The 60,948-nt window shown below is 38.9% G+C and overlaps 1 non-coding gene across 1 annotated transcript; it reads right to left on the bottom strand.

Moving 5' to 3' along the window:
• Positions 1-6,270: 6,270 nt before the first annotated feature.
• LOC118484586 lies at positions 6,271-6,377 on the bottom strand. The gene has a single exon (XR_004873694.1). It is a non-coding gene; the product is annotated as a small nucleolar RNA R71 (small nucleolar RNA).
• Positions 6,378-60,948: the final 54,571 nt, after the last annotated feature.

The raw sequence follows: 60,948 nt of genomic DNA, 5'->3' as shown, positions 1-60,948 counted from the left end.
TTATTCAAGAAAGCGGTTTGGTATAGTATTTATTAACTAGTTTTATTTGTTTTGTTTATGAAATACTTACCACACCATAGTTTTAGGATGGGTCTATCATCCCTGATTCTTACAACGGGAGAGTAAATGATGATCACGCGAAAGAGGTCGTGTCCGACTTTCATTCTTATCATAAGGTACCGTTGTTGCCAGACCTTAACGAGGTAAGCATTTATTTACTTATTTGAATTGGGCGTAGGATTTACAGTCATCTTTTACCGGTTGTTTTTTCCAATTTGTTGTGCTTAGCAGTGAATAGGATTATGGGTGTCCGGGTTACGAAGACGGGTATGAGGCCTCGTACAGACAAGAAAACTATGGCAACAACTTTTTCGTTAATGAGGCCTCATACGGACAACAAGACATTGGTGAGCCTTCTTACGCCCAGGAGATGAAAACGACGATGCATTATAAAATAGTACCGTTGAAAGCGTGACAACGGCACAGGCTATCAACGGGTTGAAAGCGTGACAACGGCACAGGCTATCAACGGTACCGATTAAGAGTTAATAATTGTATCGATTGACGTTAGTGCGAACGCCAGGATACGAAATGGGTGTAGCAGATAAAGTCGATAACGAGAGAAAACCATACGTGAAGCCGAATGATGGAAGAGATGAAGTAGCAGCATTGATTTACACTTCCACCAGTCAGGCCATATTTACGATTCGGTCAAAGGTGAGGGGTCCTAAGATAAATTAAAGAAACTATAACTTTGTTAACTGGACTCACGTTTATTTCATTTTGTTAACTATATTCACACTTTACCAAGTGTAAAACAATCGTATTTTAGCAACTTGGCTTATTTAGAAAAATATTTTTGTTACGTTTAAGGAAAATATTTTTTTGATCAAAAGTAGAAAGTTTTACTAAAAGTATTTATTATTTTTATAAAATCAAATTTTGTGGTCAATTTTTTTTCGTCACCATGTGCCCTCGACTTGAATTTGCCGAATACAGGGCATATGTTACGAAAGTAGGGTTGTGACGTTCAAGTCGTAGTGGATCACTTGTTAAAATTTAAAACATATGTGTTCGAAAATTTGTAACAATATTTATTAGACTCAAGCTAGTTCATACAAAATTAAACTCAAAACATTGTTTTCATAATAACTCATCGCATAAAAATTTTGTCACGCTGCTGATCGCGTCATGGTTATCTTGGATCTAAATCGTCCGCGTGCCTTCTAGTTATCCTGATTCCCTGGGTTGGCTTAAACGGATCAAATGTAAGGAACTAATTGGGTGTCATATGGTATGGTCGGTCGATCGATCCATTGATGGAGTGTCTGGTTGGACATACGGTTGGATCATAAGGTGGGTGTTTGGTTTCTCAAATGAGGAAGTTTCGGATTTGTGAAATCATGGAACTTAGGGGAAATCCCATGATTCAAGAATACAAATCACATGAAAATATTATGGAGTATCAAAGGGTAGCAAAAGTCGAACCCTTCGACAAGGTACAAAAGATAGGGTGTTTTGTTTTAAAATCATTAGAATCTCATGGAATATTATGGATTTATTCTGGTGGTTTATACACGAAGCGATATAATAACCACATGGAATATGATAATATAATAAAACTTATGATAACATAATATTTTATCATAAACTTTTGAAAATCATAGGTTTGACACATCATAGGGTTTAGTATGACTTCCGTGCGTCACTTTCGTAATTATGTGTGCACCCGCAATTACCGAGCTTTCGAATGGTCCTCATATGTCTACTCATTGACATACAACTTAACCCAAAAGAAATCATGTATTAATAAATGGCTCGAATTTTGGGGTGTTGTAAAACGATGTTTGGGATCATATCCATGAATTAACACAGACACGTTTGACGTATCAAAGTGTTGTTAGTTCACGTGACGTTTAGTGTGACATGTTTTGGCCTAATAGGTGTCGGTACTCTCATCGTTAGTCCCCAGGTAGGCAAACGGGTACATTAATTGGATTTATATGAATACCAGCCTAGACAGGACGTCCCGACTAACGGTACGTAACCCTTCCAGTTACTACATGTTAGTAAAAAAACTCACTTTGATGAGAATGAAATATTAATTGAAATTTGAAACCAAAAATAAATCAAACTCGAGAATAATTGAAATGCATTGAAAGAAGGAAAATCGATTCAAGACTTTTAAATAGAAATAATTAGAATATCGAATATCGTGTATAGCATAAGGCGTGTGTACATATGTGACATAGAAAAAGAAATAATAGACTATGGTTTAATAATAAAGCACATATTTTTCATGTAAAGCATATAACACTTAGCATATAACAATTAAAGTGCTCACATGCATTTGTGTGTGACATTAATATTTATAAGCTAAGACAATTTAAACAATTAAGCACATAAGGCACCTAAAAAACTATAGACTAAGTCTAAGGGTCTAATAACCTATCTTAATTCCCTATAGTCATTGACTCTGATACGAATCTGCACACCCCGACCCGACCCGCATCGGAAAAGGTACGGGGCATGATGATTGCCCGTAGCTTATGACACTATTAAAAGTTTAGATATATAAAGTCACCAAATTAAATTTTGTCACTGATATGCGCGAAATGCAACATATAAATTATATCAAACAAGGCATAAAATCAACCATTTTATGTACTAATGTCGGAAAAAATGTGTTTCTTTGTATACTTTTGATTTTCAGGACTAAATAATGAGCTTAAAAGTACAAAAGGAACAAATTAACGGCAAACACCAACACAAAATACAAGAAAGGGGAATTGACACACCATGCCTACCCTCAAAAATACACCCCAAGATCAAAACAACAAACTAGAAGATAAGCACGGGTCGTGCCCCACTACAGAATGTGTTCAGAGTCCATGCAGATCAAGACAAACAAAGCAGATAAGAGAGATGGGGTCGTGGTCAACTCCCAGATATGCATAATCTCCCAATGGACCCTACAAAACTGACCACGGGTCGTGCCTACTATCACACGAGACCATGTGTGTATACAATCTGCCACTGATCATTAAATGAAGACAGAGAAAGAAGGGCACGGGGCCATGCCTCTTGGGCACGGAGCCGTGTGAGGAGTCTAATTTCAGCTATAAATAGAGGCACTTGGCTCAGTTCCAACTCATCCCTTTGCAAACCACTTATCTTCCACTTGCCACCATTCCACCACCACTAAACGCCATCATCCACCACATTCCTCCATTATCCACCTTTAGAGTGTGTGTAGTAGTCTCGGGATCCAAGATTGATTATAAGAGTTCTTGTCAAACAAAGTCCATGCTTGGCTAATCTCTTACGTCACTTGGTGAAGACAAATCTTTTATGTATTACTTCTGATTTCCAAGTTTTGGCTACTTTCTATTTGGGTTTGTATTAATGACTTTAATCACTAGTTTTTTTACATGGAAAGTGAACTTTATTCTATCATTTCTTCATGTTTTGTTGATTCACTCATTCGTGTCTTTACGGTCTATATAAAGCACGTCAACTGCCTAGAAGGGGTTTAGAAGGGTGGTTTGGGTAAAGTTCTTGCCTCGTTCAGTGTATAGATCCGGCGAGGACTTGATTCAAGCTTATTAGGACTTCTCTTGAGGCAGATTACTCAAATCGGGGGAAGTAAGAGCGACTTGAATCCCTTATAAATAAGCTATTAAAACTATAAACCGGTCTTGCGGGACTGTATCCCTGCTGACTCAGACCAATATGGCCGAGGGTAGGGTTGCCTCCAAAAGAGGGACATGCCACATTTTGCATTAATAACTTACTTAATTATCTTTCAATAATCCGTCCTTGCGGAACTGTATCCCTGCTGAATCGGACTAATATGGTTGAGGGTGGCTTTGCCTCCGAAAGAGGGACATGCCTCAATAACTAAGATAATCTCTTAAAAAGCCCAAAGTGCGGAAATCATCAAAAGATACATAAAAGAGCAGCCAAAACCAAGTGATTCTATTTTGTTTATTGTTTTTTTTACTACCATTTTATTTTTGTTTCATTTTCCCCTTTTTAAACTAACATATTTTCTCAAAATTTTGGTTAGATTACACGTTGACGATATTCCGGTATTAAAAGCCTGATGAAACAGTGGTTAACCAAGAGAGGTTAATTCACTGGTCTTGTCAAGTAAGGTTAATCCCTTCTTTCCGAGGATCAGTGGCTGGATCGTCCGCTGGTCAGTCTCCTGCACAAGGAAAACAAACCGTGACTCGTAACAAGGAGGATGGGGTGGGGGGTGCTCCTTGTTACCACTCTCCGGCGTGAGAATCAGTAATTTGCTTGTGAAGCAAAGTGTGTGATAGTAATAGTAGTGAGAGAGTTGAGAAAAGATACCTCAAACCTGGTCCGGGATGGGTATTTATAGCCAAGGAGTAAAGGAGGGTAATCAAGTGGCTAGACTGACAACGCACAGCCTCTTGCAGATGTGTCAGGCTTGTCGGTTACGGTGGTGATGCCACGTCCTACTGTGGTGTCAGTCTGTGAGCCAGTGTCGTTTACGTATGGGCTGACAGATGACTTTCGGCAGTGCCACTTGCTGTTTTGGCTACCTTAGTCAAGGTGTCAGTCCCACTTGCATCGTCAGTAGGATCCGGTGCCAAGCCGCATCGCTACCTGCGGTAACCGTGGTTGTTCCCGCATTCCTTGGTCTGACATAGACGTTTTATGGGATGCGGTGCGTAGCCGTATCACCATACTTGGTGACTGTTCTCTCTACATCCCTTGTCGTGACGAAAATGTCTATAGGATGTGGTGCTAGGCCGCATCGCTATGTGCAACACCCATTTTCATACACAAGGTGAGTCTTCTCATCACTTGACATATTAGATTCGACCGCTGTGTTCGCGCATGCCCGCACGGACACATATAAGTTCTTGCCGGTGGGGGGTTTTTGATAAGGGTAATGGTCACTCGCGACCATGTTGGTGCGAGATCTGGGACCATACCCCTTCAAAGCCCTTGTGTACTTGGACGACCTCTGTATCTTAACATCATTATACTACGCCAACGATGGGTGCACTTACCCTAACGTGTTGTAGAGAGTGATTGTATTGTATCGTGTATTATAAATTTAAAGCTTGATAAACGAGTAAAAAGTGCTAAAAATATACTAAAAGCTATACCATGCTCGACACACATCAAGTTTTTGGCGCTATTGCCCGGGATACAAGAATTTTAAGAAAGTTTAAAATTGACGGCCTAATCATTTTTATCTTCTTTATTTTTCTTTTTAGGTTTTTCTTCTTTTTTTATATTATTTTCACTTTCTGTAGGTTCAGCACGAGCCGTGCTTAATCACACACAAGGCTGTGCCCAACTTCCACAGTGCTGAAAGTATTTGTTTTCTAGGTTACTAGCATGGTTGCAAAAGTCGCTAGGCGCTCCCTAGTCGGATTCAGGAGTACTCGGGAAGTACTCGGCTTAGGCGGAGATTACTCGGGGAGTAATTGGCCTGGGAGACCAGTACTCGTGCCTCGGCAGCCTACCTTGTAGCGAGTACTCGGGGAGTACTCGGAGCCTAGGCGGGACTTTTACAACCATGGTTACTAGAGTGAAGCACGGGGTCGTGATTAATTCAGCACGTGGCCGTGTCACACTCCAAGTATCTATCTGGGAACCTGAAAACAGAAACTTTATCTCGACAACACGCAGCCATGCCTATAAAGACACGAGGTCGTGCCTGTTAACTGATCATCACTTTTTTTTTGTTTTTGTTTGCAAAAAAATACATCTTTCCGTATAACCTGTAGAAAATACGACTTGGTGCATGACCTCCACCTCTGACAAAGACATTAAAGTGCCACTAGAAGAACCTGAGCGCTTCCTAAGAAAAAGACTTCAAGCAAAAAACTGACAAAAAGCCTCGACCGAAAACCTCACCATGGCAGATCAATGTACTCTCATGGATTACCTACGATCTATGGTCGGTAATCTTGGAGTCGCTATTGACCCACCTAATGTAGATGCTAACAACTTTGAGCTTCGACCACACCTAATCCAAATGCTCCAAAATTCCGCCACCTTTCACTACCTACCTGATGAAGATCGCCATTTAAATATTACCACTTTTTTGGAAATATGTGACAACGGAGCCTCCAATGATGCTATCCGGCTCCGTATGTTCCCATTTTCACTCAAAGATCGAGTTAAGGCTTGCCTCAACACCCTCCCAAATGGGCCGTACACACTTGGGATGGACTTTCCCAAAAATCTCTCTACAAATATTTCCCTCCTGCTAAAACCGCCAAACTCATGACCGAAGTTAATTCATACTCTCAAGAGGACGGGCAGTCTTTGTATGAGACATGGGAAAAGTTCAAGGAGTTATTAAAGAAATGCTCGCATCACGGTCTAGAGCTTTGGCTACAAGTGTCCATTTTCTACAATGAACTCTTACCACACACAAGGCAAATCCTTGATTCAAACTTCGGGGGACTCCTTGGAAATCGACGACCTATCGAAATCTACAACTAAATTGAAGAGATTGCTCAAAATAGTTTATAGTGGAACACCCCTAGGGGCCCAAAATGCATAGCCCCGGGAGTCCACAAAGTGGATGAAACCACCTCTTTACAAGCCCAAATCGAAGATTTAACTACGAAAATAAAAAAACTTGAATTGACAAAAACGACTTCGGTTATGGTTGTGATGGGTGTGGCGGACCACATGAAAACTGGAGTTGCATGGAAGATGGGGAGAACCAAACGGAAATGGTGAACTACCTCAATAACCGTCCGCGACCACCCGGAGCTCCAAGCAACACCTACAACCACGAATGGCGTAATCACCCCAACTTTAGTTCGAGAGAGTCGGGAGGTAACAACCAACAAAATCAAAGCCAATGGCCCAACTTTCAACAACAACCCCGAAATGAGCAGCAAGGCTACCCACAGCAACAACAAGGAGGAAGAGAAAGACTTAAGGATCCCATCACTCGTCTTTTCTCCGAATCCGACGGACGTTACTCGGAAATGTTCCTACAATCTGAAGCTGAAATTAGGAACCACCGGGCTAGTATAAAAAACATTGAAAAACAAGTATGCCAACTCGCCCAAAATTTCTCTAAAGGACCACAAGGTGCCTTGCCTAGCAACACTTAACCAAACCCAAAAGTACAAGTAAATGTTAGCACTTTAAGAAACCGGAAGGTAGGGCCCGATAATGAAACCACTTCACCTCAAAACACTCCACAAACATACAACCCACAAACACCCCCTTAACCAACAACCAAGAAAACACTCAATCCCAAAACACCGAATGTCACGGCCCTCGACCCGGTTTGACCCGTTTCAGGAGCCGCGGGACAGGAACCCCGTGGTATTTAATTTAGGCGACAGCGGAAGTCTTTTTAAAACAGGATCTTTCAATAATTTAAACTGCCCGTTTCATAACTTTAGGGATAAATTCCCGAATTTACAGTAATGTGATTTCTCAGGGAAATCTTTATTTTCAAAACATGTTCATTTATTTATTTACATTGAGCCACTTTTCTAAGCTGGGAGTGCTCCATGGCACTTTTCTTTGCTCATACCAGATCACCTGAAACATGTTTGAAAAAGGTTTTGTCAGCGGGGAAATACTGAGTGAATCATTCAGTTTACTGAAAACGACACATTTGTTATAATCTACGGTATTAAGGGGAATTACAATGTTTCTGATATTAAACCAACTACCCACAGTATTTGTCACTCGACCATCCATTGGCTAGCCCATTTGTCCAATGGTGTCTGTGACTGTGGTCAGATCACCCCTTGGCCACCCGTTTATCCAAGTGTGACGGGAAATAAGTAATGTATACAGAACCCCACATACCGGCTGTAACTTGGTGATTACATAGACTTAATCACTGTAACTATAACTTTGAAAATAATTTGGAGTTTTGTAAAACAGTTGGTAAAAAGAGAATGACTCACATTGCAGATTTACGAGCAGAGTATAAGCTTTACTGATTAGCCTTTTAACCTAATTTAAATAACAATGCACACACAAACGGGATTAGTAACTAATTCAGCAGTTACGTCAATTCACGAGATTAAACCCTCACAACTATTATCAAGTGCGATACTTAACAATTCAATGGATTCACAACGAATGACAGAGCATAGTCCGAATTCGAACAGCACTCAAACATTCAAGTTGAAATCACAATGAATAACAAAGTACAAGCTCAATTTGAGCAGCACTCGGACCATCGTTGGATAGTTATAATCGATCGGACGTTGAATCGTAATAGCGATCGAGTTATTACCCTGATTGCGGCAGCACCTCGTGATCGTGTGTGTTTATTGTGATATAACAGTGATATCTCGACGTACACAGAAGCTATTTACGTCGTTCTAAGTCCCCTGTTCAAGTCCCAAGGTCGGCTATTTATAGCCAAAATTTGGCCTTGCTTACGGACCGTAAGCCTGATCCCTTACGGTCCGTAAGGGATACCTATAGGTCCTAGACTTGCCATGCACGGGAGTAGCTTGCATGAATCAATGGAATTGGCCAATCAGCTGCTAGCAACGTTTTAATTTAGATAATTACCAACTAGGGTTTACCCCCCTCGAGTTTTAGGGGCCCTGATCCTGATTCTGATTGTTCTGAAAATTTTAGGGCTAGTGCAGAATTACTTGGGCGTCTCAATTAGGGTTCTCTTATTGACTAATTATTGTCCTAACTATTGATTTTAGTGGCAGTTGTTACATCCTCCCCACCTTAAGAAAAATCTCGTCCTCGAGATTTACTGAAATAGATGAGGGTACTTTCGCTTCATTTCTGATTCCAGTTCCCAAGTGTATTCTGGTCCTCTCTTGGATTCCCATTTGACTTTTACTCGCACTAGTCGTTTGTGTTTGAGAAACTTAATCTTCCGATCTTCTATTTGTAGGGGTTTCTCTACGAATTTCATCTTTTCATTTACCTCTATATCTTGAAGAGGTACTACCAGGGATTCGTCTGATAAACATTTCTTGAGATTGGATACATGAAACACATCATGTACTCCAGCTAACTCTTCTGGTAGTTGTAAACGATAAGTTACTGGTCCTATTCGTTGGATTACTGGGAATGGTCCAACATATCTTGGACTCAGTTTTCCTTTCTTACCAAATCGTACTACTCCTTTCCAAGGAGATACTTTTAATAGTACTTTGTCTCCGACTTGGAATTCTAACGGCTTGCGGCGATTGTCTGCATAGCTCTTCTGACGATCTCTAGCAGTTTTCAGTCTTTCCTTGATTTGAGATATCTTGTCAGTAGTTTCTTGCACAATCTCTGGACCTGATAACTGACTTTCTCCTATCTCTGTCCAACAAATGGGAGTTCTGCACTTGCGTCCATACAGTGCTTCGAATGGAGCAGCTTCGATGCTCGAATGATAACTATTGTTATAGGAGAATTCAATTAATGGTAAATGGCTATCCCAATTACCACCAAAGTCAATTACACATGCTCGGAGCATGTCTTCCAGGGTTTGTATCGTCCTTTCACTTTATCCGTCCGTTTGAGGATGATATGCGGTACTTAAATTGAGTCGAGTTCCCATTGCTTCTTGGAAACTTGTCCAGAAACGGGAAGTAAAACGACTATCTCTATCCGATACAATGGAGAGTGGGACTCCATGTAAAGATACTACTTCATCTACATACAACTTGGCTAACCTTTCCATGCTAAAGGTTTCCTTCATTGGTAGAAAATGAGCTGATTTGGTTAATCGATCCACAATTACCCAAATAGCATTATTACCTTTTCTGGTTTTGGGTAACTTAGTAACAAAATCCATTGTTATGAGTTCCCATTTCCATACAGGCATTTCTAACTGTTGTAGTAGTCCTGAAGGTTTCTGATGTTCGGCTTTAACTTGTGAACAGGTTAGACACTTAGATACGTATTCGGCTATATCCTTTTTCATTCCTATCCACCAAAAATTATTTCTTACATCCTGGTACATCTTATTATTTCCTGGATGTACAGTATACCTAGATTTATGAGATTCTTCTAAAATCTTATTTCTTAATTCTCCTTGCTTAGGTACCCAAATTCGTTTCTTGTGGAATCTCCAAATTCCATCTTTTCCTTGTTCTAATTCCTTTAGGTAACCTTTCATTCCTTCGGCATCATCCTTGATTGCCGTTCCCTGAACTTCCTTTATTTGTTCCATTAAATCTAATTGTGGATTTAACCTAAGAGCACGGACTCGCTTTTGCTTTTCATGGTACTTACGACTTAAGGCGTCTGCGACTACGTTTGCCTTTCCTTCGTGATACTGAATATCACAGTCGTAATCACTTAAGATTTCCATCCACCTTCTTTGCCTCATTCATGTTTAACCCTTTTTGTCCAAATATATACCTTAAACTTTTATGGTCCGTATAGATAGTAAACTTAATTCCATACAGATAATGTCTCCAAATCTTAAGAGCAAAAATTATAGCTCCTAACTCTAGGTCATGAGTTGTATAATTTTCTTCGTGCTTTTTCAATTGCCTAGAGGCATACGCAATTACCTTTTTGCGTTGCATCAACACACATCCATATCCTAATTTTGAAGCATCACAATATACTTCAAAATCCTCAGTTCCTTCGGGTAAAGCTAAAATTGGAGCATTTGTCAATTTGTGCTTTAGAATCCTAAAAGCTTCTTCTTGTCTAGATCCCCATTCAAACTTAACGGCTTTACAGGTTAGCTTAGTTAAAGGTACAGCTATCCTAGAGAAATCTTTAATAAATCGTCTATAATATCCAGCTAATCCTAGAAAACTTCTAACTTCCATAGCCGTTCTTGGAGCTTTCCAATTCGTGATTGCTTCTATTTTAGCAGGATCTACGTGAATTCCTTCGTGATTCACCATATGACCTAAAAATTGCACTTCTTGTAGCCAGAATTCACACTTCGAGAATTTGGCATAAAGCTTTTCCTTTCTTAACAATGTTAAGAGTGCATGCAAGTGCTAACAATGTTCCTCCTGACTTTTGGAATAAATGAATATATCGTCAATGAACACGATTACAAATTTATCCAAGTATGGTTTACAGATTCTATTCATCATGTCCATAAATGCAGCTGGAGCATTTGTTAATCCAAAGGGCATGACTGTAAACTCATAATGACCATACCTAGTTCTGAAAGCAGTTTTAGGTATGTCCTCTTCTTGCACTTTCAGCTGGTGATATCCAGATCTTAAATCTATCTTAGAGAAATACCTAGCTCCTTGCAACTGATCAAAAAGATCATCAATCCTAGGTAATGGGTATCGGTTCTTAATTGTAACCTTATTCAATTCCCTATAATCGATACACATTCTCATCGATCCATCTTTCTTTTTCACAAACAACACTGGTGCACCCCAAGGGGATGAACTAGGTTGTATAAATCCTTTGCTTAGTAATTCATCTAATTGCTTTTTCAATTCTAGCATTTCAGTAGGTGCTAATCGATAAGGTGTCTTAGCTATTGGTGTAGTACCTGGAATTAAATGAATTCTAAACTCTACTTCCCTATCAGGTGGTAAACCAGGTAATTCTTCTGGAAAAACATCTGGGTATTCTGAAACTATAGGGATGTCCTGGAGTTCCTTACTTTTAGTGTTAATGATTACAGAAATCATATACACCATTTCTTGTTTCCTTGAATAACTAGCCAATTTCATTACTGAAATGAATTTCAGTGGCTTTCGAGGTCTATCTCCTGTAATTAGAATTACTTCTCCTGTGGGGGTACGGATTTCTACAGAATTCTTATCACACAGGATTCGAGCATGGTTGGCTATTAACCAATCCATTCCTAATACCACATCGAATCCGGCTAAATTCATAGGTAACAGGTTTGCAGAAAACTTATGACCTAATAATTCTATCTTTACTTCTTGCAAAACCTTGTCTATGTTGACAGAATTTCCATCCGCCGTTTCAACAGTAAAGATCTGCCTAAGGGTATTTAAAGGTAAGTTAAGAGCTTGACAGAATGCAGTATTAATGAAACTTTGGTTTGCACCAGAATCAAATAATACTTTTGCATAGACGTTATGCACTAAGAACGTACCCGCTATCACGTCTGGAATGAGTTCGGCTTCTTGAGTGGTCAGCTGGAATGCTCGTGCGTTTTTCTTAGTAGTTCCTTCAGTCGTTTTAGCTCTACTGTCTGCTGGTTTAGCTAACTTAGGACATTCAGATTGGAAGTGTCCCGTTTCTCTACAGTTATAACAGATTCTTGTTTTCCTTCTGCAGTCTTCTTCCCGATGTCCTTTCGCCTTGCAGAAGTTGCAAAATATATTACACTGTCCATAGTGTTTCTTTTTGCAATTTCTGCAGAAAGGAGGTGACGAGGATTGCCCTGTTCCCCTCTTTTTGAACTTATTGTTACTATTACCCACACGAAATCCTTGGGTAATCTTCTGAGCCAATTCCTTCTTGCGATCTTCTTCTCTGGTGCGGACTAGTTTATCGGTTAAGGTATTAGCTAATTCCACAGCATCGTCAATCGTGCGTGGTCTCGCAGCTTTAACGATGTTACGGATTTCTCCAATTAATCCCCAAATATAACGGGAAATAAGTACCGGTTCTGGCGAAGCCAGGGAAGGTACCACTCTCGCATATTCGAAGAATGTCGAAGTATATCCTCGACAGTCTACACCTAACATACGATGACTCAGGAACTTATTTGCCATTTGTTCCTTCTCGTATTCGGGACAAAATTTTCTTTCAACAAGACTCTTAAATTCTTCCCAATTCATTGCTTAGGCCACCCTTCTTCCTTTAGCTTGTAGCACCGTGTTCCACCATTCTAACGCCCCTTCTTTGAACAAGTTTGATGCATACATCACTTGATCTTCTTCAGCACATTTACTTATTGCAATTACTGCCTCGGTTTTCTCTAACCAACGCAGTGTTGCAGTTGCCCCTTCATTACCTGCAAATTCTGCGGGTTTACAGGCAAGAAATTCTTTGTAAGTGCAACCAGGTGTTGCAGCTTTCATTCTCTTAGGGAGTGGGGCCTGTTGCGGATCATGATCGTTATGATTGTCGCCTCCATTTATGTTGTTACTGCCGTTATCTTCCGGAATACGTTTACTAGGAATTAATTGTGGTTCGGCAGGTTTCTGAACAGCAGCCACGATTTCTGGAATAGCATTGGCTATCCCTTGAGCAATAAAGTGTTCAATATCTTGTCTAGTTATATATTGATCTTCCTGATTTTGCTCGGACTGATTTACTTCATTAACTGGTTCACTATTAGCGTTTTCCATCTGCTAATTAGTATTAATAGAAATTATTAGTGCCTAATTATTGATAACAAAATCACAGATAAACACATAGATCAGTATAACATGCAAGCATAGCCAAAATTGTCGATGTCTCGACTTCTGTTTTTTATATATTATACCTGCTTCAATACACACTTTTTATCTTACAGTGTTTTATTGCCCATTTTACAGAATCAATTTTACTATTTTAGTTATAATACAAACAAACTTCTCCAAACCCCTCCTATCTTTTGGTTCACTGGCAGTTTTAGTAACGACGCTTCCTCTCGTCGTACTTCCAAGAAATCTGTTCCCCCATTTCCCGGATCCTATTCCCGGTGCCTATCAGTTCTTCACCAAACTGACGTAGTTCAGCCAAATTTTCATAGCTCATTGGCGGATTAGGGATAGGTTCTGGATCAAACTGTGGGAGAAAACTATAGGGACTATTAACTATATTTTGGAATTGCCAGTCATTGGTCCACCATTCCTCCATTTGGCCTAATGGTCGGGTGTGAACTAGTGGGTCTGGAATAGCTGGTCCTAGGTTTATTGGGAATTAGGCTGTAGCAGGATAAGAGAAGAGATTATCGTTGATAGGCTCTAGAACATCACAATTATCCAGTAGGCGGTCTATTTCGTCCTGGAATGTGATTTCCTCAGACTGTTTAGAGCTTTCTCCGATCTCTATCCCTTTTTGCTTTAGGTCTATCCCTATTTCTGCTGGCTTGGAACTTTCTCCGGTTTCTATTTCTTTTCCCTTGCTCACACTCACAGGATTTTCTATTTTAGGGATTCTCCTAGGTTTCCTTCTGCGCACTTTTCGCCACCCTACATATCTTCTTTTCTTTTTAGGTTTTGCTTTTCCCAGCGGTGGAGCTTGGAATTCTAGCGGTTCCTCTATGTCAGCAATGTAACCAGTGAAGTTGTGGGAGACTTCAATTGGCACAGGATAGAGGTTGAGGTTCTGAAATGCTTCCGACATCTCATTCATGCTGTACGGCATATATGCAAAATACACAAAAATGTTAAGTTAAAACTTTGGAACAAAGCTTAACAAATAAACATTTTTATTGCACATCAATTTGTACAACATAACAGCAAACAGAACACACTCAGATCTATTTATTTATTTACTAGGAAGTAAATATTTCTAGATTTAAAGCTTAAAGATTTGCATTTTCTGCTACAATAGCGAGCAGATACAGATTTGGCCATTTTTCATCTAAATTATTTTCCCCTGGTGGATTACTGTTAATTTCCCGAATTTCCGGGTTAAACCTCACTCTCTTGGTTTGGGGTTTCTTTTTCTCTTGACCTTTTCTAAGGATTGAATTCCTTTTCTCCGGTGTAAGTGGGTTTTCATAATTTGCCTTACGGACAAAGATTCCCTCTTCTAAATTGGTGGGAGATTTGGAGGAAGAGGTTCCCTGTTCTTTAGATATACTATCTAATTTGCAGTAGATAGCAGAAATCTTTTGTTTACCCATACTGTAATTTTAACAATTAATCAGTTAATAAGCATATTTTCACAGAATGACAAATAAAATTTTCCTAATTAAAATAGTGAGCTTAATCAGTAAGCTTAAAACAGTGGCTCTGATACCACCTTTTCCTGTCACGGCCCTCGACCCGGTTTGACCCGTTTCAGGAGCCGCGGGACAGGAACCCCGTGGTATTTAATTTAGGCGACAGCGGAAGTCTTTTTAAAACAGGATCTTTCAATAATTTAAACTGCCCGTTTCATAACTTTAGGGATAAATTCCCGAATTTACAATAATGTGATTTCTCAGGGAAATCTTTATTTTCAAAACATGTTCATTTATTTATTTACATTGAGCCACTTTTCTAAGCTGGGAGTGCTCCATGGCACTTTTCTTTGCTCATACCAGATCACCTGAAACATGTTTGAAAAAGGTTTTGTCAGCGGGGAAATACTGAGTGAATCATTCAGTTTACTGAAAACGACACATTTGTTATAATCTACAGTATTAAGGGGAATTACAATGTTTCTGATATCAAACCAACTACCCACAGTATTTGTCACTCGACCATCCATTGGCTAGCCCATTTGTCCAATGGTGTCTGTGACTGTGGTCAGATCACCCCTTGGCCACCCGTTTGTCCAAGTGTGACGGGAAATAAGTAATGTATACAAAACCCCACATACCGGCTGTAACTTGGTGATTACATAGACTTAATCACTGTAACTATAACTTTGAAAATAATTTGGAGTTTTGTAAAACAGTTGGTAAAAAGAGAATGACTCACATTGCAGATTTACGAGCAGAGTATAAGCTTTACTGATTAGCCTTTTAACCTAATTTAAATAACAATGCACACACAAACGGGATTAGTAACTAATTCAGCAGTTACGTCAATTCACGAGATTAAACCCTCACAACTATTATCAAGTGCGATACTTAACAATTCAATGGATTCACAACGAATGACAGAGCATAGTCCGAATTCGAACAGCACTCAAACATTCAAGTTGAAATCACAATGAATAACAAAGTACAAGCTCAATTTGAGCAGCACTCGGGCCATCGTTGGATAGTTATAATCGATCGGACGTTGGATCGTAATAGCGATCGAGTTATTACCCTGATTGCGGCAGCACCTCGTGATCGTGTGTGTTTATTGTGATATAACAGTGATATCTCGACGTACACAGAAGCTATTTACGTCGTTCTAAGTCCCCTGTTCAAGTCCCAAGGTCGGCTATTTATAGCCAAAATTTGGCCTTGCTTACGGACCGTAAGCCTGATCCCTTACGGTCCGTAAGGGATACCTATAGGTCCTAGACTTGCCATGCACGGGAGTAGCTTGTATGAATCAATGGAATTGGCCAATCAGCTGCTAGCAACGTTTTAATTTAGATAATTACCAACTAGGGTTTACCCCCCTCGAGTTTTAGGGGCACTGATCCTGATTCTATTGTTCTGAAAATTTTTGGGCTAGTGCAGAATTACTTGGGTGTCTCAATTAGGGTTCTCTTATTGACTAATTATTGTCCTAACTATTGATTTTAGTGGCAGTTGTTACACCGAACCTACCAAACCACCACGGGTGTTTACTTCGCCAAAAGACCGACGAGCAATTCACAAAGTTCGTAAACCTCCTAAAATAACTTCACATCAATCTTCCTTTTGTTGAAGTCCTCTCACAAATGCCAAAATACTCCAAATTCTTGAGAGATTCCTTACCCACAAAAGGAAGATTGAATCAATTCAACAAGTTAACCTAAGTGAAGAATTCTTGGTGGTACTCCTCAACAAACTCCCCCAAAAGAAAATTGATATTTTATGCTTCACGATTCCTTGCTCCATTGGAGTATCACCAATAAGCAATGTGCTTGCCAGGGGCGGATCTATGTGTTGGTGAGGTGTAGCCCGGGATACCCCTCAACTTTCTTGGCATAGTGTAATCTTTTTTTTTTAGTCTCTGTTTTATTTATCAGAGATACCCTAAGTAAATGTTAGAATACCCCTAAATATAGGTGAGGATAAATTGAAAGGAAGTTTTCTGGTTGATGGAAATGAAAATTTATGATAATGGAAACTTGCTTGCAGAGTAGAATGAAGAAGATGATGGATTATTAATATTATTTAATATAATAAAAATGTGTTCGGACTTGGAATAATAATGAAACGACAACTGGAAAAGTAAAAAGTCAGACTTAGTAAAAACTTGAGTAAAGTTCAACTATTTAGTTTTTTTTTTGCAATGTCGTATGGTTCTTTTTTTTAACAACAAAAAGATAAAAATGAAAATAATATAGGAAAAACATATTAAAATAGTTCCTTTTAAATATATAATTTAATAGATTTTTTTTGTTTAAATGTAAAAAATATTATATAGTATGAAGAAAATATGAATATTTTATCTAAACGTAAAAAATATTATATAACATGAAGAAAATATGAATATTTTATCTATACAATTCTATAGATATACAAATAAGAAAGATTTTAAACTCCAATTTTAGAAAATTAAAGATAAAGATATTTGATATGATTAATTATAAAACCTAAAAATTTTAATATTGAAAAGTCATATAAGTCATTCAAGCGGTATTGGACTTGTTTTATCAAACTCTACGATATAAAATTTAAGTTTTCACTTTTGAATTTATAGCTTGTAGATTTTAAAATTTTTGTTTATATTGTTGTGTATTTTTATTTAGAATTATGCATTTTCTATAAGTCTCATAGGTAAATGAAGAATTTAAGGGCCCATTTTTACTACCCGCTAAGGGGCTAAAGCTGTTTAGGATACCCTTGAATTTTTCTTTTAGATCCGCCACTGGTGCTTGCCGACCTAGGAGCTAGCATTAACATAATGCCTGCCTCCATGTTCAAACGACTCGGACTAGGGACGCCGCATCCTACAAGGATGAGCATCCAACTTGCGGATAGGTCGGTAAAATACACTCAAGGTGTCATAGAGAATCTTTTGGTTAAGTTCGGAGAATTTGTTTTTCCGTCCGACTTTGTGATCCTTGAGATGGAAGAAGACATCGAGATCCCACTCATACTAGGAAGACCATTCCTTGCCACCGTATGAGCCGTGGTGGATGTGAGCGATGAAAAGCTAACATTGAGGGTTGGCAACAAGGAAGTGAAATTCGAAGTGGGACAACGCATGGAGGATGATCCGGTGAACTACATCAAGGCAATAGACTCGAGCTTGGACTATGCTTCAGCTGGTGCAACTTGGGATGCGAGTCATCCCGCTCGGGTAACATTTGACCAACTTTGGGTCTAGCCAAGAACCCTTATAAATGTGGCGCACCATGGAGGCATTCCATGGACTATGAATAAATAAAAGTAGTTTACTTAAACATATATGTTCCGTTTTCAAAAGTATGGCTTCCTTTTAAAAGAACAATCATGTTTAAGATTTAGTTTTATTCTTAGTTAATGCTTTTGTTTTTAAGTTTTCTCTTTGTAGGAATAAAAGCGCACTTCAAAGGGGATTGGAACTAGCCAAAGGATCTTGAACCAAGAACCCACTAAATGAACCAGAAGGTCCTTCACCTTGAAATCTTCATAACAACAAGTACAACATGGGGCCGTGTATGGTAAGCACACCCCGTGCCTCCTAACTGTTGAAATAATTTTGTCTTTGGACCTTTAACATGGGTTCGTGCCTATTAAGCACGGGCCCGTGCCTGCCTTCTGTAAGTTTTCAAAAATTCAACGATACTAGCAGTCAGACACGAAGTTGTGCCTCCCTAACACGCTCCTGTGCCCACTGCCTAGTTTGTGAAAAATGTTGTTTTTAACCCACTTTTACACATTTAATCATTTTCAATCTATTTTTGGACATATTGAGGACAATGTGTAATTTAAGTGTGGGGGGGGGGGGAACCTTAAATCTTTTATCCTAAACAAGCCTTACACAAAACTAAACTTGGAACCGCTAAACACCCCAAATCTTTTTTCAAAATTTTTCTTTATTTTATCTTGTCTTGGTTTAAGTTGGAAAACCAACTTTCTAAAAATATTGTTTTTACGACTTTAGAACCGATAGCGCCATGATAAAAAGAATTACATAAGAAAAGTTTATTAAAGGGATGACAACCCTTTTAAAATTTGATTGTATATACATTTACACACTTTTTAACCCCTTTCCCACATATAGTGAGTTTTGTGCCTTTACCGAGCATACAATACCATATCTTTATTAACTGTTCATTTTTTCATTTCTTGTGTGATAGCCTGAATGGTTCTTACGAATCTAGAACTTGCCAAAATAATGAATTCCCGATCATCACTAACTAATCCAAGTAAGTAAATGATTGAGGCATTAGGACTATAACCCTTTTCATCTAAACCTTATTTTCCTTTTTATCTCCCCACCAAAACCAAAAAAATCCCTTAGTTAACCCTTTGAGCCTAAACCTTTCGTTAAAAAACCCGTAAAAATACATTTTGCAACAATCAATGATCACCCATAAACCTTTTTACTTTTACACCCCTTATTTTAGTAAAAATTCGGTTATTTTGAAAAATGTAAAGGTGACTTAGTTTTCTTGTGTATAGTTACTCTTCAAAAAAAAAAAAAATAGTGAGTTAAATGCCATTTTAGTCGCCGTGGTTTGGACCATTTTGGCAGTTTAGTCCAAATGTTTCATTTTTTGTCTGTGGATTCAAAAAGGTTTCACCGTTGCCATTTTAGTCCACTGGGTTAATTTCTTCCATTATATTTGTTAACGAGAAAGGCAATTCGGTCATTTTATATGGCCGAATTACCATTCTAGTTCATAGAATTACATATAAAATGATCGAATTGCCCTTCTCGTTAATAAAAAAATGGATGAAGTTAACCCAGTGGACTAAAATGGCAACGGTGAAACCTTTTTGGACCCACAGATGAAAAATGAAACCTTTAGACTAAACTGGCAAAATGGCCTAAACCACTGGGACTAAAATGACATTTAACTCAAAAATAATAAATAAATAAAATTCTTAGTTGCTTGAAATAATTAAGCAAGTCCTAACAGTCTTGCTTAAAGTTTATAGGTTGTAGTGTTTGTATCAAAGTCACAAATAAATAAATTTTTCAAAAGAAAACTGACACTTTTACACCTTTCGCCACTTTCCAACAAAAATCCCTACCCCTAGCCAAAACCTACCCTTTAAAAGTCCTCTTGATATTTACAAAGATTATGACAAAAAGGAGGAGGTTTGATTGCTTGTCAAGCCTATGGTAAAGAGTAAGTTCCACACCGGATCGAGCGTTTCACTTATACATCTTCGACCGAGTGTTGAGTGACCACTTCTGGGGTGTGTGAAATTGTATATAACTTAATTAAATTCTAAGAGGCATGTTATGCCTAAACTATTTTTCTTAAAAATGTTCTAAATAAATCATGACGAATAGGATTGTAAATAAACTAAGAACAAAATAAAAAGAACTTGGATACTGACACTCTAAGCAAGACCCAAAACTTCTTCTCTACGTCTTCTATTTGGGTGTGTAAGCAATATTAAAGAGTTTTGCTTGAGGACAAGCAAAGATTCAAGTGTGGGGGTATTTGATATACGTGAAATGCAACATATAAATTATATCAAACAAGGCATAAGATTAACCCTTTTTATGTACTAATGTTGGAAAAAGTGCGTTTCTTTGTATACTTTTGATTTTCAGAACTAAATGCGTTTAAACGTACAGAAGAAACAAATTAACGGCAAAAACCAACACAAAATACAAAAAGAGGAATTGACACACCATGCCTACCATCCAAACTGCACCCCAAGACCAAAACAACAAACCAGAAGACAAGCACGGGGCCGTGCCCCACTATAGAATGTGCTCAGAGTCCATGCTGATCAAGACAAACAAAGCAGATAAGAGACACGGGGTCGTCGTCACCTCCCAGATATGCATAATCTCCCAATGGATCCCACAAAGCTGACCACGGGGTCGTGCCTATTGTCACACGGGACCATGTGTGTGTATACGAACTGACACTGATTATTAAATGAAGACAGAGAAAGAAGGGCACGGGGTCGTACCCCTGGCCACGGAGCCATGTGAGTAGTCTGATTTCAGCTATAAATTGAGGAGCTTGGCTCACTTCCAACTCATCCCTTGGCAAACCACTTCTCTCCCACTTGCCACCATTCCACCACCACTACAACACCAACATTCACCACATTCCTCCATTATCCACCTTTAGAATGTGTGTAGTAGTCTCGGGATCCAAGATTGATTGTAATAGTTCTTGTCAAACAAAGGCCATGCTTGGCTAATCTCTTACATTACTTGGTGAAGACAAATCTTTTATGTATTACTTTTGATTTCTAAACTTTGGCTACTTTTTATTTGGGTTTTTGTTAATGACTTTAATAACTAGTTTTTTATACTGAAAGTGAACTTTACTCTATCATTTCTTCATGTTTTGTTGATTCACTCATTCGTGTCATTATGGTCTATCTAAAGCACGTTAACTGCCTAGAAGGGGGTTAAAAGGATGGTTTGGGTAAAGTTCTTGTCTCGTTCAATGTATAGATCCAGCGAGGACTTGATTCAAGCTTATTAGGACTTCTATTGAGGCAGATTAAATCAAATCGGGGGAAGTAAGAGCGGCTTGAATCCCTTATAAATAAGCTATTAAAACTTTAAACTTGCCTTGCGGGACAGTATCCCTACTGACTCAGACCAATATGGCCGAGGGTAGCGTTGCCTCCAAAAGTGGGACATGCCACATTTTGCATTAATAACTTACTTAATTATCTTTCAATAATCCGGCCTTGCGGAACTGTATCTCTGCTGAATCAGACTAATATGGCTGAGTGTGGCATTGCCTCCGAATGAGGGACATACGACAATAACTAAGATAATCTCTTAAAAAGCCCAAAATGCAGAAATCATCAAAAGATACATAAAACAGGAGTCAAAACCAATTGATTCTATCATGTTTATTGTTTTTTTTACTACCATTTTATTTTTGTTTCATTTCCCCCTTTTTAAACTAACATCTTTTCTCAAAATTTTGGTTAGATTAGACGTTGACGATATTTCGGTATTAAAAGCCCTTGTGTCCTTGGACGACCTCGGTATCTTACCATCACTATACTGCGCCAATGATGGGTGCAATTTGCCCTAACGTATTGTAGAGAGTGATTGTATTTTATCGTGTTTTATAAATTTAGATAAACGAGTAAAAGGTGCTAAAAATATACTAAAAATTATACCACGCTCGACACACGTCAGTCACACATAATCATAGAAAAAATTTAACATAAACCATACATTATTCAAAAGTTAAATAATTATGAAACAAAGTCTAATTTATTACTAAGACATGTCCTACGTGTCTTTGCCTTCAAATCTATCTCCTACTAGTGTACCTGCATCATGCGTAAAAAGGTTTTGGATCAACAAAACGTTGGTGAATAGATCTAATTTTTAAATAAAATGTGTTGCTTTAATAACTAATTTATAGTCTTGCTTTATTAATTAATTAATTAATTTATTTTACTTAGAAATCTCTTTAAAAAATATATTTAACAAGCAATTTCCATGTGTTGTAGAAACATCCAATTTCACCATAACCACAACAACAATCAACAAAACACCACAATCACAATTTAGATACAATAGAAACCATAAGACTCAAGCCCCGAAGAGCGAATTTAATACTAGTGGTGACATTAGGCTACAACCCATGGTCGTGAGGAACCTAGTCAGCCAGGTGGATCCACGCGAAACCTGTGACACAAAGTGAGAAAATACATATACACCAATGCAACAATAGATACTAGAAATAATAGAAACAATGAACGCGATACATATAGTGACACATTGACTTTGCATATTATTTAATCAAATAGAAAACATTAGAAAACACGACACATGATACACCCCAAAAATATTTAATGACTAAAAAGGGGAAAGAAATATATCTACTCACGGGTTGCGAATACATGATCCACGAGAAAACCCGCACGAGAGGATTTGAATAAAATCTAAAACAATGATAATAATAATAATAATAATTACCCTAAAATAACAAATAAACGAAACCCCCAAATGAATGGCTATATATTAATTTTTGGAAATTGGATTCTCCTATTTAGGGACTTAAATGATTATTCAATATAATTTATAAATTGGTATTTGTATAAATATTCATGATTAATAACATTTCAAAATGTTATCATACTACTTAAATGCTACAAATTCATATATATTGTAATATACTTCATCCAGAAAATCAATACATTAGATTCCATGATTATCACATGTTTTAATTTAAAATAACAAATTTTATAAATGCAATTTTACTTATTTAATGATTCCACAAATCCTTTCATAAAATATTTTCTAGAATTATGGAAAAATTATATAAAAGTCCCAATACAATAATATAATCTATAAAAATCAGTAAAAATACTTATAGAATTTATTTGTGAAAATCTTGTATTTTTAAATAATTAAAACATGTATAAATCCAACTTAATTTCATAAATTCCCAAAAATTAAGTAAAAATTCTATAAAAATTCCATAGTGTTTATATAATCTGAAATAATCGATAAAAATACCTGTTGAATTTATTTATTATTATCTTTTATTTTTAATTTGTTTATCAAGAGATTAAAACATAAATTTTTCCCCAAAATTCCAATTAATATCTAAAAATTCCCAAAATTTACACAAAATATACCAACATGATATATAACACTATTCTACCCTCAATTTCATCAAAACACAAGTCTAAACTTAAAAGCTCCAAATTCTAGATACGAAGAAAAATTAAATTCGAGTCTTGCTGCCCTTCTATCACAAAAATTGATAGTGGTGTAAATCTTGTCAGTCAATTTTGCGAAAAGATTAAAACCCAGATTATGTTCTCAATATCGATGGTGATTTAATCCTGAATTAAATTCCATTGATTAGGTGTAAGTAAAACACGAGTGGGTGTATAAAACTTATTTTTCCATAAAACCGAGTTTATTAGCACCAATCTAATGTCCAAATGTTACATATAGTCCTTAATCACGTCGGGTCGAGTTTGTAAGGTTTTAAACAATGAAGAAGATGGATAGGTCTGATGTTGGGTTTTCATTATATGACACACTGATCTTTCACAACACTGAACATGCATCTCTGCTTCCCTTCGACTTCATCTGTGCATTCTTTTCATCTTCTTCAGTAACAATTTATACCCAAACCAAAATCATATGTTCTGTATATCTTCTCTGTATCAAACACAATATTGTTAAAATGTCATCATTTTGGGACGAGAATTATTTCTACAATCGCTATTCTAACGACGCATCGGGAGTAAATGATGCGAATGAGGAGGAGGTTGTGTCTGGAGTCCCTGTTGATCAAAAAACACAATTACTAGACTTGAACGAGGGTCCGACTCCACCTGTTGATGAACCAAAGTACACGGCGCATCAAGTGTATCCGGATTACGGATACGGGTATGAATCTCCGTACGTTCAACAAAGTGGATACGGTGCTGAGAATGCACTTGTTGATGAACCATATTACCCGACGCAGCAATCGTATCCGGGTTATGGATACGGGGGGTGAAGGTTGATACCGAAGGTGGATACGGTGGATACGGGGGTGAAGGTGGATACAGTGGATACGATAGATATGGGGGTGAAGGTGGATACGGTGGATACGGAGGCTACGGTGGATACGAAGAATACGGTGGATACGGTTATGAGCCCCGTAACACACCACTGTATGATGATTATGAATCATCTACCCCGTGCAATCCGTTTCAAATAAAGGAGGTATCACATTAATATTTGTATTATTTTTATAATAATTATTATTATTGTTAGAATTATATTGTTATTGTTATTGTTAATATTATTGTTCAAATTATTATAATTATTATCATTGTTAAAATTATTATTATAATTATTATTATTGTTAAAAATTATATAACTATTGACAACATTATAATTATTATAATAATATTATTATTATTATTGTTAAAATTATTATTATTATTATTATTATTATTATTATTGTTGTTGTTGTTGTTGTTATTATTATTATTATTATTATTATTATTATTGTTGTTAAAAATATTATAATTATTATTATTATTGTTATTATTATTGTTGTTGTTGTTGTTATTATTATTATTATTGTTAATATTGTTATTATTATTATTATTATTATTATTATTATTATTATTATTATTATTGTTGTTGTTGTTGTTGTTGTTATTGTTGTTGTTGTTATTATTATTATTGTTGGAGTAAATTACAAGTTTTGTCCTTTATCTTTGTACCAAATTTCAGGCGGTGTCCTTTGTCTTTAAAATTGATGAGTTTTGTACTTAATGTTTCCAAATCATGCACATTATGTCCTTTAGGCCTAACCTCATCAAAAAAGTCGGTTAAATGTCCTCACATGTGTTGCATGTGAGGGCATTTAAGTCAATTCCCCTAGCTTCTGAAAATTCTTATTATTAAATTATAAAAGCTCTATCTGGGAAGAACCAATACCCGCAAGTAACCCATCCCACCGCCATGTTATCCGGCGTCGTTCCGGCAGCCTTACAACATCACCCTTGCTATCACTTTCAACTAGTCGCTTCTTTTTCTTCTTTTCCGTGGATTAATTCAAAATCCACCACCACCACCACCATTCATTTTAACTCCACAACAACCATCAGTCCACAACCGCTGCCTTTCTTCTCCACAGATCTGTGGTGGCAGTGGTTTCAGGAGGTCGGGAACCATTTACAGGGGGCGGTGGTCTTAGGAGTTCGGGAACCATTTACAGAGAGACGCTTAGATCCACAGGAGACGAATGGCCGGAAAGTCCTTTCAGAAAGCCTGGAACCATTCCCAGGGGCAGTGACTGCCGAAAAGTGAGTTTTGACAGGTCTAGAACCACCGATTTCAAGAAATGTAAACCCTGATTAATCCAAAATGCTCCGCAACTTTATCCAGATCTGATTTAAGGTACACGATTGAACTGTTTTCATTGATGATTTTATGTTAGATAATTAGAACACATGTTTGCTTTTTTGTTTCTGTGTTTGATTTTGACTTTTTAGAGTCAAATTCGACGGATGTTGATGGAGTTTCGGATCGGTTGCAGTCGTCTTCAATCGCAGGTAGTTGGAGATCTAGGGTTTTGGTAGATATAAAATGGGGAAAAGTGGAAGGGTTGGTGAAATGACTTATTTGCCCTCATGTGCAACTCACATGACCTGATTTAACCAAAAAATCTAACTGAGTTAGGCCTAAAGGACATAACGTGCATGATTTGGAAACATTAAGTACAAAACTCATCAATTTTAAAGGCAAAGGACACCGCCTGAAATTTGGTACAAAGATAAAGGACAAAACCTGTAATTTACTCTTATTGTTGTTATTATTATTAACGTAAGTTTTTTTAGCGTTTCATGTCTCTAACTGATTTGAAGAATTGGGTACAAAAAAGGGAAAGGAGAATGGTTACGTAATTGCTACCCGCCGATCGAAAAATATTGGCGGTACTATTGGGATGGTATGGCTTGTGTGCGACCATAGTGGTGAGCACCGTAGTAAAGCAATAGTTAGAAAAGCTGGTAGCAAAAAAATCGGTTGCCCATTTTCATTACTCGCCATCCGGGACGTGACGAATGACACGTTGGAGTTAAAAGTGGACAACGCGAACCATAACCACGAACCTACGACGAGTCTGTTGGGCCACACTTTTGTGCAAAGATTTACTGAAGTCGAGTACAAGCTAGTGGAGCAGCTAACTGCTCAAAACATGGAGCCTCGTATCATATTTCAAACCCTAAGAAAGCAGTTCTCCGACAGCCTGCATGTTCAGAAAGACGTGCAAAATGCGGTACAAAAAATTAGAGCGACACTGATGGATGGAAAGACTCCTATGCAGGCACTGGAAAGCGTGCTGCATGACAACCGATTCATTTACGACACCCGACAGGAACCCAAAACAGATGTCGTAACAGAGATTTTCTTTGTTCATCCTTATTCAATCACTATGTGGCGTGCATTCCCGCACGTGATGTTGATCGACGCGACCTACAAAACAACCTTATTCAACAGATGTCGTAACAGAGATTTTCTTTGTTTCATCCTCGTCGGCCAGATCAGGTTGTGGACCCCGCGCAGCCCCTTCCCCCGCCCGAGGTTTCTTTTCGCATGGCCGGCCAGGCGCGTTCTATGTTGCTTGCAGACTTTGCGGTGCATAGCGGTTTGTATACGGAGGCTGAGATCGCTACGGATCTATATACGACGGTACGTTTAACACAAATTTTTTATTGTTATTATTATTTTAATATATAAAATTTAAGATTTAATATTAATTTAACGTTTAAAAAACATTCGTGTAAACAGGGGTTGGTAATGGTTGATAAACCCACGCTTTTAGGGTTTTGTGCTGTGATCGCGGGCATCAATCATTAGAACCACCAACAATCCAAGGGGAGGGTTACACTGATTAAGGATCCGCTCTTCAGGTACGTTAGTTATTATTATTTTAATAATATATTTTTTATAAACCTAAATTGTTTTTTTTTTCTAAACAGAAAACTGTTTTTTTTTAAACAGAAAATATTTTTTTAAACATAATTTTTTTTAGCATAATTTTTTTAAACAGAAAACTGTTTTATTTTAAAATACCATAAACTGTTAAAAAAAAAAACAGAAAAACAGTTTGTTAAAATACAGTAAATTGTTTTTTTTTTTTTTAAAACGTCGCCCGTAAGGCGCATAGGTGACTAACGAGCGACGAAACTAAGATCGCTTTTAAAATAATTTTTTTTATTATTTAGTCAAAGTCGAACCGTAAGGCGCGTAGGTCCCTAACGAGCGTCGGAACTAAGATCGTCGTTAAAATATAAAACAACCATCTTAGTTTCGACGCTCGTTAGGGACCTACGCGCCTTACCCTTCGACTAAATAATTTAAAAAATATATTTTAAGGACGAACTTAGCTTCGACGCTTGTTAGGCCCGTACCCGCCTTATGGACAGAAAACTGTTTTTTTAATAGAATTTATTTTAAACTTAAATTGTTTTTTTTAAACAAAAAACTGTTTTTTTTAAACAGAAAATAGTTTTTTTTAAACAGATTTTTTTAAACAGAAAACTGTTTTATTTTAAAATACACTAAACTGTTTAAAAAAAAAACAGAAAAATAGTTTGTTAAAATACAATAAACGGGCGTTTAAACGGCTGCAAACGCGGCCGCAAACGGCAGCGATTTCGCAGCCATTTGGGACCTGCGCGCCTTACGGTTCGACTTCGACTAAATAATAAAAAATACATTTTAACGACGAATTTAGTTTCGACGCTCGTTAAAAAAATACATTTTAACCGACGAACTTACGGTTCGACTTCGACTAAATAATGAAAAAAATACATTTTATGGCGCGTAGGTCCGTTACGCGCGTCGAAACTAAGTTCGCCGTTAAAATTTTTTTATTTTATTATTAAGTCGAAGTTGAACCGTAAGGCGCGTAGGTCCCTAACGAGCGTCGACACTAAGATCGTCGTTTTATATTTTAACGACGAAGTTAGTGTCGATGCTCATTAGGGACCTATGCGCCTTACGGTTCGACTTCAACTAAATAATAAAAAAAATACATTTTAACGACGAACTTAGTTTCGACGCTCGTTAGGCCCGTACGCGCCTTATGGACGATGTCGACTAAATAATAATAAAATTTTATTTAACGAGGATCTTAGTTTCGACGCTCGTAAGGCGCGTAGGTCCGTTACGCGCGTCGAAATCCGTAACGAGACAAAAATGTATTGTTTTTTGTCCTCATTTAGTCGATGTCGTCTGATTATTATTTACTGACCGGTTTCCTTTTGTGCAGGTATTTGCACAAGATGATTTCCACTTTGATCACCGCTCGAAACAAGAGCCGAGAGTGGTGTACCAGTGGTGACTTGTTTTTTTTATATTGCCTCTTATACAAGAGGCCGTGCGCTCTCGCCCACGCGTTGGCGCAGTCCTTCGCCTCTGCGCATCATCGACAGGAGCGCGGACTGTTATACGGCGGCGCCTACGTGACCAGGATAGCCCTTTCGTTGGGCTATCACTCGGAGAATGACCGCAACCGTGTAGGCCCGGCGAAACAGCCGAAGTGGATGGGGATGAACACAGTATCCGGAATGCATGTTACCAAATCATTCCCATGCGGGAAGCGGTTTAAGAATTAGGACGACGGGCAATACCAGCTTACACAGCTGCCGGCATAGTTCGATCCGGTATTTCCCCCGCGCGATCCGGAGGTGCCGGAGCCGCATGAGCCGCCCGTCGTCATTCCGGAGCCACCACAACCGCGTGGACCACCCGAGGCGCTACAGTTCCCACGACATGTTTGGCCCGGTCCTGACCCATCGTATCAGCGGCTACGCCGCGACGTTGACATGAACAACTATCTGTTGGAGTGGGTGGTTGCGGAACTGCAGGAGCATAGACAGCGATCCGGGTTACCTCCACGACCCTTCATTACGGATACGGAATGGGATCAGCATCAGCATCAGCAGCAGAAGCAGCAACAGCCATAGTATTTTATCATTTTATCATTTTGTTATATATGCACAACTTTTGCTGTATATATCAAACTTTTGGTGTACATATAAAACTTTTGCTGTAAACGGTTTAACATATTCGAACAGTAACCGGGTATTTCCACTTATTTAAGCTATAATATTTTAACGTTATAGTATTCGAAGCGTATATACGCTTTTCAAAATTTTAACATTATACGCTTTTCGACGACATTGACTAAATAAATTAACGACGACGTCGACTAAATAATAAAAAAACATATATAATTTTAACTCGTTATATATTTTAAGCGAGTTAACGTTGTAACCGGGTGAGAATTTATACCACAAATAGGCCGAATGATGAAACAAAATTCTGAAAGGTTATATACGCTACGTATAGCTCTATACGCAACGTATATAAACCTTGTAAAAATCTGATACTTCAAACCTACCAAAATGAACCCATATTTTCAGATGGTTTATATACGCTACGTAGAGAGCTATATGCAGCGTATATAAACCTTGTTTTCTGTGCAATGATTGGTGGTTAGGCACTGAGATCCATGGTTTACCTACGCAGCGTATAGGTCGATACGTAGCGTATAGGGTTAACCCTATACGCTGCGTAGAGATCTATACGCTACGTAGGTAAACCCTGATTTTACTAGGGTTTTGTGTGCCAATAGGCACATTGGTGTTCCAATAGGTACACCCTTGAAATATTCAACGAAACAACTTGCTAAATATTATAGACAAGTTTAAGTTGCAATAAATACGGGCCTTTACATCAAAGATGCATGCTATTCAATCCTTTGTAGTTGCATGCTACATTCAATCCTTTGTAGTTGCATGCTACATTCAATCCTTTGTGTTCTGATATTAAATTTAGTATAGTCTTTTGTAATAGATTTTTTTTAAACTGGGGTATCAGAGCGGGTTATGAATAAACTAATTTAACCATCTATAATTCAACTTTGCTCATTACTTGTTTTGTGAATTCAACTAGAGATGAAAATCTGCTGCAACTATGGAGGAACTAATTGGTTTTGTGGGGATTCTCCTTTATCCATAAGTACCTCACACAAGTTTTGGCAAATCATATTCTCCTTTTTTTTCTTCAATCATCACTTTGCTCTACAAATCTTATAAACTGTTGATTTATGAAGAAGTGATCGTTGTTCATTCTCTAATCAAATTCTGACAATCAATTTCCATGATGGCACTTCCAAATCAGTAGAGTTGCTCATTCCTAAATCAAAAAGTCGAGATTGTGTTAATGAGTTTAGACCAATAGTTTCTGTAATGTCTTGTACAAAGTATTGGATATTATAAACATAATTATTCGTATGATTATATGTATTAAACTTAGGATATATTACTTATATATTATGTGTGTATGGAACGATATAAACAAACGGGTATGTTGGTTGGTTGGCATCGATTCAAAAGACGGTTATTCCCGCTAGTTTCAACCACCTCATAACCGTCTATTATCATGTATAAATATTGGTTGCCGGGAACCAATTTTCGGTACCAAGACAAATTCAAATCTCTGAATTGTCCACACAAATATTCACTGCAAATCCTGATCATTATCGATTCATTGTTCAATCATGGCATCAAGTTACTATAATAATTCTGCTGCAAATCCTTTTAAAAGTCATCAAAGTGGTATCTGTCACACCCCCAAAATCCACCATGCGGAGTATCACCGCTTGGAGGCGTGACGTGACCAGGATCGAGCCACCAATCATATTGAACAACGTAATTAAGTAAATAAAACCATCCACAATATAATTGCTGACCTAAAGAAGGTAACCGACTTTAAGTTAACAGCGGAAGCATAAAACATAAGTCCAAAACATAAGTTCACAGTTCATAAGTTTAAAGACCAAAACATAAGTTCCATAAATTCATAAAGTTTATTTATTAAGCACGGGACATAATAGTCCATATCCCACAACGACTTCCTCCTCGTGCAAGCTCCATAAGCTTCTAACGACCTGTAAGGCATGTAACAACGAGTCAACAACAAAGTTTAGTGAGTTCACGGTTGGTTGTTTAATTTTTAAGTTGTTTCTGAAAAACATGGTTTGTGTTTTGCTGGCTTACTTGCCGTGGGGCTTACCCCATAATTGAAAATATGATTAACCAGTTCCTTCTTTATTACCCAAACCATATCCATGATCAGTTGGGGCTTCCCCATGTGAACTACTAGACCGTTACCATATCGACTACTAACGAAAATAAGTTGTGCCCTACGTCAGTGTCTATCATCACTGACAGTTTGCCATAGTCCATTAGTACACGCCCGTCCGACTGGCACGGTGTGAGGTTTGTTAAACCTAATAGCGCTATTAACTAATGACCCGCTCGCCATTGGCCTCGGCGATTAAGTCGATATAAAATGAGGGACTTAATGATAGAGTTTTGTCTAGTAAGTTTTAAAGGTTGTTGTCCTACCCAAGGAGGACGAACGTACATATTCTACCCAAGGAGAATACACATGATTAATATTGGCATCCTACCTATGGAGGATGGCAGTACATATCCTACCCAAGGAGGATATGTAAGTTCCGTTTTAGTTCTTTAACCCATTCCCAAACCACCGAGAATCCCATGCCTTAGAAAGTGTGTGTGAACTCGCCTCGGTTTGCTCGGTTAGATTAATTACTCAAATAAATCAGGAAATCAAGCACGTCCTAATAAGGTACAGATAACAATCAGTTTCTCATTCATAACACGTATCCTACGTACGGTTTATCTACTCATTACTTCTATCACATACCACACAGTTCAAATGTCAAGTTATATTGTTAAGTTACATTATTTTACCCTAAAATAATATAACTATCTCACAAAATAAACAAGTATCCACACAAGTGTTCTAATATAAGATATATATTCTAAATATATATTTACCCATTTTTATTTACAAAAACCAACCTCCGACACTTTGTATTTTGTTACCAAAAATTATGGCGAAGTTTATATTCGAAGCACAAGTTATAAAATATACTTGTAACGCTTGTTTAGAAAAATATTTTCTAAGTGTTGGAATTTTTAGAAAATTTCGCCAGAGTTTCCTTTGTAAATGGGGGTGTCCATGCTTATTAGCATATCATTTTCTTTTCGGAAAAATATTCAATCAATCAACAACTAGTTACTAAACAACACTACACTAGTCAAGTGCAAAAACAATGCACTTTACATACAACATGAACTTGGTTTTTCATAAAAATGCGTAGTAACTTAGTGAGGTGTTTAGTGGGTTTAGTTACCCTCCAAAGTGTGTTTACTTTTGTTAAAATCTCATTCTTGGGATTTTTAGATGTTTACAACTTGTAAACTCATTTTGCAAAAATGTGTATTTATTGGATCTTCTTGTTCTAAAAATATTTCTACGCTTATTTTGTTACTAAAATAGTGTAGGTTTAACAAAAGTCATAACCTTTCAAAAATCATCTTCTACTCGTGGTTTATTTTAGGAAAAACCATTTGTAAACCTCGGATCCATATGATCACCAACTTACTTTGTTTACTAATTTTTCAAGAAAACATATTGTTACCAAGTTCATGCTTAAACATTCTTTTATGGAAATCACTAATCACCTCCTAACTTGTTAACTTAAGCTTTTAATCTTACTTTAACAAGTTTCAACCATGATGTTTAACATCATATCTCTAGTAATCAACAAACAAGCAACAAGAAATCATCAACAATACAAGACAACATCATTCATATCATTACTTCTTCATTTTATCAATATTTCATCATTAAGTTAGCTTTATGTTCAAGACCTATCTTTATGATTTTTAGTGTTCTTAAGGTTTCATCATGATTTAACTATTAACCACTCTAAACATGAAGTAAATGAGGATTCAAGAGACTTACTACAAGCTTTGAAGCTAGGGAAGAAACAAGATGGAAAATGAGTGGTTAATAGCACTAGCAAGAGGTCCTTCAACTTCCGAGAACACCAAGCTTCGTTGAACGCCTTGTAGCACCTAGAAGTACACTTGGATTGCTTGAAGTTTGAAAGAAAATGGTGATGGTGATATAGGGGGTGTTCGGCCGAAACTTTAATGGAGAGGGAGAGAGAGTGAGCTTGACGAAGATGATGAGATTATGGGTTATTTGTAGACTAAACCTCATTGTCCAATGGTTCTTGTGTCACCAATAGTACATACATGATCATTATAATCTTCTAAAGAGATTACATGGGAACTTGGAAGATTTACTCAAATCTTGGGGTGGTGGGTCCCTTGGGGACGGTTACACACAAGGGGGGGGGGATAAGATGTAAATTTGTGGGTAAATAAGTTAATTAGTGGGAGTTTAATGTTATGTCTAGTGTTTAGTGTGTACCGGGTATTATGTAAGGTGTTATAGTGCTCGGGGACTGTAACTAGCTCTGAAAAGTGAAATAATGTTTTTGATAATATTTTAGTGTTCCGGGTAATGCCCGGTTGTTCGGTTAGGTACTGTTCCGTTAAAGTGCTAACTTATCCCGTATAGTTTTCTATATATATATATCTTTTTGTAACACTTTAAATTCCCAACACTTGGGGAAACATACAGGACTATTTAGTAAATTTTCTGCATAAGACTAGTACGTTAACAAGCACATGTCAGTATGACACAGAAATCAGAAAGCAGTTAAGTAATTCAGCACAGTCTTCAAGCACTTTAATTAACATTAATAAATCGTACGGATACATGAAATTTTGAGGGTTGTCACATTCTCCCCCTGTTAAGAGAATTTCATCCCGAAATTTAGCACATGGTTACTGAGGAAGCTAGTTAAGTTGCATTGGTTTCCTGCTTTTCCTGGGGTGTCACATCACCCCCCGTTGGTTTGGAATTTCGTCCCGAAATTCTGCAGTAGCTTCAGCCTCAGTAGTGGTTGCACTTTTCTTAAACAACTGGGGATACTTGAGTTTCATTTGGTCTTCTCGTTCCCAGGTATACTCTGGGCCACGATGGGAATTCCAACGAACTCGAACAAGAGGTATTCTGGTATGCTTGAGAATCTTAACGTCTCGGTCTGTGATTTCAACTGGTTCCTTGACGAATCGCAACTGGTCGTCAATTGTGAGCTCCTTGAGAGGAACTATTAGGGTCTCATCTGACAGACACTTCTTCAGATTCGACACATGGAAAACATTGTGAACTCCGCTGAGTTCTGCCGGTAGATTCAGCTTATAAGCGACTTTGCCAATTTTCTCAATGATTTCGAACGGTCCGACATAACGCGGATTGAGTTTGCCTCGTTTTCCAAAACGAACTGCACCTTTCCAAGGTGAGACTTTGAGTAGCACCCGGTCCCCAACCTGGAACTCGAGTGGCTTTCTTCGCTTATCAGCATAGCTTTTCTGACGGCCGCGAGCTGCCGCCATTCGTTGTCGTATCTGAGCAATTCTTTCGGTTGTATCTACTACAAGTTCTGGGCCAGTGATTTGTCTGTCGCCAACTTCTGCCCAACAGAGAGGTGGTCGGCACTTCCGTCCGTACAATGCCTCGAATGGAGCGGCCTGGATACTGGTGTGGTAACTGTTGTTATACGAAAACTCCACTAATGGGAGGTGTTTTCCCAGCCATTAACAAAATCGATTACACATGCCCTAAGCATGTCTTCAAGGGTTTGGATGGTGCGTTCAGATTGCCCATCTATCTGTGGATGATATGCCGTGCTCATGTCTAATCGAGAACCAAAGGACTTGTGCATAGCTCGCCACAACTCAGATGTAAAATGTGAGTCATGATCAGAAATGATAGAGGTTGGCACTCCGTGCCTAGATACTACTTCCTTTAGGTAGACGTCTGCTAGAGTGGAAAACTTATCCGTTTCCTTGATAGCCAGAAAATGTGCAGACTTGGTCAGTCGATCCACGATCACCCAAATGGTATCATTTCCGCGTTGAGATCTAGGCAGACCAGTAACGAAATCCATGGAAATTTGCTCCCATTTCCATTTAGGTATCTCTGGTTGTTGAAGTAGGCCTGATGGTTTCTGATATTCGGTCTTGACTCCCGCACAAGTTAAACATTTGCTAACGTAGGTTGGTATGTGGGCTTTCATGCTAGGCCACCAGTATGTAGTCTTGAGATCATGGTACATCTTATCCGAACCAGGATGTACTGAATAACGAGACTTGTGTGCTTCATCCATCACAAGTTCGCGTAAGTTCCCGTAAAGTGGGACCCAGATGCGCCCTGTTACGTAGTAAGCGCCGTCTTCCTTTTGTTCTAGCCGCTGCCTCGATCCTCGTAAGGACTCAGCCCTGATGTTCTCTGCTTTCAATGCTTCAACCTGAGCATCTCGTATCTTGGTGGGAAGGCTAGAATGAATGGTAAGCTGTAACGCACGTACACGCTTAGGTATAGTATCCTTTCAACTGAGAGCGTCAACCACAACATTGGCCTTGCCCGGATGATACTTGATCGCACATTCGTAATCATTCAAGAGTTCAACCCATCGGCGTTGTCGCATGTTTAACTCCTTTTGCTTGAAGATATGCTCGAGACTCCTGTGATCGGTGTAAATGGTGCACTTGGTACCGTATAGGTAATGTCTCCATATCTTAAGTGCAAAAACAACTGCTCCAAATTCCAGGTCGTGTGTAGTGTAGTTCCTTTCATGGACCTTAAGTTGGCGCGATGCGTAGGCAATGACCTTGTCACGTTGCATCAACACGCAACCAAGTCCTTGGATGGAAGCGTCGCAATAAACCACAAAATCATCTGTGCCTTCAGGCAATGAGAGAATAGGCGCGCTACAAAGTCTGTCTTTTAAGTGCTGAAATGCGGACTCCTGTGCATCACCCCAACGATAGGTGACACTCTTCTGAGTCAGTGAAGTGAGAGGTTGCGCAATCCTTGAGAAATCCTTGATAAACCTTCTGTAATATCTTGCCAAACCCAAGAATTGGCGGATTTCTGTTGGTGTACGGGGTGCAGGCCAGTTCTTGATTGAGTCAACCTTGGATGGATCAACATGAATCCCATCCTTGTTTACCACATGGCCTAGAAAGTGGACTTCGCAAAGCCAAAAGTCACATTTTGAAAACTTGGCATACAACTGCTCTCTTCGAAGAAGTTCCAGAATAAGCCTCAGATGTTGCTCGTGTTCCTCCTGACTCTTAGAATAGATCAGGATGTCGTCGATGAAGACTATGACAAATTTATCCAGGTAAGGTTTGCACACTCGGTTCATGAGGTCCATGAAGACCGCAGGTGCATTCGTCAATCCGAAAGGCATAACCAGAAATTCGTAGTGCCATAACGAGTCCTAAATGCCGTTTTAGGGACATCCACGTCTCGGACTCTCAGTTGATGGTAGCCTGACCTTAGGTCAATCTTAGAATAGAAACTCCACCCTTGCAACTGGTCGAATAAGTCATCAATGCGTGGAAGAGGATAACGATTCTTCACGGTCACCTTGTTGAGTTCGCGGTAGTCAATACACATTCTAAAGGTACCGTCTTTCTTTTTCACGAATAACACTGGAGCTCCCCAAGGCGAAGAGCTAGGACGTATGAAACCCTTTTCCAAGAGTTCTTGTAGTTGCGTGGATAATTATTCAAGTTCTGATGGAGCTAGACGATAAGGTGCTCGAGCTATGGGCGCTGCTCCAGGAGCTAGCTCGATTTGAAATTCGACTTGACGATGAGGCGGAAGACCAGGTAATTCCTCAGGAAATACCTCAGGAAAATCACGTACAATAGGTATATCTTCTATCTTCCTTTCTTCCGAGGATGTATCAGAAACGAGGGCTAGAATAGCAGTGTGGCCCTTTCGTAAACACTTCTGGGCCTTAAGGAAAGAGATGATGCCCACAACAGCACCACTCTTGTCGCCACAAATTACGAGGGGTTCTTTACCAGGACGAGGGATGCGGACAATCTTCTCGTTGCAAAGAATTTCCGCTTGCTGATGAGATAACCAATCCATCCCAATAACAACGTCCAAACTACCCAGAACGATAGGAATAAGATCGATAGAGAAGGTCTAACCAGCTAAGACGATGTTACATCCCTTAACTATGTGTGTGGCTTCAAGACTTTTACCGTCTGCTTGTTCTACCGTGTGTTTGGTGTTCAGAAGTGTTGGAGTGCGCTTAAGCATTTGGCTAACTTTTAAGGACACATAACTAGTATCGGCACCCGAATCAAATAAAACAGTAACAAAGAAGTCGTCCAGAACAAACTTACCCATCACAACGTTGGGATCGTTCCTTGCATCAACCCGGACCAATCATGAAGGCACGACCTCGGGCGCCATTGCCATTATTGTTACCCCCGTTGTTGCCTCCATTGTTGTTCCCGTTTCCTTGGTTGTTGTTGTTCTGATTCTGGTTTAGCTGAGGACAATTCCTCTTAAAGTGGCCTTCAGCGCCACAGTGAAAGCATCCTTTATTGCCCTGCTGTTGCTGTTGCTGGTGATTCTGTGGAGCTTGTTGTTGTTGTTGGCGATTCTGATTTGTAGGACGTGGGCTCCTGCAATCCTTGGCTGATTGACCCAGCTTGTTACATCTCAGACAACGACCTTTGTTGCACGGACCGCTGTGGTGCAAATTACATCGATTGCATTTAGGGTGATTTCCCTTGTATCCACCCTGACCTTGATTCCCAGAAAACTGCTGACTGGGGCTCCTGTACTCATCTGTCTTTCGCTGCTGGGACTGAGTCTGAACTGATGTAGAACCCTTGCCCGAATTTCCATCCCACTTTCGCTTGTTATCATTGGGGGTATTAGTAGTAGTAGTAGCACTAACACGCTTGGGCAACCTGTTCTGCTCAACTGCCTGATCCGTGAGACGATGAGCCAACCGGATGATTTGCTAAATGGTACCCAGGTTAGCTGAAGTCACGTGACTCTGAATCTCTGGTACAAGACCCTTGAGGTACAACTCAATACGTTTGATGGGAGGGTCCACCATAGTAGGACACAAGATAGCTAATTCGTTCGATCTTTTTGTGTTGGGATTGAACCCTACCAGAGGAACAGATAATGTAAAGCCAAAACCGGATCACATCAGTGGACTAACAATAAGCAGCAGCCTACAATTTGCTTTCCCCTTGACAGTGGTATTCTAACAGCTGATGGATCTTAAGTACTGCTCACTACAACAACTGATGAACCAAACACTGATGAAACTCTAAAGAACTGCTGAAGACAAACACTGTTGCTCTATCTACTGCTGTTTCCTAAGTACTGCTGAAAGATACAAGCACTGCCCACTCAAAGACTGATCACCTTTGAAGAAAGCACTGAAGTTCAACATCTGTACTCAGGCTACAACAGTGGAACGTGAAGCAGTTGTTATCTCTTGTTTTGTATTGTACTAATAATCAGATTTCGCATATCAGTAGTTTGTTTAGAACAATATATATAGGTTGTTAGTTTGTTAGATGTCACTATCATGGTGACGTCAGCTGAGATGCTTTAGTGGTTTGGTTTGCCTATAAATGGAGTAGTACCCTGTACTGTTACATTTGATTGACTAAGTAGATTCTTCTTCTTCAGTCCAATCCTTTCATCTTGTGCAACCAACCTTGGGGTATCAGGCTGAGGGGGAGCTTAGTTCTGTAAACATGCTGTAATCATTTGCTTTGTATTTCAATCATTCAACTTAATGAAAAGCATTTGTTTATCAAACTATTTTCCTCTTTGATTGTGTTTACAAAGTTTGTATCCATTTCCGCTGCACTTTATATCATTTCATATATTCTGACTGTTCAATTTATACAAACAAACGCAATCATGAGAGCCTCCGATCCTAACAATTGGTATCAGAGCTTGGACAGTCAAATTCGATCTAACAATCAATTTGACATAACAGTTCAGCTCACAATTCATTGATACTAAGGTTGGTCGTATTTTAGTTGAAAAACAGAGTAACGAAAAATCATGTTCAAAATGATGACTCAAAAGCTCTGTAAAACAACCAAGATGTCATAAGATTCACAAATCTCATACAACTGATGATGTCATGCACAAATCACTCATAGTTTCCAGATCTGAAAACTTATCTGGTAACTATGGTGTGCTCATCTTCATTCAAAATTGATTTCAACTGTTGTTATGAAATTTGTGATGTTTTCATATTTTACACTAAAGTATGCACCTCAGATCAGCAAAACCTATGTTCATCTAAACACTAGTGTTCTGCTGACATAGAAAGAGGGAAATAAAGCTTTAGTCAAAATTTCTTATGTGCTCAAAGGCAGGTTGAGAATCCTCAAAAGGACCAAATCAACTTTGTCAAAACACATTGAGAAAATAAGGTGTCAAAATAGTCCTAATCATACGTAATGTGAGATCTAGTAATAAAACATGTACAAATGTGGCTAGATCTCTCAAAACATTACTTCAAAATGACTCTGGACTAAAACTTCTTCAAAATAACATTTCTCAGTGAGTATTTCTATACTTGTGAATGGGAAGGGTAAAAAGGGAAAAGAAAATAAATCTCAAAGTGTGGTTATCTAAAAACTTTTGAAATCAAAAGAAAAGAGTATAAGCATAAAACACTCTTGAGGTTAAAGTTGGGTAAAACAATGGAATCATGCAACTGTGTGCTTTCATCAAATACAGGAATCGTTCAGGTAACTATGGCATCTCCAGTGATTATCCTTAAAAGAAGAATTTGCAATTAATTGTCAAGAAAATGACCCCAAACAATGGTCAAAATAACTTGAGAATGATATGATCATGAACTTATTTGAAAAGCTGTCAGATCCTTTTGATGATTTTCAAAACTTCCTTTAATTTTTTAAGGTGTTTTTCTCTAAATAAAACCAGATATATATATATATATATATATATATATATATATATATATATATATATATATATATATATATCACTTTTTATAAAATATATTTTGTACTTTTACTCATTTTTGATAGTAAAAGTTCATCTCTGGTCAGGATGCAATTTCCTTATTTTTGTGTGAAATTACTGTCCTTAAATCTGATCAAAAGGAAATGGCACACATATCAAGGTCATGTTAAGCTCAAGTTTGGTTGTCACAGATCAAAAATTGATTGCAAATCGATTTTGAACTACTGAGATACTCATGTTCTAGTTCAAGTAATTAGACACAAAATGAGTAGCTTTAGTAGAAATGTCTTCATCATCTGGGATGCTAAATCACTGTCTGGAATAATGGAATTTTGGCAAAACCTTGAACAAAAGTTTCTGTAGATGACTGCTGGCAATTTAATCTTGATAATATACATCTAAAATGTATTTTGTTAAGAATAGCATTTCTGGTGCTCAACTGATGTTAGATAAGATATTGTGCTTTCACAAGACAAAATCAATTCCTACATCTGAACAAGCAGATGCTAAAATTATTTGTCAAAAGTCAAAACACTGTTGCACAAACAGTTGTTATACTAATGATCCTCATTATTGTCTTTAACCACTGTTGTACCTTAAATGCTATTGTGCTTCAACATCTGCTCTCTAAAGTCTGTCCACTGCTGATAGTCAACCTCTGTTCTTGCAAAAACACTGATGTTTAAAATCATTGTTCCATCCACTGATACACCCACCGCTTCATTTCATTACCGTTGTAACTACTAATGCTTGATCCATCAGTGGTTGTCAAAGCAACTGTCTTCCAGTATTTACCATTTCATCAGGGGTTGGCACGTGGTCAGCTTTTAGCCGTCTGATCATTATAATAGCTGCCACATCAGCATTCACTTTTTCCCTAAAATAAAACCCTGATTAAACCCAAACAGGGGCTCACACTGTCGAATTGAATTCCAAAATATTCTCTTTACAAAGCAGTTTTGTTGGGATTGAACCCTATCAGAAGAACAGATAATTAAAGCCAAAATTGGATCAGAGCAGTGGATCCTGAATAAGCAGATGTTGATATACAAATCTCTCCCCTTGAAAGTGATTACAACTACTGATGACCTCCTATCTGCTGATCTTGCTAAACTGCTGACCCATAACTGCTGCTCAACTAAAGATCTGATGGAAGACTAAAGTCCTGCTGATTCAATCTACTGCCTTGAGTCAAGCACTGCTGATCCGGACAAGTGCTGCTGGGTTCACAGCAGTAGAAGGTTGCAGCAGCTGTTCTAAAGTCTGTTTTGTAATAGAATGTATTAGCAGTAGTTAACACAAGCAGTGTCTGTATAGATCAGAGGTTAGAGTTTGTTAGGAAGTTAGATGTCACTTTCATGGTGACGTTATCAAAGATGCTCAGTAGTTTGCAAGTGCCTATAAATAGTTCAGTACTTTGTGCTGTTCTATTAGCTCTTTGCATCATTCGTCTTCTTTGCACGAACAAACTACTGAGCTCTGGCTGAGGGGTAGTTTGCATTCATTCATCAATCAGTGTAATCGTGTTTGAAATAAATTCAATCTTTCGGTTCATTGTGTAAAGATGTTTGATAAAAGTATTACTCTCGTTTGATTGTATGCAAAGTTTGTTTTCATCTTAATTTCCGCTGCACACTCATCCATCTTTATCTTATTTACAAACATAAAATACAATCAAAATCAAACTCAGATCCAACAATTGGTATCAGAGCTTGGACAGTCAAATTTGATTTAACAATCATTTTGACGTAAATAGTTCAGCTCAAAACAGTTGATACTGATCGTTTGTTCGTCGTTGAAAAACAGAGTAAGGATTAATCACCATTAAAGTTGATTTCTCAGTACCTGTAAAACAACAAGAATGACGTCACAATCTCAGGACGATAAAAACAACATTGGTTCTCTTTTTAAACCACCTATGCTAAAAAGAAATGAGTACAACATCTGGCAGAGGAGGATGGGTCACATCCTCGCTCAACAAAGCACAGGTTGTTGGAAGTCTGTCATCTTTGGCCCTCATGTTCCTACAGTGCCAAGCGCTGAAGATGCTAAAAAACAAGTTCCAAAACCTGTTGAAAATTATACTGAAACGGATTATCAAAAATTTGAACTAGATGCTAAAGCGTTTAGTATCATAGCATCAGCGCTGCCCAACGAAATATATGTTGGATTGTTACATTGTGACAATGCCAAAGAGTTGTGGTACGCGCTTAAGGAACAGTTTGGGGGTACCGAAGAAGTCATAGAAAACAATAGGGAAATCCTGAACCAACAGTATGAAACATTTTGTCATGTTAAAGGTGAATCACTGACGCAACAATTTGAGCGTTTCAGTTGTCTCATCAGTGAACTGAGGCTTGTTAAAACCACTTTTACAAACTCAACTCAAAACAGCAGGTTCCTCAGGTCACTGCCAAAAAAATGGGACACAATAGCTTTTGTCACCCGAAATTCACCTGAGTTCAAGGATCTGACCTTGACACAACTCCATGGTCGACTCCTGACCTACGAAAGGGAGTTGAACCAGAAAAGGAAGTTACAAGAGTCAGGGAAAACCGTTGATGATTATTCATTCGGTAACACTGCTCTTCTCGGTCAAGAAGAATCTGGTGGTAGTGGTAAGGATCAGGGTTATGATCACTTCATTGACATAACTGCTGGTGCAAATTTTAACAACCCTGATCCTCACTCTACAGGTTATGCATTCACTGCAAATGAAAACCAGATGTCAGAAAATTTAAGCTTTGAACTCAATGATCTACAGCATTTCGACCCCACTGATCTAGAGGAAATGGACATCCTGCACCAACTGGCCTTGCTAAGTGTTAGAACTAGCAAGTTTTATAAAAGAACAGGGCGAAAATTCCCAGGGTTGCATGGGAATCTAAGGGTTGGGTTGGATAAATCGAAAATCAAGTGTTATAAGTGTAACAGGTTAGGACCTTTTGCTAGAGAGTGTAGGAGTCAAACAACTGGTCCCATAATCACTCACCCTAGTTCAAATCCTAGACCTCAAAATCAAAACACTGTGCACTATGCCCAATATGCCCCAGCAGCACATGTGAACACTCCTCACTATGCTGTTGCTCCTGTGCCAGTGCATTATGTCCAAACAGCTGCTCCATAGATCCAATATGTTCAAACCCCTGCTCCCCAGGCACAGGTGTAACCTGCACCACAAACCACTGCTCCAGTAGCAAAACAACCAGATCAACAAAGTTTCTTTACTCAAGAATTTGTTGACTGGAGCAGTATGCCCGAAGACCTCAGTGATGAAAATTTTGCACTCTATGCTTCTAATGTTTCTTCTCATGATGAATTTTGTTTGATGGCATTAGAGTCAATACAGGAGGGGGTTGAATCTGAAGAGGAACAGCTGGCCTCTGAAACAGTGGATGAGGTGATTGAAGAAGTGGTTACTGCTGTGGCACATGAAGTACTGTTGGAAGAAAGTTCAGGTACCCTGATTGAACCACTGACAGATCCATGGTCCGAAGAAGAAAAGACAGGTGAGGTAGAAGAGAGAGCTGAAGATGAGGAAAATCCTAAATGTGATTGTGCAATGATGGCTGCTGCAAAGGTATCACCTCAAGTTCTTGAAAAACTGTGTTCTGACAATTGCATTATTGCTTTTGCTAACATCAAAGAGGTGAATGAAAACCTTCGTGATAAAATCTTATCTGATGAAGTCATATTTGAAAGGTCTCTAAAAGAACTTAAAAACAAATTGGCTGAAAAAGAGAAAGAGATTTGCAGCATGAAAGAAGAGCAAAGCATAACCAAAACCCAACTTCAAACCTTGGTAGAAAAATACCAAGGTTGCAAAAAGGAGTTAGAATCCACCCAGATCACATGTGAGAGATGGGTGGAATCATGCAAAGGGTATGAAGTTATGCTTGAGAAACAGATAAAAAGCAATGTGAAATTTGGGGTTGGTTATAGAAAACATGATGATGAAAACACTGCTTTTGAAAAATCTGTTTCAACCACTGATGTAACTGCAGAGTTCATCCCCACAAACAAGAATGGCCAAGAAGTGAAAATCACTGACAAACTTGGTAACAAAATCACACTTGACAGACCTATGGGCCCCTCTGTTTTTGAGGAGATTGAAAATCATCAATTTAAACCAAGATGGTCTGATGAGTGTGATATTCTTGAAAATTTCAAGCCAATGGACTTTACATCAACTGATGGTGTTAAAGCTCCAAAAGCTAAAGTCATTCCTCTTAAGGACATCCCAGCAGTGGTTAAAACCTCTGCTGCAAAGGAGTCTGAAAAGAGAAAGAAGAAAGAAAAAATTGATAACCTGTTTTGTGAATTCGGTGAGAAAAGGAACCATCTAACAAAAGATTGTTTCCACTTAAAAGCTTATGATATAAACAAAACAAGTGTCATAGTTTCAGCTGAAAGCTGCATTGTTTGTGGTAAAACAAACCACAAAACTCAAGCATGTGTGTATCTCAAAAACTTTGATATCAAAAGGAATGAGTACCTTGCTAAAACATCCTTGAGTCCATCAGCATCACCATCGGTCAAATTCACCAAAAAGCAACCACTGTTTGTACCACTTCAAACAGCTGTCACAAAACAGCTGAACCAAACATCTGTCAAAAGAGATGTTCAGGTTACTGATGCACCTCCAGCCAATCAGTTCAGAAAAGGCAAGGAAAAACAGTCTTACCAAAGGATTCCACACGTTTATGAGACCTACAAAAGGCCCTCTAAACCTAAAGTGAATAGGCATCCTTTTAGTTACCAGCAGGTGATTGGTCAAGACCCTCAACAGTGGTTAGCAAGAAACAGTACTAAAACTGTCCAAACCCCTGACCTAACCACTGTCCATCATTCTGCATCCATACCAGACACTGCTGAATCTCCATCCAAAGCCCTGTTGGCTTTGGAGCCCTTAATGAACTAATCCTTTTACTTCATGTGCAGGGAGCTTCTGCATGCTTTGATAGTCTTTGGTATGTAGATAGTGGAGGCTCCAGGCACATGACAGGATGTAAAGCCCTCCTCAAAGACTTTAAAATCCATGGAGGGGGTGATATATCCTTTGGAAATAATAGTAAAGGGAAAGTTCTGGGGTCTGGAACAGTGCAATCTGGTAATGTAAAATTTGAAAATGTCAATCTAATAGACAATATGAAATTCAACCTTCTGAGTGTATCTCAAATGAGTGACAAAGGGTTTGGGTCATTCTTCACAAAAGACTGTTGTAGGATTGTTGGACCAGAAATGGTCAAAAAGATTGAAGCAATAATAAAAAATGGTCAAACTAAACTTGTTGCTCAAAGAAGTGGCAATGTTTATGTTGTTGACATGTCTAAAGAGTGTCCCGGAGCTGATGCCTGTCTGTTCTCAGCTGCCTCTAACAAAGAGACAGAACTTTGGCACAGAAGACTGGGGCACACAAATCTTAAGACAATAACAGAAATTTCAAAAAATGGTTTGGTAAGAGGCATACCACAAAAATTGTTTTCATGTCCTGAACATTGCATTTCCTGTATAAAAGGAAAACAACATAAAAGTTCTTACAAGTCCATTGAAGAGTCCAAAACAACCCAGTGTTTGCAAATGCTACACATGGATTTGTTTGGCCCAGTTCAAGTCATGAGCCTCAAAAAGAAAAGATATTGTTTGGTTATAGTTGATGACTTTTCTAGGTTTACATGGACTTTCTTTTTGCACTCTAAAGATGAAACTGCAGGCATTTTGCAAGACTTTGTGACACAGGTTGAAAAACAATTTGATCTTCCAGTAAAAAGCTTTAGGAGTGACAATGGCACAGAATTTAAAAATAAGGAGTTGGATGCCTTCTGTGTGAAGAAAAGGGATTGTAAGGCAGTACAGCATCCCTAGAACACCAGAGCAAAATGGGGTTGTTGAAAGAAAGAACAGAACTTTGATTGAGGCTGCCAGAACTATGCTTGCAGATTCAGGTTTGCCATTAACTTTCTGGGCAGAGGCAGTAAACACTGCTTGCTATGTCCAGAACAGAGTTTTAATAAACCCCAGGCACAAAAAGACTGCCTATGAAATTCTGTATAAAATCAAACCACTGATCTCATACTTCAAGGTGTTTGGCTGCCCATGCTTTATTTTGAACTTAAAAGATTCCATTTCAAAATTTGCAGCCAAAATTGATTGTGGTTATTTTCTGGGATACTCAACCACTGCCAAGGCCTACAAAGTGTTCAATGCACGGACCAAGGTAGTGGAGGAGACTTTGGATGTAAAGTTCAATGAACCTCCATCAATGAAAATCCCAGCAAATCCTGCTGATCTGTTTGATCTTGAAAAATTCACCTTTGAAAATACTGCTATCAAGACTAACAGTGCAGGTCCATCAGAGGATACATCACCAGACTATGGGTATGAAATCATCATCCCTCAAAGGTCTGCCACAAAGGGAAAAGCATCAGTTGTTCAAAACAGCTGCCAAAGCTCAACCACTGCTACCTCAAAAGTTGTTGACCAAAGTAGCCCATCTACCACTGCTTTCACATCCTCAAACACTGCTGACAGAAGTCCTCAAACAGTGGATAAAAGTCAGCAGTGGTCCACCTCATTGCCACCCATTCCACCACCTTTTGAAGCCACTACTGGGTCATCAAAGTCTCCAGCAGTGGTTAGCTCAGATGATACACATTTGCAGCCTTCACCAACAAATGCCATCATACCATACCAAGGAGATTTAATCTTCTTGAGATCTCATCCACCTGATCAATCATTGGCAACATCAATGAAGGGGTGCTCACAAGAAGCCAAACCCAAAACATTTGTCTTTTTGCTGGTTTTCTATCACTCCATCAGCCAGTCAAGTACCAAGAGGCACTAAAAGACAACAGCTGGGTAGAAGCCATGCAAGAGGAGCTCCAACAGTTTAAAAGACAACAAGTATGGGAGCTTGTACCACTGCCAAAAGAGGTTAGTCCCATTGGCACAAAGTGGGTCTTTAAGAACAAAACAGATGAAAGGGGCATTGTTGTCAAGAACAAAGCCAGGCTTGTGGTTCAAGGTTACAGACAGGAAGAGGGGATTGATTATGATGAAACATTCGACCCTGTTGCAAGATTGGAAGCTATTAGACTGTTCCTGGCCTTTGCTGTCAACCACAACATGAAGGTGTTTCAGATGGATATCAAAAGTGCTTTCCTCTATGGTACATTGCATGAAGAGGTATATATGTATGTCAACCTCCAGGTTTTGAGGATCCATTTTATCCTGATCATGTCTACAGGCTAAACAAAGCCTTGTATGGCTTGAAACAAGCACCAAGGGCCTGGTATGAAACTCTCTCCAACTTTCTACTCTCAAATGGTTTCAAAAGAGGTACCATTGATAAAACAATGTTTCTTAAATGGAGAGGGAAAGATTTAATGATTGTCCAAATTTATGTGGATGACATTATTTTTGGAAGCGCATGTACCAAAATGTGTGAAGAGTTTAGAGAACTCATGACAGCTGAGTTTGAAATGAGTGCAATGGGTGAGCTGCAATGCTTTCTTGGTCTCCAAGTACAGCAATTGCAAAATGGAACTTTCATTCATCAAAGCAAATATGCTAAAGAACTTTTAACCAAATTTGATATGAATGATTGTAAACCATGCAGCACACCCATGGCAACAAATAAGCTGGTCATGTCTGATGAAAAGGATGAGCTGGTTGACCAAACACTTTATAGAAGCATGATTGGGTCTTTATTGTACCTAACTGCATCTAGACCAGACATCATGTTTGCAACATGTGTCTGTGCAAGAAGTCAATCAGCTCCCAGAAAATCAAATCTCATTGCTGTAAAAAGGATTCTCAGATACATAAAAGGTGCTCCCACACTTGGTATCTGGTATCCAGCTAATGGGAATATGAAGCTTTCAGGTTTTTCAGACAGTGACTTTGCTAGATGTCATACCACAAGGAAGTCCACTTCAGGAGGGTGCCAGTTTCTAGGTGATTGCTTAGTCTCTTGCAAAGCAAAAAGCAAGCAGCAGTTTCAACATCCACTGCTGAGGCTGAATACATTGCTGCTGCAAGCTGTACAGCCCAACTCCTGTGGCTTCAAAATCAGTTGCTGGATTTTGGTATCACTGCCTTAAAGACACCACTCATGTTGGACAGCCAGGCAGCAGAAAATATCATAAAAAATCCAGTTTCCCACTCTACCACAAAGCACATCGACATCAGACATCACTTTTGTGAGGGATTGCTATGAAAAAGGTTTGATTTCTCTGCATCATGTTCCCAACTAAAGACCAGCTGGCAGATGTGCTCAACAAAAGCACTTGATACAGCCACTTTTGAAAGTCTGGTCTCTAGGATTGGGATGCTAAACATGGAATAACAAGCAACATCTTGTTTTTTCTATGAATAAAAGCAACAAAATGTTTTCAGAAAATCAAAAATCCATCCTTAAAAATAGCTAAAAATGAAAAATTTCATTAAAATCCTTAAAAAAGTCTGCCATAACCACTGATTGTTCCAAAAGTCTGCTCTACTTCAAAAGGTCTGCCCAAAAGTTCTTACAAGTCCATTGAAGAGTCCAAAACAACCCAGTGTTTGCAAATGCTACACATGGATTTGTTTGGCCCAGTTCAAGTCATGAGCCTCAAAAAGAAAAGATATTGTTTGGTTATAGTTGATGACTTTTCTAGGTTTACATGGACTTTCTTTTTGCACTCTAAAGATGAAACTGCAGGCATTTTGCAAGACTTTGTGACACAGGTTGAAAAGCAATTTGATCTTCCAGTAAAAAGCTTTAGGAGTGACAATGGCACAGAATTTAAAAATAAGGAGTTGGATGCCTTCTGTGTGAAGAAAGGGATTGTAAGGCAGTACAGCATCCCTAGAACACCAGAGCAAAATGGGGTTGTTGAAAGAAAGAACAGAACTTTGATTGAGGCTGCCAGAACTATGCTTGCAGATTCAGGTTTGCCATTAACTTTCTGGGCAGAGGCAGTAAACACTGCTTGCTATGTCCAGAACAGAGTTTTAATAAACCCCAGGCACAAAAAGACTGCCTATGAAATTCTGTATAAAATCAAACCACTGATCTCATACTTCAAGGTGTTTGGCTGCCCATGCTTTATTTTGAACTTAAAAGATTCCATTTCAAAATTTGCAGCCAAAATTGATTGTGGTTATTTTCTGGGATACTCAACCACTGCCAAGGCCTACAAAGTGTTCAATGCACGGACCAAGGTAGTGGAGGAGACTTTGGATGTAAAGTTCAATGAACCTCCATCAATGAAAATCCCAGCAAATCCTGCTGATCTGTTTGATCTTGAAAAATTCACCTTTGAAAATACTGCTATCAAGACTAACAGTGCAGGTCCATCAGAGGATACATCACCAGACTATGGGTATGAAATCATCATCCCTCAAAGGTCTGCCACAAAGGGAAAAGCATCAGTTGTTCAAAACAGCTGCCAAAGCTCAACCACTGCTACCTCAAAAAGTTGTTGACCAAAGTAGCCCATCTACCACTGCTTTCACATCCTCAAACACTGCTGACAGAAGTCCTCAAACAGTGGATAAAAGTCAGCAGTGGTCCACCTCATTGCCACCCATTCCACCACCTTTTGAAGCCACTACTGGGTCATCAAAGTCTCCAGCAGTGGTTAGCTCAGATGATACACATTTGCAGCCTTCACCAACAAATGCCATCATACCATACCAAGGAGATTTAATCTTCTTGAGATCTCATCCACCTGATCAATCATTGGCAACATCAATGAAGGGGTGCTCACAAGAAGCCAAACCCAAAACATTTGTCTTTTTGCTGGTTTTCTATCACTCCATCAGCCAGTCAAGTACCAAGAGGCACTAAAAGACAACAGCTGGGTAGAAGCCATGCAAGAGGAGCTCCAACAGTTTAAAAGACAACAAGTATGGGAGCTTGTACCACTGCCAAAAGAGGTTAGTCCCATTGGCACAAAGTGGGTCTTTAAGAACAAAACAGATGAAAGGGGCATTGTTGTCAAGAACAAAGCCAGGCTTGTGGTTCAAGGTTACAGACAGGAAGAGGGGATTGATTATGATGAAACATTCGACCCTGTTGCAAGATTGGAAGCTATTAGACTGTTCCTGGCCTTTGCTGTCAACCACAACATGAAGGTGTTTCAGATGGATATCAAAAGTGCTTTCCTCTATGGTACATTGCATGAAGAGGTATATATGTATGTCAACCTCCAGGTTTTGAGGATCCATTTTATCCTGATCATGTCTACAGGCTAAACAAAGCCTTGTATGGCTTGAAACAAGCACCAAGGGCCTGGTATGAAACTCTCTCCAACTTTCTACTCTCAAATGGTTTCAAAAGAGGTACCATTGATAAAACAATGTTTCTTAAATGGAGAGGGAAAGATTTAATGATTGTCCAAATTTATGTGGATGACATTATTTTTGGAAGCGCATGTACCAAAATGTGTGAAGAGTTTAGAGAACTCATGACAGCTGAGTTTGAAATGAGTGCAATGGGTGAGCTGCAATGCTTTCTTGGTCTCCAAGTACAGCAATTGCAAAATGGAACTTTCATTCATCAAAGCAAATATGCTAAAGAACTTTTAACCAAATTTGATATGAATGATTGTAAACCATGCAGCACACCCATGGCAACAAATAAGCTGGTCATGTCTGATGAAAAGGATGAGCTGGTTGACCAAACACTTTATAGAAGCATGATTGGGTCTTTATTGTACCTAACTGCATCTAGACCAGACATCATGTTTGCAACATGTGTCTGTGCAAGAAGTCAATCAGCTCCCAGAAAATCAAATCTCATTGCTGTAAAAAGGATTCTCAGATACATAAAAGGTGCTCCCACACTTGGTATCTGGTATCCAGCTAATGGGAATATGAAGCTTTCAGGTTTTTCAGACAGTGACTTTGCTAGATGTCATACCACAAGGAAGTCCACTTCAGGAGGGTGCCAGTTTCTAGGTGATTGCTTAGTCTCTTGGCAAAGCAAAAAGCAAGCAGCAGTTTCAACATCCACTGCTGAGGCTGAATACATTGCTGCTGCAAGCTGTACAGCCCAACTCCTGTGGCTTCAAAATCAGTTGCTGGATTTTGGTATCACTGCCTTAAAGACACCACTCATGTTGGACAGCCAGGCAGCAGAAAATATCATAAAAAATCCAGTTTCCCACTCTACCACAAAGCACATCGACATCAGACATCACTTTGTGAGGGATTGCTATGAAAAAGGTTTGATTTCTCTGCATCATGTCCCAACTAAAGACCAGCTGGCAGATGTGCTCACAAAAGCACTTGATACAGCCACTTTTGAAAGTCTGGTCTCTAGGATTGGGATGCTAAACATGGAATAACAAGCAACATCTTGTTTTTCTATGAATAAAAGCAACAAAATGTTTTCAGAAAATCAAAAATCCATCCTTAAAAATAGCTAAAAATGAAAATTTCATTAAAATCCTTAAAAGTCTGCCATAACCACTGATTGTTCAAAAGTCTGCTCTACTTCAAAAAGTCTGCCCACTGCTGAAAGGCAACCTCTGTTCTCTCATTTCTTGATAACCTCTGTTGTTCAAAAGCAGTGTCTTATCCACTGATATGCTATCCACTGATAGTAAAAATCATCCACTGCCCCCCTTTCCACTGCTTTCATCAGTTGCTTTCATCAGTTGCTTTCATCAAAAGTACTGTCCTTCATTTTCATCAGTGGTTGTCATGTGGGCAGTACATAGCAGTCAGACCTTTTGTAACGGCTGCCACGTCAGCATTCATTCTCTTTCCCATAAAATCCCCCACTCACCACCAAAACAGGGTTTTACTGTCGAATTGAATTCTTAAAAATTATCTTCTCAAAGCGGTTTTTTCTTCTCATCTCTCACAAATTCCTTCGATCATTCGTTTCAAAAATGACAAAATCGAAGTCATCTGCAAAACCCACATCAAAATCATCGAAAACAGCCTCTCAAAAGGCAACTTCCACTGAAATTCCATACAAAAAATCTCACAATCTCCTGGGTCTTCTCACAAAACCAGGAACCACAGATGTGTTCGACTCCATTATTAACATCTTGGCAAAATCAAAGTACAAAACTTTGCTCACCGCCGATGCACCAATATATTTGGCGACCCAAAGGGAGTTTTGGAAGAATGCAACCCTTGAAAAACAAGGAGACATTGCAACCACCATACACTCTTCTATAAAGGGTAAAAAGGTCCAAATCACGCTACAATCCATCTCCGAGGTCTTCCAACTCGATGATCAGGCAGGTAAAACTTCCTTCACTAAAAACGAGTTGCACACTGACTTCATTGAAAGAGGGTATGAAGCCACAATGATGACGAAACTAACCTTAGAAAAAGGTTATTTTCCTCCGGCACCCAGATTCCTATTTCATACCCTCCTACTATGTGTTTCAAACAAAACCACTTCTTTTAATGAGATCCCTATAAAGATTCAAAATCTGGGATATGCAATTCTTCAAGAAGAAAATTTTAACTATTCTCGGGAAATCTTTAAAGATTTGGTTAATAATGTTGAAACCAAATCATTCTTACTGTTTCCAAGGTTTTTAAGTTACTATTTTGAAAAGAAATTCAGTCAGGATGATTTAGCTTTAATAAACCAAGGTGAAATAACTGTAATAAACTGCCTAACATCTGAAACTTTTTCACGAATGTTAGCACCTTGCAAAACACAAGCAGGGGTGCCTGAGCAGAATTTAGCAGCTACCACTGCTCCTCAGGTATCTGTTGCTGAGCCCACTGCTCTAGGTGATCAAAGCAGCAGACCAACTGTTTTGAAACCTACACCTACAAATCCCAAAAAGCAAAACAAAAAGAAAAATCCAAAACCCCCCAAACCAATCAAAACGGCAACTCTGGAGGATGAGATACCAGAGTTAATGCCTGTGACAACACAAATGTCACAAGAAACCACTGCTGCTTCTTCCTCACAGCAGTTGGTACAAATATCTCAACCCATAACCATAACTCCTCCTGCTTCTTCACAAAAAGAACAGGTTGTACACAAAGGGCCACCACATCATGATGCTCTGGATACACTCGTTTCCATCATCCACAGCTCAATACCCAGAGCAAGTCTGTCTTCTACACCAACCATCACATCCACAATTCCACCAAAAACACAACTACTGTTGGATGCAATAGATTTGAACCAGGCATTACTCAGTCCTTCTCAATCACATGTCAATGAGAATATGCCTCAACAACTGACTGAGCCTGCTGTATCATTCATTGCTAACCCACCAACACAACCTGAGGAGGTTACACCCATTAAGTTACAAGTAACTCTTTGTGGTAATCCAAGTGAAGCAGCCACTAGAACTGTTGAACCCACTGGTTTACAGTTGGACAGTGGTTACATCAATAAGACTTCCTTGGAGGCAGTTCCTTTCATAGCACATCTGCCAACCACCAGTGGATTTAGTTATCCTACTGGCAACATCAAAAGGTTGTCAAGTGTTGAAGGAAGAAGACCCCAGTACCAAGAAAAAGGGGTATCAGTGGTTAATGTTTGGAGTAAACTCCCTACTTCAACCACTGATAAAACCACTGTTAGTGGGAAATCAGATGATCCCATTAAATTGGGTAATGATTTAAAGTACCAGAAATTGATGGCTCGTGTTGAAAAACTTGATAACTCTGTTGCAGAGCTCAAAGATATGCTACAACAGTTGTTACAGGTACAAAAGGTACAATCCACTGCTATTCCACCTCAAGCACCTGCTCTCCAACAGGCACCTGCTACAAATGAGCTCTGGAATCTTTTTCAACCTTTTCTCCATCATCAAGCACAAGTAGCAGATCAGCAACATGAAAAACATGTTCAAGAGCTGAGAAATGCTATGGAGTCTAGGTTCAAAGACACTCAGGCTGATCTAAAGGCTCTCAAAACTCAGATCCTACACAACTCTGGCACTGCTCCTCCACCTGTGTTTTTCATTGATCACCTCCCTGAAGATAATGCCAAAAAGGGGGAGAAAATTCAGGAGTGGAGAAGGAAAGGAATAACTGATGGTCTCTACCTTGCACCAGAAAATTCAAATATGACCAAACAGATTCCTTTGCCAGATGGGAGTAAGAAAATTGATGTGACCACAAATGCACTTGCAGAAGCACTTGCATGTGTGAAAAGGGATAGATAGGCCAAAAAGAAAGCCAGGGTGGATTATCCGGATCAGGGTACTTCAGGGTCAAGAGATGATGAAAATCTTATTGATGAAAAGAAGAAGCCTACAAGAAAAGTAAGGCTGCCCAAATCCATTCCAGTCAGACGTTCAAAGTCTGCTCAAAAACCACCACGTAAAACAGCTGTTGTAACTCCTGTTGTATCAGCTGCTGTTGGTACTTCAGTAGTTTCAACAGCTGCTCCCACTTCAACACACACCATCTCAACACACACTACATCCACTGCTTTACCACCATCACCACCAAAATCAAAATCACCTCCTGTCAAAAGGCAGAAGACAACAGTTGTTATAACTACTGCTGTAAAGACAACAGTGGTTGGAACACCAGTTGTTTCAACAGCTGTTAGTCTATCACCCACCACTGCCACTACAACCACCTTTCCATCCAAAACATCATCAGTCCCTCCTCAAATAAAGAGGAGAAGGCTAATTCCTAAAGATGATGTCACTGCACCATCCCAAACATCTTCAAAACCTTTAGCTCTTGTCAATATACCAAAACCAGTTCCACTTTCTTCAGTTCCAATGCACAAACCCTTACCTCCTGCAGGTGTTCAATTTCCTCTTGAACTAGAAGCTGTTAGAGAAGAAATAAAATCTTTCTATACTGAGGATGACCCTGCCAAAAGGAGTTTGCCTTCAATCAAAGGATATCCCTGGCCCAAAAATATTGATGAATATTTGAAGATAAAGGCCAAGAAAGCAGAGGATATCTCGAAAAGAAACACACAAGGGAAATCTGACAAAGAAGTATCAAGATACTACCAATATCTGCCCACACAAGTCAGTTCCTTAGAACGTTTTGCAAAGAATGTCAGTCAACAAATTTCAGAAAAAGCAGCTGAAACTTTGAAGAAAGACTACATTGAAAGCATTATGTTTCACAAAAGATACAAAGGAGAGAGACACATGTACAAAGAGTGGACTGTTCCTGAGCTTGAAATTGAAGCAGCAAGAATTCAAGACATGATAAAAATGAAAGTCACTCACACTCCTCCTGATTGGGCAAAGTTTAGAAAGAGTGTACCTGACAAACAGGTAGAACTGAAAAGAATGAGAGAAGAACTGGTTGCTGCTGATTATGGTAACAAAAGACAAGTTGCAAGATGGAAAGAAGAAGTGGTCAGGACAACCTACAAAAGGTTAGAGGAATTAAGAAAGAAAGATCCAAAAATTCCTCAAAAACCTGACTATCCTGAAGCAGAGGTTTCAAAAAGGCCAACAAAGCTGCAAATCAGGAGAGCCACTGCTCCAACTGGTACTGCCATCTACAAAAGAAGGAGACAAAGCCAGTTAGGTGCTGAAACAGTTCAAGAAATTCTTACTGGAAATGTCGTTGTAAAAGAAGGCTTGTTGAGAACGTTTAAAGAAGAATTTGAACTGGAAAACTCTGCTACCACTGCTCAGCCAGTGATGAACAGGCCAGCCTCACCAAATACTTCTGCAAATAAGCATCTCCCAAGAAACCCACCAGGCTCAAAAATACAAAAGTGGGAAACTAACAAACAGACCTGCGTATTGACTTTGCTCAGGTCTGGTGGAGAAGTGGAGAAAATATCAAGGGAACAAGCTCTTGGCCTGAGTCTTGAAGATTTGCAGGATCTCCTTGATCTTCCACTTAGCAGGGATGATGAAGATACAGATGCCCTTGACTTTGAATTACAATTTAAAGGTCAGATAAGGGAGCTGTTAATGAGGCAATAAAATGTCCACAAATAATGAAGGGTTTTGGCATTATCTGTTCCAGGGGGAGATTGTTGGGATTGAACCCTATCAGAGGAACAGATAATTAAAGCCAAAACTGGATCAGAGCAGTGGATCCTGAATAAGCAGATGTTGATATACAAATCTCTCCCCTTGAAAGTGATTACAACTACTGATGACCTCCTATCTGCTGATCTTGCTAAACTGCTGACCCATAACTGCTGCTCAACTAAAGATCTGATGGAAGACTAAAGTCCTGCTGATTCAATCTACTGCCTTGAGTCAAGCACTGCTGATCCGGACAAGTGCTGCTGGGTTCACAGCAGTAGAAGGTTGCAGCAGCTGTTCTAAAGTCTGTTTTGTAATAGAATGTATTAGCAGTAGTTAACACAAGCAGTGTCTGTATAGATCAGAGGTTAGAGTTTGTTAGGAGGTTAGATGTCACTTTCATGGTGACGTCAGCAAAGATGCTCAGTAGTTTGCAAGTGCCTATAAATAGTTCAGTACTTTGTACTGTTCTATTAGCTCTTTGCATCATTCGTCTTCTTTGCACGAACAAACTACTGAACTCTGGCTGAGGGGGAGTTTGCATTCATTCATCAATCAGTGTAATCGTGTTTGAAATAAATTCAATCTTTCGGTTCATTGTGTAAAGATGTTTGATAAAAGTATTACTCTCGTTTGATTGTATGCAAAGTTTGTTTTCATCTTAATTTCCGCTGCACACTCATCCATCTTCATCTTATTTACAAACATAAAATACAATTAAAATCAAACTCAGATCCAACAAGTTTCCCACTCTTCTTCACAAAAACCTTCTTCGATCTTCTTCATCAAAAATGACGAAACCAAAATCGAAGTCAAAATCAAAACCATCTTCTTCAACCACCCCAACAGACGCCACTCAAATGGCCGTCGGAACCACAGAAATCCGTTACAAAGCCCCTCACAATTATGTGGATATACTCACAAAACCCACAACTGACAACACCGTCGACTCCATCATTGCCATCTTATCTGCATCAAAGTACAAAACAGCAGACGCTCCCATTTATCTTCAAACCCAGAGAGAGTTCTGGAAAAATGCCACCCTTGAAAAACAAGGAGACATTATCACAGCCATCAACTCCTCGATACATGGTAAGAAGGTTCAAATCTCTCCACAATCCATTTCTGAAATCTTTAAACTCGATGATTTAAAAGGAAAAGCCTCATTTTCTAAAGACGAGTTGAAAAAGGATTCATAAACAGGGGCTATGCAGAGCAACCTAAAAGGGATACCTTACAAAAAGGTTATTTTCCTTCTACACCCAGATTTTTATTTCACACACTGTTAATGTGTGTTTCTAATAAAACAACGTCTTTTAATGAAATACCAACAAAAATTCAATGCCTGGGGTATGCAATTTTAAACAATAAAAACTTTAATTACTCCTAGGAAATATTTGATGATTTGGTAAAAAAACGTTGATAATAAGGCATTTCTGCTCTTTCCAAGATTTTTAAGCTACTATTTTGAACAAAAATTTGTAGAGAAAGAAGCAGATTTGCCCAAACAAGGTGCCTCTTTTAAAATAAACTGCTTAACACTTGAAATATTCTCTAGAATGTTGGCACCAATAAAAACAAAAGCAGAGGTGCCTGAGCAAAATTTAGCAGATGAAACTGCTCCTCAGGTATCTGCTGCTGAGCCCACTGTTCCAGGTGATCAAAGCAGCACACCCACTGTTTTGAAACCCACACCTGCCACCACTAAAAAGACAAAAGGAAAAACATCCAGAAAGCCCACCAAATCCAAACCAAAGGAAACTCTGGAAGATGAGATCCCAGAGTCAATGCCAGTGACAGCACAAAAGTCACCAATAACCACTGCTGCTACTTCCTCACAGCAGATGGAAGAAAGATCTCAACCATTGCCTCAAACTCCTCCTGCATCCTCACAAAAGGATCAGGTTGTAAGCACAGGGACCCTACAATATGAAGCTCTGGACCCACTCGGATCCATCTTCCATAGTCCTGATCCCAAGGACATGTCTCTTTCAACTCCTTTACCCTCACCCCACATAATACCACCATCCACCATACCTTTGTTGCAAGTAGCTGATGTTACTCAGACACAAACCAGTTCCTCTCAACCACCTATCACTAAGAGTATACTTCAACAGGTGACTGGGTCTGATGTTGACATTTCTGCTATCCCAGCAACAACTGAGGAGGTTACACTGCAGGAATTACAAGTAACTTCTGTCAGTAGTTTAAGTGGAGCAGCCACTACGAATGTTGAACCCACTGGTTTACATTTGGACAGTGGTTACATTCATAAGACTCCCTTGAAGGCAATTTCTTCAATAGCACCACTGAGAACCACCAGTGAGATTGTTTTAACTACTGGCAACATTAAAAGGTTATCAAGTGCTGAAGAAAGAAGTCCCCAGTACCAAGAACAAGGGGCATCAATGGCTGATTTTTGGGACACTGTTCCTAAGTCATTCATTGGTAAAACCACTGCTGGTGGGGATTCAGATGATCCTGTAAACTCAGGTGATGATTCAAGATATCAGGAATTGACGGGCAGGGTCGAAAACCTTGAAACCTCAGTTGCTGAAATAAAAGATATGGTGCAGCAGCTATTAAAAGCTCAAAAAGCCCAATCCACTGCTCCTCCTGCTCAAGCACCTGCTCAACAAGCACCTGCTGCAAATGAGTTATGGAATCTTTTTCAACCACTGCTGGAAAGACAAAAGCAGATGGCAGATCAGCAGCATGCCATACATGTTCAAAAGCTGACAAATATGGTGGAATCAAGATTCAAGGATACTCAGGCGGATATAAAAGCTATAAAGGCTCACATTCAAAGTGTCTCTGGAAAGGTTCCCTCCACTGTTCTCTTCATGAACGAACCCTTCTCAGATAATGCCAAAAAGGGGGAGAAGACCAAGTGGAAGAAAAAGGGAATTGATGATGGTATATATGTTGAGTCAGAAAGTAGCCAAACCAAAACTGCAGTATCAACACACACCACATCACCACACACCACCACAACTACTGTTCCACCACCATCTGTGTCTACAGCACAAAAACCACCATCACCATCAAAAACAGCCAAACCATCATCACCCCCTGCCAAAAAGCAGAAGACAACAGATGTTATAACATCTGTTGTAATGGCAATAGTGGTTGAAACACCAGTTGTTTCAACTGCTGTTAGTCAGCCACTTATCACCACTCAAACAACTGCCATCATAACCCCTGCTCAAAAGCAGAAGACATCTGCTAGTAGTTGTAATGACAACAGCGGTCGAAGCACCAGTTGTTTCAACAGCTGTTAGTCAACCATCCACCACTGCTCTCACCTTTCCTACATCACAACCAAAGCTCTTCAGTAGAAAAAGAAAGCCAATCTCTGCCAATGAGGGTATACACGATCCTAATGCTGCACAATATCCACTGGAACTTGAAGCTATCAAAAATGAGATGAGGCAATTCTATACAGAAGAAGATCCTTCAAAAAGAAGATTCTCCTCACTCATAGGCTACATGGCACCAGAAGATATGGATGATTACCTCAAGATCAAGGCAAGGCAAGCTAAAGTAAAAGCTAAGGTTGATAGTGAAAGTGAAGGTCTAAGCGACGAAGGCATTGCTAAAAGACTGGAGTTCTACTTCACAAAAGTAAAGCAGATAGAAGAATTTGCACAAGAGCTAAACAAAGAAAAGGCTGATCAAAAGAAAAGGTTAAGAAAACAATATCTAGCCTACATCATGAAAGAGAAATTCTATCATGCTGAAGAACAACAGTTCAAAGAATGGCCATTAGTTGCTCTAAAGCATGAGGCAGAAAGGATTGAGAAAATCAAGAATGATCCTACAAAGAAGAAGAATGCTCCGAACTGGAGTAAATACAAAAAGCTCATTGCTGACCTAACTGCAGAGTATAAAGGAAAGAAAAAGGAGCTGGTGGATGCAAAAATGGATATTACTGAAGCCATATCAAAATGGTCCAGGCAGCAGACTGATGAAGCCTATGAAAGGCTAAAGAAAAGAAAGATAATTGTTTCAAGTGCTTCAAAGAAACGTGAACAAATGATGAAGCTTGAACAGCAGATTGAAAACCTCAGAACATTGTTCAAATCTGTAGACAAACCTATTTTTGTGTCAAACCAAGAAGAAGGTAAACAGCTGACTGAAGAAGAGGTCAAAGAAAAGGAAGCAGAGTACTTCAAGGACACCATCATGAAAATGGGTCTAAAAGAAGACAGCTCAACAAAGCTTCAAAACCTTGTTAAGAAGGTATTAAACAAACCTGCATCACCAAACACTACAACAGACATGTCAGAAATTGAAAGGCAAGAGCAAATTGAGAAAGAAACTGCAGAAGACATAGCTGCAACAAACAAAGTCATTGAAGAAGCCTTCAAAAGAATGTCTGAAAGTCTGCAAGTGTTCACAAGGCCATTATCTCCTAACTCATCAAAGAATAAATCTCTCCCAAGAAACCCATTTGGTTTAAAAATATACTAAAGTGGATATCTGATCAAAAGACCCACGTATTGACTCTGGTCAGAACCAATGGTGAAGTGAAGTACATATCAAGGAAAGAAGCACTAGGCCTTAGTGTTGAAGATTTGCAGGATCTCCTTGAACTTACACTATGTAGGGATGAAGATGATCTAAGTTCCAAAGAATTTGAAGCTGAATTTAAAAGACAAGCTAAGGAACTTTTGGTGAGAAATAAAGGTCCTGAATAATGAAGGGTTTTGGCATTATCTGTTCCAGGGGGAGATTGTTGGGATTGAACCCTACCAGAGGAACAGATAATGTAAAGCCAAAACCGGATCACATCAGTGGACTAACAATAAGCAGCAGCCTACACTTTGCTTTCCCCTTGACAGTGGTATTCTAACAGCTGATGGATCTTAAGTACTGCTCACTACAACAAC

The sequence above is a fragment of the Helianthus annuus genome, chromosome 11 (assembly GCF_002127325.2).
Source record: "Helianthus annuus cultivar XRQ/B chromosome 11, HanXRQr2.0-SUNRISE, whole genome shotgun sequence".
Taxonomy (NCBI): Eukaryota; Viridiplantae; Streptophyta; class Magnoliopsida; order Asterales; family Asteraceae; genus Helianthus; species Helianthus annuus.
This window is presented reverse-complemented; position numbering and strand designations above follow the sequence as displayed.